The sequence below is a fragment of the Urocitellus parryii genome, chromosome 2, assembly GCF_045843805.1.
Source record: "Urocitellus parryii isolate mUroPar1 chromosome 2, mUroPar1.hap1, whole genome shotgun sequence".
Classification (NCBI taxonomy): Eukaryota; Metazoa; Chordata; class Mammalia; order Rodentia; family Sciuridae; genus Urocitellus; species Urocitellus parryii.
In genome coordinates this window covers 24,494,879-24,566,967 of record NC_135532.1, presented here as the reverse complement: position 1 = coordinate 24,566,967, position 72,089 = coordinate 24,494,879, and the positions used below count along the sequence as shown (strand labels likewise).

Here is a 72,089-nt window from a genome sequence, read left to right as displayed (position 1 = left end):
AAGGAGTGGGGACAGAGGGAGGAGCCCATCTGTCACCAACTCCCTCTCCCAGGTTTTCAAAATGTGCAGTTTACTGATAACTATACTTTTGGCCTCTGGTCACCTGACAGTTACTACCAGCAAAATGCCAACTCTGTTCTCTGCCAGGACAGATATTTCAACACCTGGAAGATAAGTGCATGCTTTCGTTGTGCCTGTGCTGGTTATTAACACTTCATGGGACACTCCGTTAGTATTTTTCAGTCTATGTTATGTTCGAGAAGAAATGTCACTTTGCAAAATCCAAAGAACTGGTGATGAGTTTCAGTTCCACACAAATCAATCAGCAGGACTTTATTGTCCGAGCACTGAATTTTGACTACCAAAGGGTTAAAGCATACATCCAGCGCTTGCCTATAATCCCAGGGGCTCTGGAGCCTGAGGCAGGAGGATCATGAGTTCCAAGCCAGCCTCAGCAACTCATCGAGATGCTGTCTCTAAATAAAATACAAAATCGGGCTGAGGATGTGGCTCAGTGGTTGAGTGCCCCTGAGTTCAATCCCCAGTACAAAAAAAAAAAAAAAAACCATAATCCAAAAATTTAGAGAAGAGAAACAGGACCCATGAGTGGCAGTTAAAGAAGGGGAACAGAGAGCTGTGGGTTTTCCGGGGCTGCAGAATAATACTGAGCTTGGCATTTCAAAGGACTATTGCATGAACACTCTTCCCCTTGACTCGGCCTGGCCAAGGGGACACGTAGCCTCACACCACAGAAAGCACCACACAGAGGTCAGGGAAGGCCATCCCTTCCCACTACCCCACCCCCACCCATGCCTGCACACTGAGCCTCCCTGGCAATGACCCTATGGCGATCCCATGTCCCCGTCTCCTCCTGTGCACCTATTATCTTGGCATAATCCTTAACAGCATCCCTCTCATTCTAACAAGTGTCTAAGTGGGAAAGGTCCATTGTACGTGAGAGGGTAACCCTCCTTTTCAGCCATACCCATGCCTGTTGGAACGTCTCTTCCTTATTCTTAGATCTACTAATTAATTATCAACACCTTTTCTGGGGGTGGTGGGTACATCCCCAGAAGAGCCAGCGTCAGGTGTGGAGTGAAGACCATCCCTGGAGTCCTTGCCACTAAATCAGTCGTGTCTCTGGTTCTGGATCCTGGATTTAACCTAGTGTCACTTTCTACTTTTATTATCATTACTTTCTCCTTTTATTATTACAGTTCAATTTGCTTGGAATTCAACACTCTTGCCAAACTCTCCCTCCATGTTTACCTGGTATAAATTATTAATGCCATATGCTTGCCAATTGGAAAAGTCCAAAAGTCCAATTCTCTAGTGAAATAACAGCTGTTTATCAGAGATTCTGGCTTTGAGGAAAAATCACATTTGAACACTTCTAAAAGAAGGCACTGCTGTGAATTTTTGTTGTTTTGTTGTACCAGGGATTGAACCCAGGAGCACATAATCACTTAGCCACATCCCCAGGCCTTTTTATTTTTTGAAACAGGGTCTCACTAAATTGCTCAGGGCCTTGCTATGTTGCTGAGGCTGGCTTTAAATTGGCGATCCTCCTGCCTCAGCCTCCTGAGCTGCTGGGATCACAGGCATACACCACCACACCTGGCCCTGCTCTGAAATTTTATGGTATTCAACACCTAAAATAAGGCAAGGACAGTGACACACACCTATAATCCCAGTGGTTTGAGGCAGGAGATTTGCAGGTTTGAGGCCAACCTGGGAAACTTAGCAAGACCCTGGCTCAAAAGAAAAAAATAAAAAATAAAGACAGTGTTAGAGTTACCCTGGGTTCAATCCCTAATGCTGCAAAATAAAATAAAAGCCTAAAATAACACTATAGAATGTAATGCACTATTATAGAAAATCTTGTTTGCCAAGAATTTGTTGGTTGAGGGCTGGGGCTGTAGCTCAGTGGTAGAGGCCCTGGGTTTGATCGTCAGCACCATATAAATATATGGTTATATGTCCATCTACAACTAAAAAAAAAAGAGAGAGAGAAAGATTTTAAAAAAGAATTTAATTCTGTTGGTTGAAGCCCTAATCCCCAATGTGACATTGTCTGGAGGTAGGCCTTCTAAGAAGTAATTAAGGTTACATCAGAGCCTTGAGGTGGGCCCTAATCCAATGGGACATGTGTCTCTGTATGAGAAAGAGGCTCAAGGGTGCGCCTGCCCAGAGGAAAGGCCCTGGGAGGGTGTGAACAGGTCACCTCTAAACCGGGGAGAGAGGCCTCAGCAGAGACCACAGTGCTGACACCTTGACCTTGGACTTCCCGCCTCAGAATCACAAGAACATACATGTCTGTGTGTTAAGCCCCTACTCTGCCGTCTTTCAAGGCAGTCCTGGTAAACTAACCCACAGACAAGTGTTCAGATTCATTTCTTTCTCATCAATAGCTCACTCTTCAGTCACGGATCTCAGATACAGAAAAAAGAAAGCAACAATATTTTGGATTTTATAGTTTCTTAGATGCATAACCTTCATGTTCACTAAAGTCATCTTTAGTCTTTATTTTGGTCTATGCCACAAGACTGTCTCATGCAAGTTTGGGCATGCTGTGCTCATCAGCTACCTTGAAGACTAGACAAAATGTCCCAATATGCTAACTTGCTAGGTGTCCCCTTTAATTCTCTATGCAAATGGAATAGTGAATCCCATCAATCTAGTCCTGGGGGGATGCTGGAGTCCTGCCTGCCAGACCCCCCTTCAGGGCTGAAGCCCCATTCCCCAGCTGCTGGGAGTGTAGGCCCCTGGAGATAATCTCCCAGATGACACCCTCTTCCAGGGGACACTTTCCTCTCTTCCTCCTGCTCACACCGGCCCCCTTGCCTCTCTGCCACCTTGCTGGGTACACCTCCCCACAGGGTCTTACCTTAGCTGGTCCCTGTGTCCAGGGTGATCTTCTCCCAGCAGTCTGCAGGAAGCCGGTCAGGCTTGCGGCAGGACTTTGTCTAATCTCTCTTCCCGTGAGGCCTGCCCTGCTCAGCCTGCATAATCCCACCACCTGCTCCACTCCTACCCGTCCATCTTTTCTGTCCTGCTTGCCCTTCCTTGTCTTCCCCCAAAGCACTTCCCTGGTTCTAATCTACTATATACCTGATGCACTTGTGGTCTTGCTCCCCCAAGACCACTCACGAGGCAGGGCTCCGTTTTGTTCGCAGACACACTCTAAACACAAAGCAGATATTCAAGAAACCTGCTGAGGGCTGCAGCTGTGGCTCCGTGGTAGAGCACTTGCCTGGCATGTGTGAGGTTCTGGGTTCAATTCTCAGCACCGCATAAAAGTAAACGAAATAAAGTTATCTACAAGTAAAAATATTTTTAAAAATACAAGAAAGAAAGGAACCTGTTGAGTTGATAGATTTTCATCAGTTTATAGAGTCTTACTTACATATTGAGAATCATATTTTGCCTCATAGAATTCTGAGACTCAGGTTCAAATGCTGTAAAAGCCAAGGCATAAAACCTAGCATATTTGACAACTGTAACAAATGATTTTCTTCACCCTGCCTTAACTGTAAACAATCAAATTATGTTCAGGAATCACTAAAAATAGTTTTATTTTTAAACTTAATTTTGTATTTGTTGGCTTGATTGCTTCTTTAGTTTTTGTTTGTTTGTATTTTGAGACAAGATCTCACTACGTTGCCCAGGCTGGTCTTGAACTCCTGGGTTCAAGAAACCCTCCTGCCTCAGCCTCCTGAATGGCTGGGTCTCCAGTTGTGTGTCATTGCACCTGGCTATCATCCACTTTACAAACAACTAATAAGAGGAATAAATTTCCACTTGCAGAGAGAATTCAAATTCTGTAAATATATCATTTATAAACTAACATTTTTACTTGCCAAAAACTATTAAATCTTGCCCACATTCGGGAAAGGGGAACTGGGCTTTACCTCCCACAAGGGAGGAGTACTGAGGAATTTGCAAAGGTATTTTTAAATCTCACCTTAAGAAAAACTGTTATTTAGAACCCACTAACAGATTTGGGTTCTAAATAATATTCACTGACCCAAGTGAATAACAAAAAGAAAACCATCTTTGAGTCCTTTTTATTATGTTTTTTTACGCTTTTCAAAGACAACAGTACCTTGTCCATGCACCTCGGGAAGAACAGGCTTTACTTCCCTGTTACTTGTTAAACCGCTAATAGAAAACAGATGTAGCAGACGTAAGTGAGATTGTTGGATTGTGTTCCCCTAAAAGGCGTGCTGAAGTTCTAACTACCAGTACGTCTGTGGCAGACACGGAGACACAGACAGACATGGGGGAGGGCCCCACGTGATGCTGGGGGCAGAGATTGGAATGGTGCCTTTGCAAGTCCCAGGATGTAAGGATTGCCAGTTGCCACCAGCAGCTAAGAAGAAGTCACAGAACAGACTCTCCCTCAGAGTTGTGCGCAAGGAACCAACCCTGCCCATCACTTGATTTGGGACTTCTCGTCTAAGGAACTGAAAGGGAATAAATTCCTACTGGGCAGGTAACCAGTTTGTGGCACACTGTTATGGCAAAGGCATAACACTGGCCCTAGTCTTCCAGAAAACCCTACATGGTCAGGCTTCTCATTTTGAATACTTAATATGGGAATACCCATCTCAATGGGGAAGCTGAAAAGAGAAGTTATTCTCTTTTCCCTCCCCCACAACCACATCACAGCACTCAAACTTGGTGATGCAGAGTCTCCCTGAGGCTCGGAGTCCTGACGGAGTGATTGAGTCACCACTTGCGGTTATCATGGTGGCCATCCAGAAGACAATGGCGAATGTGCCAGGACACCACACCATGCTTATGTCTTCCTATGACTCTCCAGCCTTCCTGTTTTAGTGCACTACCTAATGCCCTTCTAGAAAATTCTTTCTTGCTGGGTGTGGTGGCTCACACCTGTAATCCAGCCTCGCGAGGCAGGAAGATCGTGAGTTCAAAGCCAGTCTCAGCAACTTACAAGGCCCTGTCTCTAAATTAAAAAATAAAAAGAGCTTGGGGATGTGGCTCCAAGTGGTCAAGCACCCCTGGGTTCAATTCCTGGTATCAGGAAAAAAAAAAATTCTTTCTCTACTTAAGTGAACCAGCGTCAGCTTCTGTTCTTTGTAACCTCGGATGCTGGCTTTCCCTGGAAACTGGGAAGCCTTCAGTATCCATTCAATTCATTCACACATCCACCAAACATTTACCAGTTGACTTTCTGTGCGAGACAAAGTACTAGGTGCTTTAAAGACCTAGTCTATGAGAACATGAAGTCAGGACTCCTGCCTCACAAGAACTCACAGCTGCGCCCAAGGCAGACAGTCAAGGAAACAGATGAGCGGTGTGGTCTGTGCCAGCCCCAAGGGACACCGAGCTGATAGGGCAGGAGTGGGGGGAAGATGGGGAAGCCTTTCTGTGGCCAGTGAGCCTTGAATTGTGTCTTCAAGGATAAACTGGATGGCAAGAGGAGGGACATTCCATTAAGAGGAGGGGACTCGGCAAATCAAAATGTGAAGTCGCTGAATCAGAGTCCTGTGTGTCTGTAAATAAAATTCTAGGTGGGGAGTGGCAAAAGTTGGAGCTCTGGAACTAGGCAGAGGTCAGAGTTGCACATTCTGCCTAGGAAACAGGACTTTATCCCAAGAGCAACAAAGTTATCAGTAAAGCTAGAGAAAGCAGCCTATTTTATAGTTGAGGCTGATTTTTCTGGCAGTAGTACAAAGAATTAATTGGAAAATAGGGCAAGACTGAAAGGCAAGAAGACCAGGTGTGAAAGTGTTAGAGTAATCCAGGTGAGAACTCAAAACTAAAGGGCAGGACTGGAATAGTGGTAGACAGTGAAGAGGAAAGGAAGGACGGAGACAGGTTTCAGAGATGAATGGACAGTGGCTTGTCAGTGGACAAGTTATAGAAACAGGCCTTCTGTTTCTATAACTGAATACCTGAGACTGGGTAATTTATAAAGAAAACAAGTTTATTTCTTACAGTTCTGGATGCTGGGAAGTCCAACAGCATGGCACTAGCCTCTGGTGAGGATCTTTTAGCTAAGTCATAACATAATAGAGGCATCACATGGAAAAACACAGCTAGCACAATAGCTCATGTCTCCCTTTCTCTTCTTATAAAGACATTAATGCCACCAGAAGGCCTCACTCTCATGACCTCATCTAATCCTAACTACCTCCCAAAGGCCCTGCCTCTGAGTACCACTAACGTATAAAGTGGGGATAAAGTTTCCAACATAGGCACTTTGGAGGGGACACATAGAAACCACAACAGATTTGTTCTGAATGCTCTGATTGGCTGTAAGGAAGGCAGCAATGAGAGGACAGGGACAGCTGTCCATGTCTATTTCACCGTGTCAACCACCGTGAGGCATGCGGAGTTATCCAGTTCATTTTGATCTCTCTTCAAGCTCACTGATTCTTTCATTGGCCATATCCAGTGAACTGTGGAACCTATTAAGGACATCTTCATTTCTGTTGCAGTGATTTCGATTTCTACTCTTTCCTTTGGTTCTTTCTTAGAGTTTCCACCTCCAGGCTGACATTACCCATTTGTTCTTGCCAATTTTCTACTTTTTCCAGAGGAACCCTGAATGTATGAATTATTTTTAAATTCCTGTCCAGTATATTCCAAAAATTCTGCCATATTGGAATCTGGTCCCATTGCATCAGATTGTTTCTGTTTGCCATTAGCCTGGTTTGCAAATTTTTTGTTGCAAGGTGGACTTGACCTATCAGATGAATAGGAACTGCATCAAAGGCCTTGGATGTGAGTTTTCATGTTAACCTGGTTAGACAGCAGACTGGGCTCCATCTTTGTTTCAGCCTGAGGAACCAGAGGCTTCCAAGCAGAGTCTGATTTGCGGCTCTTCCATCTGTAATTTCACCTGTTCTCTGTTATTTTATTGGAGCTTGCTCACAGTGGTAAGGTGTGTGGGAGGCTTGGTTTTCTAATATAATCTTACAATTAATAATGATCACTTAGTGGATCTGTGGTCCTGGGCGGTGACTTTCACGAGTTTTTGTTGGCTTTATTTTTTTTCTTTTAGGTGAGACAGGCAGGCTAGAAGCAGGTAGGAATCGGGATAATGTCCTTCCCCAGTGGGATAAGGCCCCAGTGTAGTCTCTTACCTGGAGAGAAGGGCCTTCTTGGGAGAATATTCCGGGTATATTTCAAAATGGTAAATAACTCCCTCCCCTGCCAGAGTCATAAGGAGGTCCTTCTTGTCCATTCATGCTGAGAACTGAGTGGGCTTTTAGGAGGTAAAGGTCACGAAAGTGTGGGTTATAAGTCCCCATTTGTCCTTGTTGAAGTTGGAATTCAGCCCTGTTTCCCTCTCCCACTGCAGGACTGTATTACCTACTGTCATGGCTCCCTTTAAATAAAATCTGAATCACCATCGTTAACAAGTATCTTGAATAATTTCTTCTTTAATGAGCTGACACTAGAAGTTCCTTCGTACATAAATGAATTAAAAAAAAAAAACTAAACAAGTCCAAATGAACAATTTTGTGGAAAGAGGAGTCAAGGGTGGAGTTGGGGTCTAGTTGTGGTGAGAAGTGGACCACTAGATAGAGCAGCAGAGAACGCCAGGAAGGGAAATATTGTTTTAAAAGAACAGCAAAGAAAAAGGCCATTAGTAGGGCTTCTACTTAGTTATGCTCTGAACCCAGTCCCTTGGAATCCATGAGGGCTCCAGGATCCCCCAAGGATAGCAAAATCTGAGTATGCTGAAGTCCCTTCTGTAAAATAGTGTAGTATTTGCATATAATCTAGCACATTCTCCCATTTGCTTTAAATCACCTATAGGTTCCTTAAAATACCTAATACCATGCAAATGCTTTTTAAATAACCATTATACTGTTTGGGTTTTTTTTAATGGAATAATGACAAGAAAAAAGTGGGTACATGTTCAGTGCAGATGAATTACTTCCCCCAAATATTGTCAATCTATGATGGGTTGAATCTATGGATGCAGAAGCCACAGATGCACAGAGAAAATTCTACTTGCAGATCCTGTTCTGACTACCTGAGGTTTTCTGCACATTATGAAGCTATTCTCAGGCTTACAGGGAGATGGGATCAGAATAAACCATAATGGGTCAAGATTGGTACAAATGCTGACAAAACAAATTCTGTCTCAAGGGCAGGCTCACCCAGATGACAGAGCCAGGTGGTGTGACTGCCCTGTTTCCATGACCCTGGGCTGTGCAATGACCGCAAGGACACAGCAGTAAAAACTGCTGGAGTAATAATGGTCGAAGCAGCCAGCCAAGCAGGAGGGGAAAGATAAGAGCACATTTTTCCTTCTGGCCTGGATCCACCCTTCTCCTTAAAACACTTTAAACATCTTAAAATTTTCCTTTTCTGTTAGGAAAATAAAGGAGGAGAGGTAGATGGTGGGAGAGGCTGGCTGTGGAAGAGGATCAGATCCACAGCTCTCTTCAGGCAGGAGGAAAGGCACAGCTCTGCAGGAAGATGACTCATTAGTTCAACTTTGGTTTCAGTTTTCCTTTGGGTGCAGTTCGGGGCGGGAGCGGGTGAGCTGGAGGATTTCATGCCCTGTGAGTCTCCCTGTTTGGAGGAGTGCGAATCAGACTGATCCAGGCAGCTCCTCCTTCTGTTTCAGAACGGTTATTTTTCCATTCTCAGCAAAATGTTTCCAGAAAAAGGGCTCCAGATTCCTCCTGGATAATTAGCATCCATCCAGACTTATCTTGGCCCACCTGTGACAGTCCAAGAATGTCATTTTACTATGTGGTTGCAGAGTCGACTTTAAACCTTGAGAACCCCTTGGAAGATGTCAACTTTTGAGAAGGTCTGCAACCTTTCTTGTTTTTAAGTGATTTATGAATGACATGGCATGTAATTTATGTTATTTACCCCTATTTCTTTTCTTTTAAATATTTTTTTTTCAATTTTTTTTTAGAGAGAGAGTGAGAGAATTTTAATATTTATCCTTTAGTTATTGGCGGACACAACATCTTTGTTGGTATGTGGTGCTGAGGATCGAACCCCGGCCGCACGCATGCCAGGCAAGCGTGCTACCACCTGAGCCACATCCCCAGCCCCATAAATATTTTTTATAGTTGTAGATGCACACAATTCCTCCATTTTATTTATTTATCTTTATGTGGTGCTGAGGATCAAACCCAGTGCTTCATTCGTGGGAGGTGAGGGCTCTACTACTGAGCCACAACCCCAGCACACCTCCATTTCTTTTTAATAATTGAATTATATTAATTATTTTCATTGTTGAAAATATGGAAAATACAGACTGTCTGTAATATTTAATATGCAAATAAAAATTGTTAGTAATCCTACCTCGCAGAGATAATTGCTATTAGCATTTTATATATTATATTATGGGCTTTTGTAATGCATTCATATGTATATTATTTAACAAAATTGGGGTATAATAATACATGTACTTTTGGTTGCCTGCTTTTTTAACATAATTATCATAGCATGAAAATTTTTCCTTACATATTTCCTTAAATATTTCATGAAAACATAATGATCTTTCTAAACATAGAATTAAATAAATACACTATTCCACTATGCTAATACTTATGTATTTGTATATGTTTGGTCTTTTCTTTTTCTGGTAGGGAGCTGAAAACAGGGGCACTTTAGCACAGAGCTACATCCCTAATATTTTTTGATTTATTTTTTTTGAAGGTCTGATTTTATTTATTTATTACTTTTTAAAAATCTGTTTTTGACTGGACTCAGAAGAAGAAGCTCTCAGAGAGGACCGCCTGTGTCTCTTGGCTTTGGATTTTCCTTTGGATTCTTTCATTCTTTTGGCCAAAAGTTTGGCATATTCTGCAGCCTCTTCCTTATTCTTCTTAGTACGCAGTTTCTTCAGAGCAACAAGTTTCTGACATCATCTTCCTTGGAGAGATTGAAAAGTTTGTGGATTCTACTAGCTCTTTTGGGTCCCAGTCTACGAGGTACAGTAGTGACCAGGAATAGCCTTCTCTCTCTCTCTTTTTTTTTTTTTTTTTTTTTTTGCAATAACCAAGTTGAGAACGCTCAGACTGGCATCCACAATGCAACCTCAAGTAGATCTGCGCTTTCTCTCTCCAGTTCGCCTTGGTCTAGGACAGGAGTGCCCCTTACTCAGTAGCAGGCAAACACGGCCATGGGTCAAGTCACCCTGCTTCATGAGGAAACCTTCTTTGTCATTCCCACCACTAATTCAGAGCACATAACCCTTCCACTCTTCACCCAGAGCATCAGCAGCAAACTTCTGTGGCCATACGCTTCTCATAAAAAGTACAAAGTTTGTGTTCATTGTCCACTTCAATGAGTTTCTGGCAGCCAGTAGCTGGGAAGGAGATGTTCAGCTTCATCTTGGAGCAGCTGATCAACCACCAGGAGCCACGAAAAAGAGGCCTGTCTTCCGCCTCTAGTTTTTTTTTATTTTTGAGACGGGATCTCACTAAGCTGTTGGGAGGGGGTCTCAAAAAGTTGCCAAGTCTGGCCTTGAACTTGTGATCCTCTTCCTTAACCTCCCAAGTCTCTGAGATATTAGGCTTGTACCAATGTGCCCAGCTCTTTAGGTATTTTCATATTAAAGTATGAAAGTTTCATATTAGGTATTTTCATATTGGGTTCTTATGATAAAAAATCCAATTAGCCTAATTGCTACTTTACTCATATTACTTCATCAATAGGACTTTTGGGTATACAATGTGTAATAATTTAGTGCATATTGTTAAATTATTACTCTGAAAAAAAATCAAAAATTTCCTTTTTCCTAGAAGTGTGTGACAGTTTGTTCATTTCACCTCAGGCTAAGCAAATTAATATTATCTTAAAAACAAAATCTTTGCCAATTTGGAAGGTAAAAGATGATATCTTCATTATTGTCCTAATGTGTGTTTATTTGATGATTAGTGAGACTGAATATTTCCCCCTCTTCTTTTGGTAGAGAATAAAATTTCAGGTAGAATCATAATTAGCATGGGACTTCACCCTTTAGACTGGTTTTATGAATACATATTTCTATTTCTATCATTATTGCACGTCATATTTGAATACTATTGTAATCATAGTTTGCTAAAGGTTCTGCTCCCCCTTTATTTTAAGTGATTCAATAGGACAGAGTGTGTTGGCATAAAGTAGTCTCTAAGAAAAAAAACACAACAGATTTATTTATTCTCTGTGATTGAGTGTGTTTGGGGGCTACTCAACCAAACCACTTCATTGCATTCATTTGATGAATATTTCCCGTGGCCAGCCACAGTTCCAGATGTGGACATAGTCACTATCGAGTCAGCCATAATCCCTGTGTGCATGGTGCATATATTCTAGTGCAGGGTACAGAAGACCAAAAGAAATAAACACACAAATAAACAAAATAATATAGAAGGTGAATTATGAAATGAAATTGAACAAGAAGACATTAAGCTAGAGAATAGCAAGAGGGAACTCACTTCCCTACTTTGGGTGTGGTTGTCAGAGAACACTTCCCTAAGGTAGCATTTAAGCTAACACCTAAAGGAAGGTTCTGTGGTTTGAGTGTGTCTCTCTAAAGTTCTTGTATTGGAAACTTAATCTTCAAAGTAATATGTTAATGGCATTTGGAGGTGGAGCCTTTGGAGATAATTGGGATTAGACAAGGTCATAAGGATAGGGCCCCTATGATGGCTTTAATGGCTTTGTAAGAGGAGGAAGAAAACCCCAAGATAGCATGCTTGCCATGTGATGCCCTCCATCACGTTATGGTGCAGCAAGAATATCCTCATCAGATGCCAGTACCATGCACTTGGAGTTTCCAGCCTTTGAAACCATAAGCCAAATAAACTTCTTTCCTTTATAAATTACCCTGTGTCCAGTATTTTGCTATAGCAACAGAAAATGGACTAAGACAAAAGGAAAGGAGAGGTTTAGGGATCCTGATGTGGAAGGGAGTTTGGCTGGCCAAGAGGGAAGAATGGATAGTAGCCAGATCATTTGGTATTTTTCAAGCCATGATAAGGAGGTTGAGTTTTATTCTGGATTCAATGGGCAAGGCTTTGAAGGGTTTCAAAAGAAGACCTGCTTTGTTGCTGTGTAGAAAATGAATTGAAGAAAAGAGGAAGAATGTTTTGGTAAGAATCTGTACAGCAATGTGGGAGAGAGGCAGTGAAGCCTAGGGTAAGAGCCTAAAGATGAAAGAAGGTGGGTAATCCTCTAAGTCCCATCTGCATTATGGAGTTGTATGTGCATGAATTTCACTTACTCTACTGGCTGCAAACCCTTCCTACTCCCACACCCAACTCACTAAAGGTTTGACTAACTGTTTTAAAGAGGAAGAGCCTATTTACAGCAATTGTCAGGTCAACCTCTATAACTTGTCAGAGACAGTACTACGTGGGCCTGATCAAGCAAAATTTAGGCACAACTCCAAAGATTGTTGAAAACCCACCAAATGTCAGGTCCTGTTCTGGGAGCTTTTGCATATATCCAATTTCACCAGCTCAGGTGGGCATTAAAGTCATGTTTAAGCCACTACATCAAATAAATCCTACTGAAACCAGAGTTTCTCTGCTTCTGCTCGCAGGTGGGGTCTGCAAAAACTGCAGGCCTCCACAGCAAAAAATGTGTTGACTATTGGCAGGCTGAGCCCTCAGTATTGCCGTAGACCCCATCAGCTCACAATTAATTTCTTCTTTCTGGGTTCTTGTCTTGCAAATTTGAAGAAGAGGATGAGTAACTGTAAGGGTAGGATTTATTCAAGTATGAATAGAAAGGAACTCCCAAATGGGGCAGGGGGGATCCAGAGGGGTTGCTTCATGATTGTGCTAGTCTAGGGGTTTATATAGCACTTGGATCAACCCTATCAATCCAAATTTATGGAGTTTGGAAAACTACTAATTCTATTAGTTAAAATTTATGCTTATTGAGGATTGTAAAAGAACTAACCACAGCTGGGCATGATGGGGCACAAATGTAATCCCGGCAGCCCAGAGGCTGAGGCAGAAGGATCACACCTTCAAAGTCAGCCTCAGCAATTTAGCAAGGCCCAGAGCAATTTAACAAGACCTTGTCTCTAAATAAAATATTTTGAAAAGTCTGGGGATATGGCTCAGTGGTTAAGCCCCCTGGGTTCAATCCCTGATCAAGAAAAGGAGGAGGAAGAGGAGAAGGAGAAAGAGGAGCAGGAGGAGGAGGAGGAGGAGGAGAAGGCAACACCGACAACTGAGTCCACACTTCTGTTAAACATCTGCCCTACACCTATTTTGCCACCTCTTGGGAGATAGGAGGTCAAGATCTTTGAGGTTCCAGGCTGTGCCCTGGGTGGAACAGACATCTGCACTGGCCCAGCTGGGCTGCCTGGGAGTGACAGGTCCACTTGCCCTGGCTTGCCTCGGTCCTGGTTCACTCCAGCATGGTGGGCTGTGCCAGGCAAGGGTCGGTGCTCGCCACTGCACTCCAGCCCACCTGGGCTGCCACTCCACCTTTGTGGGACAAGGACTGGGCTTCACTACTGCTGAGAGAAGTCCATTCATTCTCTGAGTGCTCCTGTTCTTGAGAAGTAATACCCTCTGGATGCGTACTGAGTCCAACTGAATTAGTCCTGATTACTATTATTACGCAAGAAAGAAATGGAATAGTGGGGTGGTTCTGCCTAAGTTTCCAATCTCTCCTGTGGTTAGGCTGGTACAGAAAACAGGAAGACTGATTCTCAGGTGTAAACATCATTGCAATAGTTACTCCATGACATGGGACACTGGGTTCCTTGTTATGACTCTCGTGACATGTAGCTTCATTTACAGTGAGTGAATCAGCAATTTCTCTTGAGGAACTCCAAGGTCCAATGTGGTAGATGACAGCCTTATTATTTTCTTCCTTCCCGATCCTCCCCTAGGACACCGCAGGCCCTGGGGTTGAGGCTGGCTCTGCACCACCGCCATCACCACCACCATGGAGCAGATCTTCCTAATAGCCCTTATCAGACATTTCTGAAAACCAAGCTTCCTTGGACCATCCTACCCTATCAAAAGTGTAATAATTTGTAACCTCAAAGGAAAAGGGTAAAAATTTGATTTACAAGGGAATGCCCTAGTCTCTTTGCATATTTACCCACCTCCAGCAACTTTAATATGCTACTTACCAATAAAGCAATGGCAAGATATCATAGCCTGCAACCTGAGCCAAGCCAAAAAAAGAGCTGTTTAACTTAAATATCTAAAATCAGGGCCTTACCTGCCGTATAGGCACACACTGAGAATAGGTTTGGATAATACCAGCTATACCTACAGTGTAAAATATTCACCATGTATGTGGTGACCATGTCTCTGTTTACTGGGCAGTGATCACTGACTGAAACAGGGATTACAAAGGGTATCAGATTTATCAGGAAGATGGTATTTGCTTTAGACATTTTAAGCATACAGTCATTTTTAAAAATATAGGTTGAAAATCTGATGTTTGAAATGCTCCTAAATTCAAAACTTCTAGAGCACCAAGATTACACAAAAAAATTTCAAATTTCAGATTTTTAAATTAGTGATGTTGAAATGGTTAAGTCTATACAAATTTTCCAAAATCCAATATTCTCTGAAGTTGAAATATTTCTTATCCCAAGCATTTTGGGTAGGGGATACTCAACCTATATTCAGGTGGCCCCTCTGAGTGACAGGTTGGAGAGAAGAGAGCGAGCTTGAGATAAGGGATTTGGGAGTGGGCCGCACATTTGTGATGTGAGTCACAAGTGTTGGTGAGATTGAGGAGAAGAAAGAGCTGAGATGGAACCCGAGGGAAGGCATGAATTGAGAAGCAAGCTCACACAGAAAACCAAAAATGTGTCCTTGAGGTGGCAAGAAGATAGTCTGGCCACAGAATCTAAAGGGAAAGAACATTTTCCCGAAGGAGGAATCTGTTTAACAGTGTCTAGTGCAACAGAGGACACACAAGGACTGAAGTCAGGCTATGAATTTCTCAAATAGATAAGACCTGCTCAGGTCTCTTCTGGAAAATTACTCACCAGGGTCATATGATCAGATTACATCTCCTTTTAACAATTTGTACAACTGTACCTTGTAACAATTTATACTTATCTTACTAACAATCACCTAGTAAGCAGCAATTGGGATAACTGAAGGTTTTTCCTACATCTTTTCCCATTTTATCAGAAGTGAAAAAAACAAAGTTCTTGAAACAAGCAAAATCTCATAACTGCTATATTCTGTCTGGGCTTTTTCCACTTGAATACGGTGCTGTCCAGCACAGCACGGGTTCTTCTGTTTAATATATGTGTTCGTGTGTCGGGGGAGGGCTCATTTCTTCTCTCCCAGTTTTTATTGAGATAGTATAAAAAGTTCTCTTGTCTAAAGGACGATGGAAAAGCTCCGTAAACTCAACAAGCCAAAACAACCGTTTACCTGTTGGAGATTTTATTAGCAGGACCATAGCGGCCAGTCGCAGAAGAGAAGGGAGAAGAGAGAGAGAGAGAGAGAGAGAGAGAGAGAGAGAGAGAGAGAGAGAGAGAGAGAGAAGGAGAAGAAGAAGAAGAAGAAGAAGAAGAAGACGGAGGAGGAGGAGGAGGGGGGAGGGAGGAGGAGGGGGGAGGGAGGGAGGAGGGGGGAGGGTGGGGGGAGAGAGAGAAGTGGGGGGAGAGAGGGGAGAGTAAGAGTAAGAGAAGGAACACGAGAGGGTATTGATATTTATGGGCTTAACACAGGATAAGGAGGAGCAAGGCGGGTGGGCTGTTACTTCTTCATTGGCTGAGAGTCGCCACTTCAGGGATTGGAGGTGCGCCATTCACAGGGATTGGTTGTGACAGTTTGAGCACCATTCAGTGCGTCATGGACCTGAGCTCCCCGAAGAGAAGCACTCCTGGCGCCATCTTTACCAACATCTTGAACAACATCTGACATTATTTGGCCTTCACGTAGGTTGGGCATCTCATTTATATATTTATTCCCATTAATCTAACATTATTGAAGCACTCCTCTTGAAGCCAATGGGACCAAAAGTAAAAATACAAATACAGATAACTGAAACCAAATGTCAGTACTTGATTATAAGACAATTCATAAAGTGCTTACATTAAAATTTCTAGGTCACTGAACCTAGAACACAAAATTTCAAAATCTTTCTGGAGGCTCCTGTCCTGAAGGTTTATACCTGTTGACCTACATTTCAGGCAAATTATACCTACCTGGTGGATGGCTGTTGCTCCTGGCCCAGCTAGCCCTTTCTATTGTTTCTCCTCTCAGTCTTTGAAGGAAGAAAACTTGAGCCTAAAACGGGTAATGACCATAGTGGGTACAGGGACTGATGAGTCTCTGATGATTTCCAAATACTTTCTTTCTTTCTTTTTTCTTTTTTTAGAATCATCCTTTCTTCCTTCACATATTTCCACCTTTTCTTACCAAAGAAAGGGAAACTTCTTCAATGATTAACAATGATGTGTGATTTTTGTTTTACCCACAATACCCAGTACAGTGACAGCTTCCAATGAAGAGTTGATTAAGTCTTTTTTCAATTTGTACATATTCAAGGATTTAGTATTATTTGACAAAAAGAAAAAGAAAAAAAAAGAAGAGACTTGTAAAACAATTGTCACCATAGAGAAGGACAGCTGAATACATTAAGAAGGCCTGACTTCCTTCTTGGTGTATAAAAGTAGGGCTAGCAAGACATGGAAGTATATTGGATACAAATCATCCTGCTCAATAAAAAAGAACATCTTCTAAATGCCTTTTCCTTTCTATTGATTTTCATGAGAAATTATGGCCTGAGGACATGGAAGAGATTAGAGCCATTGTCATTATTACCTATTCCTCTGAACACATGATAGGACTGTAGTTCTCCACATGGTCCTGAGACTTGTTCTGGCCAATGGAATGTGAGCAGAAGTGTCATGTACCATTTCTAAGGGTGAACCATTAAGAGCTGGTATCAGATTTATCATATTTCCTTCTCTCTACCCTTGTGCCAACAATAATAGTCAAAGATGGCTTCATCAATCTCTGTCCATGAATGAAAATGATGGGAATTGAAGCTTCCCAGTAATCCAAAATGGACATGTAGCTTGACAGATACACTTTCACTGTTAGAAAAATAGAAGATTTGGGGCATGACCTTGATCTTGTTGATTTTATAGGAGCCAAATCCTGAAATGATCGTTTTGCTTCCGATCAGGCAAAATATTCAGAAAATAGGTTCATTAGCACAAGATGGATGCTATTTTAGTAACAATAACTAAGATCATAGAGTGCTTGACAACTGTTGAATGTACTAAGGTGCCAATGTCTCGAGCCACTCACAGCTTTGTAGATTCAAACAGCAATTCTTTATTCCTGAACTCACACCGGCCTCTACACAAACACGTTCTGGGGAAATCCCAGTTCTGCCGCCCAATTCCTCTACCCCACCAGGCTTCTTTCCAAATACTTTTTGAATCTCAACGGGAACCCAAGCAGCGGGAACACCCTATTCCCAGCAGCAATAATCTTCAACCTCCAACTTCCCTAAAACCCAATATTGTCTTAAACCGGGAACGCCCTAAACTCAAGGAGCGGGATACTTCCTCAAACCTGATCAGCTCTAAACCCGGATCCGCCCTGGTCCTTGAGCAAGGTCACCTTACATGCAATGTCGACAGCAAAATCCATTTAACATGGGGTACGCTGGCAAGGAAATTTTGATGCGTCATTCCTACTTGGCAATGGCCCTCAGCACTAAGGCATAGATTATTTCCTCCCTTGTGTTCTTGTGGGTAGTCAGATCACTTTTTCTCTAGTCCATATCAACTCCTTCTGGTTAGAATCAGCTGTTCTTAGTGACCCTTCCCACTTTAAATACATCTCTAGTCTACCCCCTAGCAAAATGCACTTTAATTTTAAAATGTTACATCTTCGGCCTTGTGTGGTGGCACACATCTGTAATCCCAGGGATTTGAGAGGCTGAGGCAAGAGGATCACAAGTTTGAGACTAGCCTCAGTAAATCAGTGAGGTCCTAAGCAACTTAGTGAAACACTGTCTCAAAATGAAAAAAATAAAAAGGGCTAGCCATTTAATGGTAAAACAACCTGGTTAAATCTCCAATACCAAAAAAAAAAATTAAAAAAAAACATATATATATATATTGTCTTCACAGTAAATCATCTTATTCACTTTTGTCTATCTTCTTTCCAACATCTGTGTTCCATTGTTTGAAACATCATAAGTGCTTCATATATGCTCATTTGAAGAAACTGAGAATTAAGTTGGGGCAAGTCCAAGGCTACGAGTTATTAAGTACCTATGAGGACTCAATTCAAAGACTTTCGACATTCCATTCAGTGACATGAGTATCATTTAAATGGGTACTGAGAAAGAGAAAGTGGCTCTGAAAGCCAGGTTTGGAACTATCATCTGAGTCTGAGTTGCTGTGAGTTTTTCTAGACCCCAGTGTTCTGTTGACTAAAAGAACACCGATACCAGACAAGGCCATTCTGGACCATGAGCAAGACAAAAATAAGATCACTTCATAGAGATCTTAAGACAATACTTGAACATTGCCTAAGCCATAAAAAATGACAAATATTCATGACTGAGGCTTTCTTTATCAATTATGGCTTTAGCTTCCATCTGATTTTGACTCCTAGATAAGATTCATTAAGATACTAATCAAAGAGTGGTTACCTCCAGGCAGAAACCACTCAAGAGGAAAACCTTGTTTTTGTTCTTGAACAGTTTCCTGACTCAAGAATAGGAGCCCCTAGTAAATCGTAACACCTTCTTAGAGTTGCCCCAGGGCTCCCTACCTATGGATTCCTCCTTCCTTAAGAAGTAACAGTTTGAGGACATTGATGCTCCAGTTTCAGTGGCTCTGCTGTGTGTGTATGTTGAGGTTTTAATTACAACTCTATAAGACTTCTGATCCTTGCTTGACAAATAACGAAATGAGGATTTTAGAGATCTAATTATTTTTTCCCAAGGCCACCATCAATAGGAAAAGCCAGCGATCACATTGCAAAGCAGGTCTAACTTTGTGCCAGGAGCACTCTTTACTATACTCTCCACCCGCACTCCCTATCTGGTTCTCCTCTACAGGCTACTTCTTTCTGCCCGCACTTGCCCAGCCGACGGATGTACTACAGTGAGCTGCAGCCCAAAAGTGTCCCTCTGCAACAGATCTTCTGTGCGCTCCCGTAAACACGATATTCGGACTTCGAAATGCTTTGCGTTGCAGAACAGTTGCGCGCGCCTACCAGCAGCATCTGGGCACCCGGGCTCCACAGGGCTTCACCTTCGGCCTGAAGAGGCGGGAACACGAGAGTGACATGACAGCAAGGCGCACCAATCCCCGCGGGGGCGCCGGCCGCAGAGCCCAATCGCAGGACAGCCGGGTCGTACTATGACAGCGCAGACAGCCGCCCGCCCAGCTCCTCCGTGGGCCCCGATGCTTCGCGGGCCGCAGCTGAGTCACTGCCAAGAGCGGGCCCGGCGGGTGGCGGACAGGCTGGTCAGAGCCAGGAAGAGCAGCAGCCGCCGGCGCCTCCGGGAGCTGGCTGAGAGCAAGTCCGCAGGCCCGAGGAGGAGCCGGGGGCAGCGCAGTGACTGTCGCGGGTGTCATTCTGGACTCAGGAAGTACGCTTGTCTTGGTTTGCTTTAAAATAGGGTTCGTGTTTCCCCGACAGGCGAATTTCATCCCCTGCCCGCCCCACTACAGGTCCGGCTGCGCAGCCCCGGCCCTCTCCCCACCACCCGGGCTGAGTGGCCCTCGCAGCCGCCAGTGCCCCGGCGCTGGGAGCTGCCCTAGAGCCCCGCAGGCGCTGCGCCAGCGCGGGGCATCAGGAGTCTGACCCCGAAAATGCCGGACCTCCTAGCACGGCAGGCAGTCTAATCGCGGGGTGAGTTGCAGAAAGGAAAAAGAAAAAACCCTTCCGATTAAGAGTTTTGCTTTTCAGACTCCTTCCCTGCCCATTAATACGCAGCAAAATAACAACAACAGTTGCGTAACTGCAGTATCCTAAGGAAACTCCTTTGTTTACCTTATGAAAACCAGCTGGTGAGATGCAGTCTGACCACTGACTCACCCACAGCGGGGAGAACTGGGTAAGATCATCACAGAGAATCTTCTCCAGGGCGGCTAGAGTGTTAAAACGTCCCACTCTGGAACACGGAAAAGAGTGACGATCCCAGCTGAGTACTCCCAAGTAAAAGTGATTCTCCTAGGAAGGGCTCACTGCTTTTCTGTTCTCTAGTTTTCTTGTGTGATATTTACTCCAAAAATGTTTTCTAGCTTCCCCATCTTTGAAAAATTAGGCTCTGAGATAAGAATGCAATTGGTTACCTCTGTCTCTCTTTTTTTTTTTCCTATTAGAATTCAGCCACCTACCCAAACAATATGAAGATTTCCTACGTTGAACCTGCCATTCTTCTTAACTCCTTTGCTCTGTCTTTGATCTCTCCACTGACAACACAATACCTGTATAGGAGAATATGGGAAGAAACAAGCAACTACAGCTTTGCCCTTGATAACAATATTTCTGAGTGTGACAAAAACAAAAGCAGCCCAATTTTTGCAGTCCAGAAGGTAAGAAATTAAAATATCCCTAAAATGTAATTAAAGAGGGTATGACACTTATGCTTTGGCCTCTCAAGAATGACTATCAAAGTCCCAAATTGTAGACCAATAGCATTCACTGGGCTCTCATCTCATTTGACATTTCCCAACATCTGTAATCTGCCTTTTTTTTTTTTTTTTTTTTGTACTGGGGATTGAACTCAGGGCTCTCAACCACTGTGCTACATCTCCAACCCTATTTGTATTGAGACAGGGTCTTGCAGAGTTGCTTAGCACCTCAATGTTGTGAAGGCTGGCTTTGAATTTGGGATCCTCCTGTCTCAGCCTCCCCAGCCACTGGGATTACAGGCATGTGCCACAGTGCCCGGCTATAATCTGCCTTTTCTTCTTCTTCTTCTTTTTTTTTTTTTTTTTTTTTTTTGAGGGAGGGCGATATGGGGGGTCTTGCTTAGTTGCCAAGGTTAACCCAGAGCTCACCATGTTCCTGCCTCAGTATCCCAAGTAGCTGGGAGTATAGGCATATGCCATCACAACTGGCAGTCTGCCTTTTCTTGTGAGACGCTAGCTCTTGTTTCTCTTAGAAAATCCCAGCACAGTCTGAGATCTCTGCCCCCCAAAAAAATAATTTTAAAAAATAGTCTGAAAACTTTGACCAAGGCCTGCTGGGATGAGCTACTCGGTGGACACGGTGGATAGAGGCGGGTGAAACATGGTATGTCTTCCTCTCCCTTGTCCCCTTCCTCCCAGCACCCTTCTACTGCACCTGCATGTCAGTTTTTAGGGACTCCAGAAAGTGATCCATCACTGTAAACTGGCCAGAGGTCTGTCACTTGTCATCTGGTAGCATTAAGAAATCAGCCTTGACTCCCATATGTTGAAATGTGAGGACATCTGAGTGAGGAGTGCTCACTTTTGCTCTCTGGACACTGAAAACATTCAGCTAGACGTTATGGGGTCTTCCCACCTCCCTTACTTTGTATTTGTTTACAACAGGAGGTACTTTACCATCCTCCTGAGCCTTTCGATAGTTTTGGATAAAAGTCTACTGATGTCCAAATGCAAAAGAAGTGGCTGTCAGATGTGGAAATGCTTTCCTCTATAATGCCTCAAAAATAAACCATGCGTATAAATTCAGAACTCTTCCTCTTGGGGATTTTTTGTGATGGCAAGAATGGCGCTGCCACTCACAGAAGAGTTTAAGGAAATGGAGTTGCCTCCCCTGGCTCTGAGAGTCTGCCTGTGAAAGGAGTCTGAGGAGAGGAAGTGACAGAGAGCCCTAAAAGGGCTCGTGCCCACCCCGTGTCCCCCCAGGTGTCTGGTGGAAGCTAGCTGGGGCAAGGCCCAGGTGTTTGGCTCAGTCCCTGATTTTACTCATTTCCTTATTTCCATTTTCCTGAAACTGCTGAATTCTGAGCAGCTGTGCACACAGCAAGGTTCTGGCCTAGAGTAAGGTTGTAATGAGAGAAGGGCCAAGGGCCTCACTGAGCATTTTTTGTCCCTTCCAGGATGTCTCATTATACATCCTTCCCTTGAGCAAGAAGGCTCCATGGGATCATCATTCCTGTGTTTGGTTCTGTGTTTTCCTTCACCTGGCCCCTGGGAGCAGGCCCCCCTTGTTCCTGTGGGAGGGCCCTGGGCAGAGAGGACCTGAATATCTGCTGCAACTGCCCTCCTGGACTCAGGGAAGACTGGCCTTGGTCCAGCCATCTTGGTGGCGTCTGTGGCTAAGCAGGTAAAAAGTGCTAGTCCCCACCTCCAGCCTGGTCCAGCTGCTGAGAGCCTAGAGCAGTGGCCTCATTTAGAAGATTTTGGCCCAACTTTCAAACTGATTTGTTTTCATTTATTATTTTATTTATTTATTTATTTATTTTGTTTTGGGTCTGGGGATTGAACTCAGGGGCACTCAACCACTGAGCCACATCCCCAGGCCTATTTTGTATTTTATTAAGAGACAGGGTCTCACTGAGTTGCTTAGCACCTCACTATTGCTGAGTCTGGCTTTGAACTAGCGATCCTCCTGCCTCAGCCTCCCAAGCTGCTGAGATTATAGGTGTGTGCCACCATGCCCAGCTCATGTATTATTTTTAATTGGATTTATTCTCAAGAGAACATACTACTCTTGATCCCTTCTCTTAAAGATGGTATTCATAGACCCCTGATGCTTTTCCTCGGAGTGGGGAACTGAAAAACCACCTACTACTGAAAAACCACTCTGCTACTCCCAGCTATGACAGAGACAGAGAGTGCCATTTTGTAAAGAAACCACCATCACCTTCAGCACTTCCTTTGGGCCCCTTTTCAGGATCCTATCCCTGCTGTGCTCAGAGAACACCCTCTCCCTCTAAATCCAAGAGCAAATGTGTCCTGTTCTCTCAACTTACATCTCTACTATCCAGCTCTGCTGGTCGGGCTCTGGTTATTCCAAATTTAGGGCTTGGCAGACTGTTTTTAAAACTATAAGGATAAGAGATGTCACAGCATGGGGTGAGTCCCTAATAAAACAGATCAATCACTTTTTCAGCTCAAATTTTTCTTTGGTCTTCCTCCCCAAAAGATCAATTGTGTGTAAAAGGACAGTGAAAATTATGATAATTGACTCTTTACTGCTGTGCCATATTCATTTATCCTTCCTACATAACCAGTATGCACACGTGCCTAGGTATTAGCATGCAAGATACTATTATAAATTTCAGGGTATAGATAGAAGAATAAACCGAGCTCTCGCACTTTGCATTTGACATTTTGATAGTTTATATGAGTGAAAGTCTTATTTTTCAACTCATTTTGTATTAATACATACACATACATGTATATCTACAAACACACACTCATAGAAATAACATTATATTGATCGAACCTATTTTTCAAATCTTAAAGTATTCTGAGCCCTCTGACTGGAAGGGACATCTATATATTTCTCTTCAGCAATGGGGTTAATCTCAGAAGGACCTTTAACAAAAAGGCAAAGCTGTGGCAGGGTACTTTGCCTAGGGAACAAAGAGTGAAGGAATTCTGGGCATATTTGTTGATTTTTGTGAGGAAGGAATTTTTAACCTCCTTACCACTCTTTCCTTCTCTTGTTAAATTTGTTTCAAAGGAATAAATTGGCGACTAAATCTGTTCTGTTTAGACAGCTTTGAGACAGGGACTCTGCTACTGGAGAGGAGAAATGCAACAGATCATCAAGGTGTTCTTGCTCAGGAATTTGTAAGCCTTTTGAAAACCAACACAATCCCTTGTTACTTACTCCTACTTAGGAAAATGACATGGAATATTTTCTATTCAACTGGAATTCACTTATACATTTTACCCTATGAAATTGTAACTTCTTTAACATAGATTTACTGCTTTCCTTCATTTATTCTTTTTTTTTAAGAGAGAGAGAGAATTTTTTAATATTTATTTTTTAGTTTTCGGTGGACACAACATCTTTATTTTTATGTGGTGCTGAGGATCGAACCCAGAGCCCCGCCCATTCGAGGCAAGCACGTTATTGCTTAAGCCACATCCCCAGCCCTTCATTTATTCTTTCCTTAGGACATTGTCATTCTGTGCAATCTTGCATAGAAAATAGCATTTTTAAAACTTCTCCTATCTACTCTTATGTGATATGTTAACTATCTTCCTCCAGAGTTTAAACACACGCATGCGTGTGTACACCCACACGCACAATTTTTTTCTTATGTTTCAATTATGATTTATGGTGGAATATGCTTCGAGCTTGTCCTTGTTAAAATCTGTATTTTAAAATTCAGGTTACAGATGAGGAAGTAGTCTGTGTACAAGACTGGGTTAGGATTGGTAATAAAAAGAGGAAGACAGAACCTGGGTGGTGGGAAAGAAATGGGGAGGAGGAAACCAAAACTAGAACATCTGGTTTAGAAGCTGATTATAAGGTAACTTTTACTTATTTATTTATTCAATAAATGTTTACTTGATGGCACTGTATCTGTAAGAGATACAAAGATGTGCTCAGGATGTTTTATCCAGAAAAAGGAAACAGGTCAAACTGATTGAGCACTAACTGTGCTAGGGCCTTGTTTATTTTATTTTTTAATTTATTTGTTCTAGTCAATTATACATGACAGCAGAATGTTCTTCGATTCATTGTACACAAATGGAGCACAAGTTTTCACTTCTCTGGTTGTAAGCAAAGTAGGGTCACACCACTCATGCAATCATACATGTACCTAGGTAATGACGTCAGTCTCATCCCACCATCTTTCCTACCCCCATGCCCCCTCCCCTCCCCTCCTTGTTTATTTTTATATGTTTAGCATCTTATGTTTATTTTAAATGTAACCCTACCAATAGCCTGTGAAGTAGAGACATCATTCATATCTGTCAGATGAAGAAGCTATGGAGATAAATAATTTGGTCAGATCCCGCACACCTAGCAGCTTACAAAGTCCTTATTACATGACCATTCATTCATTATCTCCTGAGTACCTGCCCACCTGCCCTGTCCTTGGAGCTGGTGGTACTGTGGTGAAGAAGACTCAGTTCCTGTCCTCCTTTAGGTTATTCTTCTTGTAAGGAAGGAAACATCTGATAATTTTGTAATTCATTAATCATTTAGGCTATTTTCTGTATAGCACATGAATAAATCTTTTGTTTTCAATGAGCTTAATATTGCTCATTATAAAAATGGCACATACTCCAAATTTTAAATTTGGAAAATACAGATAAAAAAAATACAGATAGAAAGTGTTTTTATATCTCCCTAAATTCTTTCCATCAAATGACTAGTATGTCAGTCATCACAACTCCCAGTCTCAGTGTGTATGTACTCATCCATTGTCACCATTTTGGTCGTTGGAGGTTGAGTTTATGGCTAGCTATCATCTTTAGTTAATGTAAGTCCCCTTTATGGGATTTACCTTTTTAGTTCTAATATAGTAAATAAAAGAATAAGTTTCTCACTAATCTATTTGTGGAAATAGAAGTCAAAAGGGTAACAGAGCTCTTCCTAAATAAAGGCCTGTCAAATATGGCATCCATATGAGTTATTCACTCTCCTTTAGTGGGGACAGGAAGACCTATCACAGGAAAGGGTGTCATTCTTGCTTTGGAATAGTAGCCATGATCTCCCAGTGTGAACTCTTCATAGAAGGAAGAAAACTCATACTATAGCTAACATCACAGGCCTAGTAGTGTATAGGTCTTTCTTGCAAGAGACACACACCAGTACACACATTTTTCTTTTCATGGATTCAGGTGGCCACTTGAATATCATGACTGAGTGTGAATGATTATGTCACCTTTTGACACCTGCTTTGTGAACTGAATGAAGATTTAAGCTATGTCAGATCCCCCAACATGGACCAGATTCCCCACCCATGACTGACCGGCAATGTCAAGAAAAATATGCATCATGATATTTTTATGTGCATTGTATAAATTCACTGTCTTCTTTTTCTTTGCAGGAAGTTCAGGAAAAAGTGTCTTTATTTAGCCTACAGATGGAGATAAGTGGTTTAATTCCTGGCCTGTTGTCTACGTTCATTCTTCTATCTAGTAGTGATCGCCACGGGCGAAAATTCCCTATGATTTTATCTTCCGTTGGTTCTCTTGCAACCAGCATTTGGATCTATTTGCTTTCCTACTTTGCCTTTCCATTCCAGCTTTTGATTGCATCTACCTTCATTGGTGCATTTTGTGGCAATTATACAACATTTTATGGAGCTTGCTTTGCCTATATAGTTGATCAGTGTAAAGAATCCAAACAAAAAACAATTCGAATAGCTATAATTGATTTTATGCTTGGACTTGTTACTGGACTAACAGGACTGTCATCTGGCTATTTTATTAGAGAACTAGGTTTTGTATGGTCATTTTTAATTATTGCTATAGTTCTTACTGTTAACTTGACATATATTTTATTTTTACTTGATAATCCAATGAAAGAGTCTTCAACTCAGAATGTTACCATATCATGTAGTGAAGGCTTTAAAGATCTATTTTACCGAACTTACATACTTTTTAAAAATGCTTCTGGTAAGCAACGGCTTTTGCTCTGTTTGTTACTTTTTACAATGATCACTTTTTTCTTCGTAATAAGTGGCATTTCCCCAGTTTTTATCCTTTATGAATTGGGTCCCCCACTCTGCTGGAATGAAATTTTTATAGGTTATGGATCAGCTTTGGGTAGTATCTCCTTTTTGAGTAGCTTCCTAGGAATTTGGCTTTTTTCTTATTGCATGGAAGATATTCATATGGCCATCATTGGAATTTTTACCACCATAGCAGGAATGGCCACAGCTGCTTTTGCTAGAACTACACTGATGATGTTTTTAGGTGAGTTACAAATGCAGCCTTGGAACTAACTGTGTATTTGATTTTATATGAAATGAATTAAGTCTGATGGGACAGAACCTTTAATATAAAGCTCTCTATTCAACTCCTTCCAGTTGTCTTAAAGTTAAAAAGCTAGATTGCCAGAAGCAAATAAGATGAAAGCAAAATCTACGGGGGGTGGTGGGGAGTATTCCCTGAATTGACCACAATTTTCCAAATTTACATGTGTGCCAAAAAAAATGTTTTGGGAGATATTCTTTATATGAATGAGTTCTTCAATATAGCTTTCACCAATAGCCAGTTTACCAAAGTGAACATTTTTTAAAATGCTGCTAAGAAGGCTATTTCCCATAAAAATATTTAGAACAATTATATAAAGTGTATCTACTTGATTTATAAGAAAATTCATATTTGTTGAATATATTCAAGAAGAAATTCTTTTCCCCCCAAGTATTCTGACATTTGTCTTATGCTATTTTAAAAAATATTCTGATGTGCTCCACCAAATTAATTTTACCATCCAATAATACATTGCAACCAGAATAGAAATTACTGTTATAAATTTTATACAAAATCAGAAATCACAAATTTTGCTTCCAAAGAGATGAAGGAGGCAAGAAGTACTTGGGGTTTGCTCTGAGGGTCCCTTCTCCCTCAATACCAAAAGAATAGCTTCACATCCTTCAAAAGGAAAGTGTTTTAGGGGAGGTTTTTGGAAATCGACCTACTGGTCATTTCATGAATTGACTTGTGATGAATTGCTATTCAGCACACTGAACTGCTTGCTTAATTACATGCCTCAAAACTATTTTTATAGGGTTTGGGTGAGATCCTGCATTGGAAAGGGCTATGGGAACTGGGAAGCAGCACTTTGAGAAAGGCTAAATTTAGTCTTTTTTACAAAGGAAGTGTTAACCTCCTACTACCTAGTATAGAAGTAGTGTGACCGAGAAATGGCCTTAATTTCCACCAACAGCCCTAGGTGACCTTCAGCAAGTTACTTAACTCCTTTGAGCCACATTTTCTCATTTGCAAAATGCACATGATAATGCCTCATTCAGAGGAATATAATGAATATTAGTAACTACAAAACACTTCACACAATGCCCACTATTCAATAAATGCCAGTTTTCCTCTGTCTCACTAAGAACTGCCAAGGCCATGTAAGTTGATATATGAGAAAACACTTTGAAAACCTTAAAGCAATCTGCAAATATATCATGACATATTTTAAAAGGCTATTGATGGTTAAGGATCATAATTTAAGAACAGAGGCCATTTGTATTTATGAAGTTATTTTGACACAAAGACGAGCTAGCAAGGTGATAAGGAGCCAGTTTACCAATAAATGAGTCTGTGCAGTAAAGGAATGCTAACTAACACTGTATTAAGTCTGAAAAAGAACAACAAACAAATAGACAAAAACTAGCTGTCACAACTTGCTAAACAAGAAGTGTATAAGAAGAAGCTGCTCAGCCTCCATTGGTAGATCATAGATCTGGACCTAAAACTTACATGTTTAGACTGAGAATGTTTCCCATGTACAGTTACCAAAAGTGTTCTAATCCAGTCATTTCTCCCATAGTCCGGGTGCCATTCCTTTTCACTATTATGCCACTCTCTGCCCTGCGATCCATGTTGTCAAAAGTAGTCCGTCCTACTGAACAAGGTGAGTTTAAGTCATTTAAAGAATGGAATGAATGTATCAACAGAATGTACAATAGAATTTGATGCTTTGATAACCCTTTTCTGCCCAGATCTTTTGAATTAAGTGGTAAGCTATGTCAGGAAGAGGTTTACACTCAGGTAAAAGAGCCCCTTCCTAAGGCCCTTGTTTTAGAGAGCGGCTCTGGCCTTTCCTCTGGCTGTGCCCTAACCCAAGAGGAGACCTAAGGGTCAAGTGGATATGTCCACTGAGAGTCCAAAACACCTCTGCTCCTTCTATACTGTACTCTGGCTACCTGAGTCTCCATAATTTCTATCCATACAACTTTGAGCTCATGCCCAGTGAATGTCTGCCTGATCCTCTTCCATGGATATACCCCCACGTGCTCTCCTCTAGACCAGAGAATCCAATGGTGACTCTTCATAGGAAGGTCTGACCAAAACTTGGAATCATAGAACAAGCATGTTGACACCCATGTGTAGTTGACCCTTCCTAAGCAAGATGGATCAAGGAGTAGAACAGAATGGGGGTGGGCTGCAGGCTAGGGACAGAGGGCCAAGGGCCAACTCTATCATGCTGTCTTGTTCCTACATGGAATTCTAAAAAGTTCTAAGAATTCTGCATTTGTGCTAGGCCTTCCAGATCATTACAGAGATATGTTTTCCACAGTAGAGAAACACAATATATTTTTTAATTAATGGTTCTTTAGCCAGATTGGTAACTTAAATACAGTTGACTCTCAATATCTGAGGGAGATTGATTCCAGGACCCCTTTCAAACACCAAAATCCACAGATGATCAAGTCCCTTAAGTAATACTATATATTATATGCACATAACCTGCACATGTCCTCCTGTGTACTTTAAATCATCTCTAGATGGCTTACAATTCATAACACAATGGAAATGCTATGTAAATAGTAGTTATACTACATTGCTCAGGAAATAATGACAAGAAAATGATGTCTGTACATGTTTAGTAGAAAAATAACCATCAAATGCCTAACTATATTTTTTTATGTACGATGGGTTGAATCTTTGGATGTGGAAGCTGTGGATATAGAGGGCTGGCTGTACTTAGACTATATATGTAGACTTCAAATTATATCCTTACTTGGGACTCAAATCAGAATCCTACAGCAAACAGGATCCCACTCAACTAGTTTAAATCAGAGACTTCCAGGAATGATGGTATAGGCACTGTGGAGGTCCCCAGAGAGGTGCCCAAAATAGGGAAGAAAGAGAGAAAACACACTATAGCCTTGTTCTCCTCCTTCATACCTTTGACATAGCACAATAGGAAATTGGACCAAGAAGGATGTCCTAGTCATGTCATATGAGGGTCAGCCTCCCAAGTGTAGATCAGGGAACAGGGGCCCAATGGTTGAAAGGGCAGACAGAGAATAACCAGCACAGAAAGAAGACAAGAGTTAAATTTATAATTATAACTAGTAGATATTAGCATATGGGGTTGTCCTCCTGTCCTTCTGTATCATATGAATATTATTAGACATAGGTACTTTCTTTTGTATCATATCAGTCTGGTTCTTATTTGATTATTTATGGAAAATTCCTAAGTGTGCTTTTGTATTTATGCCAGTTTAGTCAACACCAAGGAAAGCTGCATAATTCAATAACTTGAAAATATATTTCTTGATTCTTTTCCACTCATAAGCTGTAGCTGTATAGTCAAACAGCTGTTTATAGACCACGTGATGATGGTTACCTTGAGAACCACTTAGGAATATAAAAATTGTTATTATACTATGTAAAAATCTACCTGCTTCCTTGGATTATGCATTGGTTTCTTAGATATGACACTAAAAGCACAACAAAAGAAAAATATAAGTACATTAGACTTCAATAAAGACTTCATTCAAAATCTCTGTGCTTCAAAGAACACTATGAAGGAAATGAAAAGGCAGGCACAGAGAAGATTTGCAAATCTATGTCTGATAAGGAACTTGTATTCAGCGAAGGTAAGAATGCTTAAAACTCGATAAAAAAAAGACAAACAATGCAATTAAAAATGGATATAGGATCTGAGTGGACATTTCTCCAAAGAAGATAGGTCAATAAAGCAAATGAAAAAAAAGTAGGATATCACTAACCATCAAAGAAATGCAAATCAAACCCACAATAAGGCACACTTGGATAGCCAAAGTAAAAAAGATCATAACAAGTATGAGTGAGGAAGTTGAGAAAGCGGAACCTTCATCCACTGCTACTGGGAATATAAATTGGTACAGCCACTTTTGCAAAGCAGTTTGGTAGTTCCTCAGAAAGTTAGTTACCTTATGACCCAGCAACACCACCCCCAAGTATATACCAAGAGAAATGAAAACACATGTCCAAACAAAATAGAAGTATTATTCAGGATAGCCAAACAGTGGACACAATGTAAATGGATATAGTATATCTGCCAATAAAAATAATTAATGTTCTGAAACATACTATAATGTCATGAGCGAACTATGAAATCATTATGCTAAATGAAAGAAGCTAGTCACAAAAGGCCACACATTATTGTACAAATGTGACTCAGTTTACAAGAAATATCCAGAATGGGCAAATTCATAGAGACACAGAAATTAGATTGAGGTTTGCCAGGAGCTGGGGAGAAGGGAAGAAATTGCTATTGGGCATAGATTTTCTTTTGGGGGCGATGAAAATATTACACATGTAGAAAATAGTAATGGTCTCACAACTCTGAATATACTAAATAATATACTAAATATATAGTACTAAATACTGAATTTTGCACTTTAAAAGAGTGATCTTCATGGTATATCAATTATATTTCAGTAAAGCTGTTAAGAAAAAATGTTTACATGCTTTGACTTAAAGATAAAATGAACTTGTCAAAATGTATGTTTTTGTTCATATTTGATAGAGTTTATAAAGGCTTTAAAAAAATCATTTCATTATTAACTATAATTGCCGATGTCTTGGGGGGCACCAGAATCAGGAGGCACCACAGCTTTGTAGGTTCAAACGCAATTCTTTATTCCGGATCTCACACCAGCCTCCACACACGTTCAGGGGCAATCCCAATATGTCCGTTCCCAAATCCTACTCCATGAGGCTTTTTCCAAATCCCATTTTAATCTCACGAGAACTCAACGGGAACAAGCAGCAGGAACACCCTAATCCCAGCAGCCATAATCTTCAACTTCAACTTCCCTAAAACCCATATTCTTAAACTGGGAAACGCCTTAAACCGGGAACACCCTAAACCCAAGGACCGGGATACTTCCTCAAACCTGCAGGATACTTCCTCAAACCTGGATCCACCCTCGATCACCTTGAGCAGGGTCATCTTACTAAAGCATACATGCAATGTCCCATGGAATGTCCTCTAAGCAGTATGGGGTACGCTGGCAAGGAGATTTTGATGCGTCATACCTACTTGGTAATGGCCCTCAGCCATTTTTTTTGTTCATATTTGATAGTTTATAAAGGCTTTTAAAAAATCATTTCATTATTAACTATAATAACATTGAAAGATGCTTAGGTTGCATTTGGGCGTTTCTTATTCAAAATTGCAATAACTTTGTGAATTATGACTCCATTATTCTAGGATAGTGTAATTACTCTTTTCCTTACTATAAATTAAGAAGTACTTTGGACAGTGTTAAAATTTCTATAACTAAATGTATTCGTATCTCTTGTTATTTTTTAACAATAACCATTTTGTGAAAATATTATGTATTTTATAATAATCAGAGGAAGGGGAAATACTGAGAGGCTTTCAGATGCCCTCACTCTCTCTTATATTAAATGAGAAAGGGGAGGAGCAGAGGTGGAGCTCAGTGGTTCAGCTTGTGCTTAGTCTGTAAGAGGCTCTGGGTTCAATCTCCAGCACCAAAAAAAACAACAACGACAACAAAAAGAAGGTGAAAAAAATGGGGTAATTATTTTAAGCTCTCTGTGCTAGGTGGGCACCATCACACACACCTGTAACTTCAGTGACTCTGGAGGCTGAGGCAGGAGGATCTTAAGTTCAAAGTCAGCCTCAGCAACTTAGGGAGGCCCTCAGCAACTTAGTGAGACGCTATCTCAAAATTAAAAAACAAAATGTAAAAAGGGCTGGGAACTTAGCTCAATGGTAAAGCACCTCTGGGCTCAATCCCAGTTAGGAAAAAAAAAATCTTTGTGTGCTGTACAGATGTGAAATTCATACTTCAAGCCATCTTGGACTAGCTATTTTGCCTTTGTATCACTCATGAATTCCTTGTGATTATAAGATTATAAATTGAAACACAATAAGACAGGCTTGACCTTTTGAGTTCTGTTGGATTAAAAAAAAAAAAAAACAACTTAGAATGTAAACTCCAGTGTCCTTACTGAATCCTACTGATCTCTGCAACTACTAAACAAGTTGAACTGCTCAGAAACATTCAGCAACAAGCTAGAGCTACTTCATAATAGTATGTGTATCAGACAGATAGTGCCCTGTCTGACCTGCTTCCCATGAAGAATGGATTAACGCCCTTACATAACAGAACTAGCACTGAGAAGTCTGCATTCCAGAGCACAGCATTATTCTTGGCTATAGCAAGAGATCGCAAATAAAGAAAATAATATTGTAGTTGGGCAAGTAGGAGAACTCCTTTCCAATTAAACTGACTTAGCATATTATCATAAATCCTGGAGGCAATAAATCTATATGCTACTTGATGACTGATAATTGGAGTCCTGAATTAAGCTTTTATTAATTTACTAGACAAATATTTATTAAATATCTACCATCACCAGGACAGCTGGGCCCTGGGGACATAGGAGCAACCAAGAAATGCACTTTGCATTGACAGAGCTTTCATTATAGCCAAAAGAAGATATATAAATGACTACATATTATTTTGTCGAGATAGATTTATGTTCTATAAGTGCATATCCTATTGTTTAATGAAGAACTTGAAGAATGTATTAGATTGTGTCTAACAGAATGGAAAGGTTTAAATAGAAAATCAGTATATAGTCTAAAAGACCCTGGGGATAATTAGATGATAAAGTCTACAGAAAGCAGAAACCACATAGGAACATAGACTGAGCATAGTCATGTCTGTCTGACATGCTCACAAAATTTAGTACCTAGTGATGCCAAGTATAACAAAGAAAGAAAGCACATCAAAACAACTAGCCTATCTTTGGAGGTTTAACTCTTCACTCAGTATAGTCTTGGATTCTAACTATGGCAAAAGTTGGTTGAATCATGTGCATTTCTCTCAGATTATGAGCTTGGACTGTCCACTCACTTATTTTATGAACACATCTACCTACAGTGGAACTCAGCTACTTTGTTTTCAACATCTTTCACACTGACTCCTAGGAGAGATGTTTGTCTGAACTTTTTCATCTGCAAAATGGGTCACTGACTTCTCAGGAATTTTGAAGGAACAGATTTCATTCACCATCAGTGTCCCCCTGTTTGCAGTTTTCAATGAATAACAATTTTTCTTCATCAGCTTTTCTTTCTTGTTTTGTAATCTGGTCTTTTCTGCCCCCTCTCCCACACCCCTGTACCCCACACAGGTACCCTGTTTGCTTGTATCGCTTTCTTAGAAACACTTGGTGGAGTCACTGCGGTTTCTGCTTTTAATGGAATTTATTCAGCCACAGTTGCTTGGTACCCCGGCTTCACTTTCCTGCTATCTGCTGGCCTGTTGTTCATTCCAGTGATCAGTCTATGGTATGTGATTATTATTTTTAATCATTTTATCAAAGGGCATCTGAATTAAGTGGTAAAGCGCCCCTAGGTTTAATCCCTAGCATCAAATAAATGAATAAACAATTTATTAATTTAGCCCCTAAGAATAGAGATTTATATTTAATCTAAGAATATCCCTCAATGGTCAAAGATTGCTGTCTTAAGATTGACTTTAATATGGATTCTTGAATAAGTGAGAAAAGCAGAGAGAATTGAGCTAAATATTGAGAGCTCTCTTTCCTGAGCTTGTTTAGTGACTCCCTTTTAAATTGTAAATATTCAAAAATAAATAAATAAAATGTAAACAAATAATACAAAGCACAAAATTCTGTTCATAAATAATACATATTAGAGCTGTGGTTGTGGCTCAGTGGCAGACACTTGCCTAGCACATGTAAGACGCTGGGTTCGATCCTCAGCACCACATATAAACAAATAAATAAATGTCCATCAACAACTAAAACTATGTATATATTTTTTAAAATATTTTTAGTTGTAGATAGACACAACACCTTTAATTAATTAATTTATTTATTTATTTATTTATTTATATGTGGTACTGAAATCAAACCCAGTGTCTCAAATGTGCTATGCAAGCACTCTGCCACTGAGCCACAACCCCAGCCCTAAAAATATTTTTAAAGACACTAATTCTTTAAAAAAAAGTACACAAATTAAAGAGATCAGACATAAACATAGATGAAATACTTATTTCTTCCTGTTTCTCAATTAACAAAAAAATGTTAGCCATTCAGATAAGTGGTCACAAAATCACCCAAGTGTATATATATCAGTGATCTAAAAGGGCATTAACCTGCCTCTGCAGAGCTTTGTCCATTTCACATGGCTGCATAGCATGGTGACAGGAATCAAGGGACAGGAGTCACAAGAAGCCAGGCCTTCTCTGCTTCTCCTAAGCACTTTGGGGTCAGGCTGTGAGTAAGGGAGAAAGCTACCTCCAAGCAGTAGCCTTAGGCATTCTGCCAGGACTGAGAACTCCAAGAAGGGCTGGCCCACGTTTTCATAGTAGGCACTTGATAGATACTGTCTCAGCTGAATTCTGATACCTAGATCTGTATCAGATGGGGTATAGTAGGATTAGAAGTTCCTCTAACAAAAAGTATATTTACTAAGTGTCTTTAAGAGACCATTCAACTATTGAATTATCAAAATTATAAATTCATGCCGTGCCATCAAGCACATGATGAGACAGTCCATCTTATAGGTTGTTGGTAGTTGCATGATTCAGCTCTAGCACAAGGCAATTCAGAATGGGTATCGAAAGACGTGAAAAAAGTTCACAGTGATTTGTCCAGTGATTTCTTTCTTCACACATATATAGCTATTTTGTTAGAAATGGATGGGTAAAAAGTAGTTATCCTATTAATAATGCTTTTAATAATGAGGTAAGTATAGATGGGCGTCTGAGTCTTTTTTTAACCCTATACTCTCAATATTTTCAAAATCAAAATTACATATTGTTTTAATTATTTCCAAATGTCCTAATGCCTAGATTCAATTCCAACTTTTAAACAGGAACTTCAGTAATAGCTTTAGTTGTAAGTATTTTATGGGGACTCTACCAAGGAGACAGCAGGACTAATGAGCTATTTTAGCAATCCAGAAGAAAAAAACTCATGCAAATTTTTAAATTTCTGAACACAGTGCTTAATGAGTTCATTGGATTCAAAATGCCAATCCTGCTATGCACAATTCCATAATTTATTAGAAGCCCTGTAACCATGGAAAAGACTAGAAGGACTAGATTGCTTATTCATGCATTGCTTCAATATGCACTTCACAAGGCCTGTTTGCTTTTGTAGGGCTGTCAAATGCATAAACTGGAGGGAGGAGAGCAATGCACTTCTTGTACAGGAAGAGTCCAGTGATGACACTTCAGACAGGTGACTGTGTACAGTGATACACCCATCATATCCTGAGACTCCTGAAGAATACAGACTAACTGCACGATCGGTGCTTGATTAATAGTCAACATTACATATCCTTCCTTTCTCATAAACCCGACAATCGGAGAAATAGCACCTGGCTTTCGCTTTGAGCACTTTGTGCTCACCATGCACTCTATTCCCAACACAAGGAAGAACAATCTTCAAAACACCTTGCACTTTTGGACTTACAAAGAAACCACAACTAAAAAGTGGAAGGAGGGATTAAGAAACTGACATGGTCAAAAGCAATAATTTCGCTGACATACTCTAGTCTCTCATGCTGAAATCAAGGAGAAGATTTTTACCTCACTTTCTTCACTGGCAAAACAGGTTTCTGACCTGTCTCAGGGATTTTGAAGGTACAATGAAAAATTATATTGAGTAACTCAATGATATGAAAATAATGGTGTAAGTTATAAATATTTATCATTTTGTCTACTCCTGAGTATTGCTTTGTTTCATGGAGCCCATCAAGGTACAAGCAATAGACAAAGCCTTTAATAGTACAAGATTCTTAAAAGAGAAGCACTTTAAAGCATAATCATGCCACACAGGGATCACTGAGGAAACATGAGACTGTAGATAAAACTGTCCTAAATAAATTTAAAATCTGAGTAAACTGCTCATTGTGGACAAAACCCCCTAATTATATTCATTCCTTAAGTCAGTAGAAGGACATTCATATTCCATAAACCTTGGCTGAGAATTCACTTCTAACCTTTCTTACCCACTTCTTGCTCATCCTCCCCACTGCACTGAGAAAGGCATTCTAAAACGGGTTTTGCACTTTACAAATTAGAATTCTTCAGTAGCTGTCTGGAAAATGACCAAACAAGTAAACTACCACAATTTTACCCCTCTCTATTTCATAGTGAAATGTTCATTCTGGGCTCTACCATAGTCCAGGAAACACCATGCTCTCTCAAACCTCCATGGTTTGTGGGTACTTTTTGGCAGGGGAGGGGGGAGGGGATACTAAGGATCGGACCCAGAGACACTTAACCACTGAGGCACATCCCCAGTCCTTTTATTTTTTATTTTGAGACAAATTCTAATTTGCTTAGGACTTTTCCAAGTTACTGAGGCAAACTTCAAAATTGCCTTAGCCTCGCAAGTTACTGGGATTACAAGTAGGCACCTTAATGCCTGGCTCCATAGGTTTTTTTGTTTTTTTGGTACTAGGATCTGAACCCAGGGGAACTATACCACTGAGCTATATCCCCAGCTTTTTTATTTTATTTTTTTGTGGTGCTGGGGATTGAACCCAGGGCCTTGTGCATGTGAGAGCTTTTTAATTTTTTAAGACAGGGCCTCACTAAATTGCTGAGGCTGACCTTGAAGCTGTGATACTTCTGTCTCAGCCTCCCAAGTCACTGGAATTACAGGCATGTACCACCACTGGCACTGGTGCCCCCATGTCTTTTTACAGTTTTATTCTGTCTTAGCAACAATATTGCTTCCTTTGTAGTCAGTGTTCTTGATATTTGGCAATAATCCCCAAGTCCCTGCAGGACTCCCATGCCTTTTGTATATACAGTACCTCCATCCTAGTGTTTTCTACTGTCTTGTAATTCTTCCTCCTATTGGACAATCATCTCCTTGAGGACCGGAACACTCTGATTACTTACAATAATAATGCTTAATAAATTTGTGGGGCCAAACTAAATGACTATAAAATTTTATTTGTATTTGTAAAAATCATTTAAAACTATATATTTAATGTCCTGTGAGGATAACCATGCCATAGTCATTAAACCAACCTTGCAAAAAATTGCAATATATTCTAGGGTAGTTGATTTATACTATTTTCATAGATACTTCAATAACTTCAATTTTCTAAGTTGTCATTATAAAAACACAAATGTATTGAAGTGCCATTAGTTGGTCAACTTCTTGTAATCTTCTAAAAGCAAATACAGTCTTCTGTTTGATAGTACTGGTGAGGAAATGTTTTTTGTTTTTAACTGTAAGGTAGTCAATGATTGCTTGACCAGCAAATGGTACTTGTGATTTAATATACTAGAAATTCTAATTTCCAAGGCCATTCCTTTTAGGTTTAGCTAATGTCTTCCAGGCTGAGGGCCCATGTAATAACTGATGATTTTCAGATTGATTGATTTTTGTTTTTCATCCTATTCAATACTCTTTTCAAACCAAAATAAAAAGTAGATTGTGGTTTACCAAGTGCTTTCTCTATACTTTAGTATCTTGGTAACCCTGTAAAATAGATCTTCATTTTCTTCATTTTACAGATGAAGTCAAGGCTCAGGGAGATTTGGCTTGGATGGTCATTTAGCTAACCATACTGCAGTATTACTGTACACGAATGGACTGGACACTACTGAGGTTCTCCATAGCTAGGGTGTGCACAGAAAAGATTATAATCCAAAAACAAGGGACTGTACCATGTACAGTATGAAGTGCCCAAAACACATGAAAACACATCAGTACTCCCAGTATTCAGCTACACAGCTTACAATTATTGCTTTTTTGAGGTTAGGCAAAATGGTCGATAAAGTACCTTCTAGCTCAGTGTTCATGATTTTACATATTTCATCTGAACTGAAGAGAGCACAGATTGGTATTAATATAGTTAAGGATTAATAGGTAATATCCCAGTTGAGCAAACATTCTTGGGTATTTTGAGGGACTGAATTCAAGTATCTCAGGGCAAAAATAGAGCAGGAATGAGCATACCCATCTCTAAAGTGTCTACTCTAAGAGATAATTACTAAATGTGATGCTAAAGAGATGGAGGAAAATATTCAAGACAGAAGCAAACCACAACAGCTATCATCTAATCTCTATAATGTAACCTGATTGTCTAAAAAAAGAATATTAAGGAATAATTAGTCTTTATGAAGTACAGATAAAAGGAAACCGGAGATGCTGGAATGTGTACTGTATCACTAAATAACTGCTATATCACTAAGTCATCTCCTGATTACTCATTCAATATCCACAAATCTGGGTAATAAGAAAAAGATGTCCTTAGTTCAACATTCTTCTAAAGAAATGCCTGCATATCAGAAAGAAAAAAATGTCCTGGCCTTATGCCAGATTCAAATCCATCAACTACAATGGCGTCTTAGAATCTATTTTTTAAAAACTCCCCAGGTGACTGATACACATTCCATCTGGGAACTACTGCCTGGATAACTGTTTTCAACCCTAAATGCACATTAGAATAATCAGTGTGATTATAATATAAAGCCTATTCTAGGTCAATGTTTCTGAACCTTGCCTGCCAACTCAAATTACCTGGGGATCATTTAATACTTCCAATGCCCTGGTCTCAGCCCAAACCAACTAAATCAGAATTTCTGGGATTGAAATCTAAATAGATTTTTTTTCTTCCCTTTCTCCAGGTGATTCCAAAATGTGGCCAGGATTGAAAATCACTACTCTAGGTGAGGGGTCAGCAAACTGTCTCTGTAAAAGGTCAAAGTGTAGATATTTTAGGCTTTGTGGGCCACACAGTCTGTCATGCTACCTAACTCCATATTATATCACAAGGCAACTGAAGACAGACATAAATAAACGGGCACAACTACAGCTATGCTCCAATAAAATCTTATTTACTGAACAAGCAACAAGCTGAATTTGTTGACATAGTCTACCTACTGGAAAGGTATCTTTATTATAAACACTGCCACTATGGGATGCATACAATAATATAAACATAAAATATAATAGTGGCACTTTTAATATAGTGCCCAGTTTGGTGGGGGTTCAAAGTCAGTCTCATTTGCCTCACTTAAGAGAGAGACTAGTTCTGGTTATACCAAAAGAAGGAAACTGATTGACCTATGTAGCCTCAAATCATTGCTTAGGAAATGCTTTGTCAGGGAGGATAGATAGCTGGAGTGTGACTGAGATGGGGCCTAGCCCAATTGGTTTCATTGCCAAATATTTAAGGAACAAATAAATAAATTCTATACAAAATTTTCCAGAAAGTAGAAGCAGGAAATGCTTCCCAACTCATTATATGAGGTCATTATTATTATGATGCAAAATCAGACAAAGAAACTATAAGAAAACTCTTGAACATAACAAATTCACAACAAAACATTAATAACTGAACTATGGGGTTTAAGCAGACAACTCAATCTAGGTCAACATTTGAAAATGTCATATTGTAATACGTGGTATTAATAGGGGGGAAAAACCACATGATCATATACAAGGATATAGAAAATATTGAACAAAATTCAAAGTCCACTCATGATAAAAATTCTCAAGAAACTAGGAATCAAGCTGATAAAAGCCATCAAAAAATATTTAAAGCAAATAATAATTTATGATAAAACAGTGGCTGCTTCCCCCCAAGACTGGGAATACAGCAAGGAAATTCAATCTCACGACTCCAATTCAGCACAATCCTAGAAATCCCGGTAATAAAACAAGAGAACGAAATAAATGGCAAGTAAATTGGGAAGGAAAAAGTGAAATTGTTATCTGCATATAACAGAAAGTTCTAAAGAATCAATTTTAAATTTAAAAAGGAATCACTATAATTAATAAGTTAATTTAGAAAAGTCATAGAATATAAAGCCATTATACAAAAAATATTATATTTCAATATGCTACCAACAAATGACTGAAAAAAATTAATAAAGCAAATCATTTAACAACAGCATCAAAAACAAAATCAGAATAAATTTAATAAAACAGGTACAAGACCTGTACTGAAAACTACAAAACATTGCTGAGAGAGATCAAAGAAGACCTAAATAAATGGAAAGATATAATATGTTCATGGATTAGAAACACAACATTGTTAAGATATCTAAATTTATATAAAACTCCTAGAAGAAAATATACAAGAAAATCTTTGTAACCTTCTGTTAGAAAACACATTTAGATAGAACTCCAAAAGCAAAAAATACAAATACATACAAATAGATTAGATTTTATCTAAATTAAAATTTCTGCTTTTGAAATACACCATTAAAAAATGAAAAAGCAAGCCAAGACTCCAGAAATATTTGCAATAATAATATATCTGACAAATGTTTTATACTGACAATTATAGATGACTTTTGACTCAATGAGGCAAACCAACCAATTTAAAAAGTAGAACAGATGGGACTGAATGTAAAACAAGTCAAAAAAAAAAAAAAGATACAGTACTCAACAACTCAACACCACAGGTAAATTTTAAAAACCTTATACAAAGCAAAAGAAACCAGAGATTGACTAAGTAAATAAATACTGTATGGTTCTACTTTTATGAAATCTGTTAAAACAAATAACCACCAGCATCAAAAAACAGATGAAAGGTTACCTAGGGCTCAAAGCAGGAGAGACAGGGATAAAAAAGGATAGGAAAGAATTCTGGAAAGATGAAAACATTCTATATTTTAATTGTTATGGTAATTAAATAATTGTGTGTACATTTGTCAAAACAGATAACTGTATAATTTGAGTACACATTTTTATGTAAATTATACCTCATAAAGTTAAATTTAAAGACTATTTTGGTACTTTGGAGAAAGAAAGGTAGCAAGTTGTTAAGGTCTGTAAATAAGTCAAAAATAACACCTGGTATTTTGCCAGAGAAATGTTAGAGTTCATAAACAAGTCTGGATGGTGCCTGGCAAAATGTCAGAGGGAGTGGTTTGAGAAGTAACAAAAGCGAGCCATTAAGTGTGGAGATTCCTTATTGGTTGATTGATGTATCTAGTTTATGCTAATTAAGATAAGCTGTGCAAAATGTATAAATAGCTCTGTTGCCCTACAATAAAGGGCTCCCATTCCTGCTGTATCAACGTACACAAGTTATTCGTCACCCCCCCCCTTATTTTGCTGCAGCAAGTAAAGGGAGAATTTACATAAGCAAATGACTCAACATTCCTGTCTCTCAAAGTTTGATTTATTTCTTCTCTCTTATATCAGTGGTCCTCAAAGAAGATCCTTGGGTTATTAGCATCACTATTGCCCAAAAACTTATTAGAAATGCAAATTCTTAGGCTTCATCTCAACCACAAACTCTAGGTATAAGGCTCAGAAGTCTATTTTGAAAAGCCTTGTGATTCTGTACACACAAAAGTTTGAGAATCACTGTCTGCCATAATGCTAAGGACCTCCGACATCTCAGCTTCATTTATCATGTACCTTTGTTGAATCTAATTCTGCAAATGATTAAGACGATAACCATATTCTTCAGTTATTTGAATCTAGAATTATCTTATGTAAGGCAGCATGCTGATATACTAAAAGTGCACTCATAATCTTATTTCTTCATGTGTTCCTGAATTTATTGTAACTAGAAATTGGCAAAGACCCCAAATTATTTCTATAAGTTAGATTTCTCTGGATTTGACTTCCAGGAAGAATGCGGCACTCTTTAACATTGGCTATGGGTTTGGAAACAAAAAAGACCATGGCAGAGGGGAATTGACTTTCTCTGGTAAATGGACTTCTTTGGGAGAAGGAACATTCTCCTTCTAAGTGAAGAAATTACTTCCTCAGTCCTATTCCCACTTAATTCTTGGCATACTTCAAATCCTAATCAATGCTCCAGTTTTCACAGAATAGATCTAATGGGACAGTGAATTCACCAGCTGTGCTAACTGGGGAGACTTAGATCTTGTTTTCTACTGAGTATTATATCTGTAATAAATGAGGATGCTGTAGCTTGATATAGGAATTCAAACATATTATTTATTTACTTTAACCCTCATCCTACTAATGCTGTTAGAAGCAGCCACCCTGGAATACTGACTTTTTCTTAGTCTGGTTGCCCAGAATCTTACTATAAAATGAGCCTGTGATTTCCTGGAACCAGATAGGACACCTATTTTTCAATTGCCTTCCAAAGGCAGCTAGATTTCCTACCTAGAGTCACGATTAAAACCTGTCAGCCTGATAACTAATCTACCAATGTCTCTGGGGACTTGTTCCCTAAAATACCAGCTGCCTGATACCATTACTCATCCAGAGACCTCCAAGTGCAAGCAACAAAATGCACTCTTCTATGTATAAAGGAATTTACTATAAAGATACTAGAGGGTCACCACTTTGGTAGCAAACCAAGCAGAGGCTAAAAAATAATCAGGAATCAAAGGAGGGTCACAAATAGAGCAGCAGAAACCACAATGATGTGGCATGAGGGCACACTGTTTGTGCAGTAATGAGACACCTACCTTACTGGTCTCCTTTTCCTGGACTCAGGAATCCCAGTTCTAGTGAGATAGAAAAGGCTAGGGAAGGGACAGTAAAGGTCAACAAGTGGGGAAGCATGGAACAGCCATTTTAACATGCCCTACATGTTATAAAACAGTTCCTGTTTCTCAGAAAGGGTGTGTCTATCTCACCAAAAACAACTACATAATTCATAATCCAGCTTTGCCCACCATGGGATAAATGAAATATCAAAATGAGCTTATTAACTTCTCCCTACATGCCTTTAAAAGGGGGAGCACTATAAACCTTAAAACGTGCTGCACCAGGAGTTTTGAATATCTCACTTTCCTTTTTAATAAAATTCCTGCTTGCTTGCTTACTTACCTCAGTGGCATTGGAGGTGTTCATTTTTCAGCTCCATGGAGCAAGAACCCAATCCTGACTCGTTCAAGTAACACTAAGAGAGGAGTTTGGCTGACTAGGTCACAGTCTACCCACTGCAGGGCCCAGGAGCACAGAGGAAGGCTAACCTGCCCTCTTCGGCCTGGAGAAGGAGGCAGGCACTGTCTCCCTAAGACCACACATAAAGGAGTTTTAGCAATTTTCCTTTTGAAAAATTTAGGGTACTGTCCGGAATTAGGGTGGACCTACAAAGTAAAGACCACAAATGAGTTCTATAATGTGGAGATGAAATAGAGGGTAATGGACTCTCGTGGCTCACCTTGCCTATCTTTTCGCTAGAGCTAAATCTTGGAGGTATTCAGTTTTTGTTTTTTAAAGAGAAAAAGAGAAAGCCTCTTAAGATAGGCCTAGTTCCTAAAATTGTCATTTGTTCTGTGATCTTTTAATCTTTGTAAAAACAAACAAGCAAACTATTATGGTTTGGATGTGAGGTGTCCCCCCAAAAGTTCATGTCTGAGGCAATGCAAGAAGCTTGAGAGGAGAAATGATTGGGTTATGAGAGCCAATCAGTGGATTAATCTCCTGATGTGATTAACAAATGATATCTGAAGGTAGGTAGGAGGTGAGTTCCTGGGAGTGTGACTTTGGGGTATATATTTTGTATCTGATGAGTGGAGTCTCTCTGCTTTCTGATCATGTGATCCACTTCTCTCTACCATACTCGTCCAGGCCATATACTTCCACCATGATGTTCATTCGGGCTCACCTGGAGCCCTTAGGAATGGAGCCAGCTGCCTGAGACCTCTGAAACTGAGCTCCCAAATAAACTTTTCCTCCTCTAATGGTTCTTGTCAGGTCTTTTAGTCACAGCAGCAAAAAAAAAAAAAAAAAAAAAAAAAGCTGACTAAAACACAAATAAAATAAAGCAATATAAAACACTAAATAATGTATACCCTTCATACTGACACTGTCAACAAAAAAAAATTGGTCACTATTACAGAATAGCCCAATTTTTATTACTGCATGAAAATAAATTTTGTATTTTGAAAATTGTTAAGAATTTGTGTGTGCATGGGGGAGAATATCGGGGATTGAACCCAAGAGCACTAAACTAGTGAGTCACATCCCCAGTCCTTTTTGTTTTTTGAGACAGGAAATCGCTAAGCTGCTGAGGACCAAAGTTGCTAAGGTTGGCTTTGAACTTGCAATCCTGCCTCAGGAAAAAATGCTAGCAATAAAAAACTAATAAAGTATATTTTCCCTGCCTTTCCTACATGACTTTATCCCTAGGTAAGCAAATAGTACGTAACAGGAAAATTAAAGAAGTATTCTGGCAGAAAAGAAATGATAGATTTAGAATCACTGTTTTGCAAGCCCATTTGGATCTATATGTTGTAATATGTCAACAGCCACCAATATCACAAAATAAGAGATGGGTAGGTATTAGGTATCTTAGGGAAGAACACACATCCAAATGAAGTGATGTTTCCAAAAATAATGAACCTGAACCTAATCAAGCCTATAGATTCAACTAGCAATTTATAGGAACTACAGAAGAGAGGAACAAGTTCAACTGTATCACAAAGATACAAACAGCAAAATCTATACTGTCGAAAGTCCTACAACTTGGTGTCTTCAACAACTAGCATGAAGTGAAAGAGAACCTATAAAAGACAGCACAAAATCCAATCATAATGTGTGGCTGTTGCTCGGGACCTGATACAAACAAAACAGCCTTATTAGACCATGAGAAATTTGGACACTGGGTATTTGACTCTAAGGAATTACTGTTAATTTAGGTATAATAGTTTTGTGGTTATATTAATGTTATAAATTGAAATATTTCCTGTAGAAATGATGTCTAGAATTTCTTTCAAAATACCTTTGGGGGGAAAATGGGTGAAAAAAATGTGGATGGAGTAAGATTAACCCTGAGTATATTATTGAAGCTAGATGACGGGGAGATAGGATTATAGTATATATTTTTATTTACTTTAGATAATTGAAAATTTTCATTTTAAGTATTAAAAGACCAAATGTGTACTATTTATTTCGTGTGCCTTATCAGTTTCCTCTGTCATCCCTAAAACTACAATACTATGGTGCCTTTGAAACTGTGTATAGAATAGAGCAAAAGTCACAGCCTGCTTGACCAGGTCTCTGCAGTCTCTCATGATCTGGCAGAACATCAGTAGTTAAGGTCAGCCCTGGTTCCCCTAAGATCAAAATAGATATTTTTTTGGTTACAACACCCTTGACAACTAATTAAGGTAACTAAAATATCTCAATAAAATATAATATTCTGTAAAATAACAATAATGCTAAAAATTAAATTTAGCACTTGTACACCATTATAATTTCTTTTTAAAGCATTACTGTTCATTGTAATGATTAGGTTTAGTGCATCAAAAGGGTATTGATAGAAACAGATTTTAAACATTAAATAAGAATCCATGAATATAGAAAGATACTTCAGAAAGAAGAAATATGGAAAACTTCGCTTTACAAAAACTTGTCAGCCAATATGAGAAGAAATAATAAAATATCAGGATTTTGCCTCTGTGTCAAAGTTCTGGGGGAACTAATTAGAACAACAACAAAAAGTTCTTGGGGAAAAGAATATCTCTCTAACTATTACTCCACAGATTATTTACTAATTACAAAAGGAAAACTATTTTTATAATGGAAAGCTGATAGCCATCACCTGTTAAATTCACCATCATCAAGTGGGACTTGTGATGTGATGCTAAGAGTATTTACTTACTGATGCCTTTGTGGACTTGTTGCCAAAAATGTTTATCCTGAATCTATACATGAGGAAGTAAGACAATACATTAACAACTGGTAAATCAACATGAAGGTTATGTGGGTGTTCTTTCAGAATTAATACAGTTGATGAAAAAAACTCATTTAGGTTTTACAAGATTTCTATGTAGGTACAGAAAACAAACAAAAAGTGTGATATATGTCTTGGTGGTAAAATTAATTCATCTTTCCAAAAATAAATAAGTGCAGACAAAGTTAAAACAGAATTCTACCTGATCATCCACTGACCCAAAGCCATATCCCCTATGTGACCTTTATTTTGTCATAGCCATGAACAATATAGCTCTTTCCTGTCTCCATTAGGTCATGACACCAGAAAGAAGTAAAAGGACAAAGTACAGCCGACAGAGTACGTCTACTGGCTCAGAAATAAATTAAGATCTGAAGGTAAACTCTAAACTTTCAAAACTTCATCCTTCATTTTTAGAAGTTTTAAAGTCCCTTATACTTTTTGACTTGGGGTGGGAGGGGAAAACCTAGGGAAATTCTATTTGAAAAACTAACAGTATGCTCTCATTCTTTAAGGATCTACAATAAGACAAAAGCATTTATTACACAGAAAGAAATGAATTTAAATTTCAAAATCATGAACTAAACACAATGAAGAATAGCAGCATTTTTTGGTTTTCCTTTATTAAAAAAACAGCAAGTCAAAACTTGTTTTCATGTATCTGAAAAAAAACACTTATCCAGTTGTAGATTTAAGATATATCACAGAATTGTTTCATCTTTCCTAATAATGTTTTCAGATCATATTTTACATTTTTTAATATCTGCATTCAAAGGAATAATAAAATGAAGAACAGTAGGCTAAATATTTGTTCATCCTACTAAAAAGGGTAACATCCACAGCAAAGGGCAAAATTAATAAAGAGTAATAAGTCTATTATTTATATTTTGTACAGAGGCAAGAATGCAGAGGTGGTATTGGTCAAAGAGCCATACGATGCTGTGCCAAATAATTCTCAATACGTGCCAACCCCTCAATACTTCCAGATGGTAAAACCTATCAACTTCTTTGTTCTCATATGTATTAAAACGATTTTAAAGGAAATACTAAACTAATTCTCCAAGAAAAATCATAACATCTAAAAGAAAAAAAATACCTAATTGAAAAGTTTGAAGGTAACTTGAAGGGACCTGCAATTGCCTTTGAAGGAATCCAAATAATTTCTCAATGTAGACTGCAGATTAAGAAACACTAGAAAACTCAATAGCTCATACTAGTAAGAAGGGAAAGCAAGTAAAAAAAAAAGAAAGCAAGTACCCTGAAGAGTGTCTCAAAAATATGCTTCTTAGGATCCACTCTAGTCTAGTCCTCTTAGAATTTGTGAAATCCAGATCCTGACATCAAAATTTCTTCAAAATTCCTAGCTGTTACATGCATTCAGGAATGAGAATCACTGACATAAAAATAAAGAAGGTGAAAGAGGAAAAGGAGAGAAGAAGCAAAGAGATCATCGGAAAGTAAGCACTATCCAAGAGTACCACTTCCTAAATTTAAAACTTCAGATTTTCCATTCAAACTATCTCATTAATTTCATATGCCCTCTACTGGTCAGGAGGGGAATGAATATTATTTCTACAACAAGGGAACCGAAATCTCCAACTTGTAGGTAAAAGTAAACATATCTAGAAAAAATTAATTAGTGAATCTTTGTTGTTTCTATAATTTCATTGTTTATAAATAGAGCAATTGGCAAAGACAATTTTAAGTTTATCTCAATAGCCAGAGCAAGAGAGATTTCTTTAAATGTACCATCTGATTTATCTCAAGTTTTGCCAACCTTGGCACTACTAACATTTTCAACTAAATAAATTTTGGTTGCAGAGAGTAAACAATAGATGCAGAAAATTCTAGAATATTCACTGGTAATTTTTTTTTAAAGACATAGAAGACTACTGTTTTAATAAAAATTGAGTTTTAAAGTCCTTTCCCTAGTGTCTTCAGTTTGTTACATGATCATAAATTAATGTCCTATGCATTCTAGGATAGCTGTGTTCCCGGCTCCTACCCACTAGATGCCAGTAGCAACCCACCTAAAGTTGTGAAACCACAAATGTCTCTAAATATTGATGAATGTTTTAAATCAATGATTATTTAAAAGATTTTCTGAAAAAAAAACTAATCAAAACATTTTAGAATTAGTGAAAAATGACCCATGCACTAATGTTCTAAAAATCTTTAATTTTTATATAGCAGGTTCATAAAGAATATTTTATAAGAAGAGTAATCATGGTAAAAATTGCTTAAAAAAATTATTATGAAATTTGTTCAGGGACGCATAACATGTATAAAAATGAGTCTTACTTCCTTTAAAGAGTGTTGCTTGCTCATATATCAAATACATATTAAATCCATGAAGTACATGAATTCAATCTACATTTGCTGGTTGCTTTAATTTTTCACTCAAAGACAAAATCAAAACCCCTGAAATTAAAATTTTTCATCATAAAAGATCTCATGGCTGTAATTCTAAAATACCATCAATGTAACAAATATTCTTCTCACAGACTATAATGAAACATGATAAATATCTTCTATACTCAATTTGAAGTGCTATCATTGAAATTAATTACAAATGTTTATTCTGAAAGATGTTGCTATGAAGTTGGTAGATTGAAATATTGACACTGGTTATTTTAAAAAATTAAACTTATAGAATATCTAGAAAGTAAGTTAAATTAGAACCTGTTGACAATTTATAATATTCCTGAAAAATAATTTTGAATGACAAATAATGCTATGGTTTTACTATAAATTAGGAACTTTAAAATCATCTTCCTTTAGTGCTTTCAACTGTCACACGGTCATAAATCAAAGACACGATAATTTCAAATAATCATGATACTATTTAGACAGAATCTCATGTGTCAGTACTTTTAATATTGTATACATTGAATTATAACAAAAACCAACTATAACAAGATATAGCCCCTCTGATCCATGAACAGCACACTATCTTACAGTAAACCAAGTTTATATTCCACCATTAAATGTGGTTCGCCCATTAGTTCACTTTGAGATGGATCTGAAAGCAAACAAAAACAAACATTTAAAAATGTTATCGAAAAAAGATAAATTCAATTATTTCACTCTCATGAAAATCAAGAACAGTCAAAACTAATTCAAAGTGACAGAAAACAGAACAGTGGTTGCCTGGGGTCAAGGTTCGGTGACCAAGGGACCAAGGTAACTTTTTAGGGTAATGAAAACATTCTATAGCCTGATTGGGGGACCCTAGCTGTATGCACTTATTAAAATCCATAGGACTGTACACTTAAAAACAGGTGCATGTGATGGCATGTCAAGTACATCTGAATATAGCTGATTTAAAAATAAAAAAAACAGGTTGAAAAGTTCTCCTTTTCAAGATTCTTAAAAAAGAATTGCCATTCAGTATAACCAATGTCGAAGTTTCCTTAGTGGACTACCTAAGAGACTGAAAATTATTGTATCACATCAGTTCAGCAGTCAATACTCTCCACAACCTGTCACGTCACAAAAGCAGCCTTAGTAACAACTGACAATGCCCCGATTATTAGTAATAAACTGCTGTATACATAGCAAGCATTCAAAATATAAAACTTTTAAAAAGAAACCTGCACAAGAGTATAAAGCATAGTTTTGTGTTAATGAATGAGGAAAAAAATAAGAACCATATATATATGTTTGAGAGAAATACACAATATATCTTGAAGTATACTTCAAGATACACATAGTATGATACTAACTGTATTAAAAAAAGAAAAAAAAAAGATAAACACAAAGCAATGCCAAGTATTTTCTGACTATATATTTCTAAGTAGACACCGGGAAAAACTCTAAAAGGATACAGTAACTAAAACAACAGGTAACTAAGGAATGAGGCAAAGAAATGGGATCTGGATAAACATGAAAAATCTGAGTTTCAGAGGAAAAGCTTTAAATTCTTGAGCAGAGAACATTCATTTATTTAACCACAACTTTCTTTTTTTTTAAGTTCTATAAAAGTGTTAGTTCTTTATTATTATTATTATTTTTATTAGTTGTTCAAAACATTACATAGTTCTCGACATATCATATTTCATACATTTGATTCAAGTGGGTTATGAACTCCCATTTTTACCCCATATACAGATTGCAGAACCACATCGGTTACACATCCACGTTTTTACACACTGCCATACTAGTGTCTGTTGCATTCTGTTGCCTTTCCTATCCTCTACTATCCCCCCTCCCCTCCCCTCCCTCCCATCCACAACTTTCTTTTAAACTTTACTTACTTTAAACTTGTGACTTTCTTTACAAAGAATGAGCTATCACTTGCACACTATGAAAACAAGGTATACAAGGTGATTCTAGCAGTTTTATCCTATGAGCTCACTTGTAAGTCTGAGGAAGGACCAAAACTCCCCATGAGCCTCAGTTTACTCATCTTAAAGTGAAAGGGACTAGAGTGAATGAAAGGCACTTTCTGGCACTAAGATAAAGCCTACTTTTGACTTTACTAGCACCCTCCTGATAAAATGTAGAGAATTTTCTTGGAGCACTTCACTGAGGAATAAACAAAAATTTCATCATCTCTAATACTCTAATAGACTTCACACAGTGCTTAGATTAATAAACTACTTCCTCATTGTAGACCTAAAATTATATTCTAAGTCAGAATTGATGATGAGAATGTGGTGCATATGGAAGAGCTTTAAACACTTACTATGGAACAAGTACTTTACAAATACAAAAGAAAAATATCAAGGAAGTACTATACAAATTGTTAATATATGGTGAGATGACAAAGACTTTAGGTAGTCAAGGAAAACCTCTCTGAAGAAGTGACATTAAAAATGAAAAAAAAAATCTGAAAAATGAGGAGAAAAAATATTCTAAGCAGAAGGAAGAGCTAATGCAAGGTTCTAAGTTCTAAGTTACCTGTATCTTATAGTTACCCACAAAAGGGAAACCACTCCAAGGGCAATGTAGTAGTCTCATTGTGATAAAAATCATCTACCTCAATCAAGGAGGGATCTTTCCAGCTTAACATCTACCTTAGACAGATGCAAGGAATGAATTAAGTGAGATGCCCACCAGACAGTTAATGACCTTTTTAAACATGAAATTATATCACAATTCACCTCTGCTTAAAACCATTCAATGGCTTTGAGCTGCAATCTAAATAAACTCCAGACTTCTGTTTATGGTCTGTAGGCCTTGGCTTACCTATTCCCTCTCTAGGTCAAAGACCTTGCCTTATTCCTCTCTATTTTGCTCAAAAACACTTCAGTCATGAGATTCTTCATACAGAGCTCTCAAGTGTGCTAGGAAACAATTCTCAATTGGTCTCTCACAACTCTGCAATCCCTGGGAGCACAGATATTGCCATTGCTCTGGACTCTTCAAGGCTGTTTCTAAAGTGAAGCACAGGAGCACAGAGGAGCACAGAACGGGCAGATTTATTGTCCATTCTAAGATTCAGGTACTCTGAATATGGAGTTCTTCTCCAGAAATAAAATACATGATTTATATAGACTGCCTGACCCTCTCTTTTCATGTTTCCCTGTGGGAAGTGGGAAACCAACAGAAATGCTGATACTCGACTACCACTATTGTAATAAATTGTCCTTTGTTTCCAGGAGTCTGGTGTATTCTGCCAGTGACCATGAAACCATGGCAGGCTAACTTGTTAGCTTGTAAGTAGTCAAAATCTCAAACCCTTCAAAGACCCTGGACATATTATTTCTTTTGCCTAAAGTCTTTCCTCTCCTTTTAACTCAACTAATCCATATATCTTTCAGAATTAACTTGTGTGTCATAGTCCCAGAATTTATCACAATTTCTAATTATATGCCAGTTTTTTCTGCTTAACATTTGCCTCCTCCGTTAGGAAGAAGATATCTATTTTGTTCACCATTGTATATTGAGCATAGCCCAATGCCTGACATACATTCAATTGACTGAATAAATCTTAAGTTCTTCTTCCTTTCTTTGTACACAATTACAGAAGCAGATTTTCAAATGAATGTATTTTTGTAACTAAACAAAAGTTAATATACAGACCTACCACCATACTAGTTTCAAATAAACTTAAGAATCCAGGTTTCCTGAATTCAAAAAGTTCCCTCAGGGAAGATTCTCAAAGAGGCTCACTAGACTTCTGTTGTGTCCACAGCATTTCCTTACCGGACATAAACAGCCAAGCAAAACTGTTTTTCTGTTTCTTCTATACTGCTGGGGCTTAAAGAGCAGAGGCAGTACTGCACAAGATTCTATTTGTTTATCTTCCTCAGGACCAGAAAAAAATAGAAAATATTCCTCACACTGTTCTTAGTAAAGTCATTAATCTCACTTGTAATACAATCATTTAGGAAATTTTGTTAAGAATGACACTCTCCTCACCACCTAATGAAACACAAACTAGTTATATCCCACAAATGCTATGAAAACTGAAACAACTATCATTATTTAAGCCATCAAAGGATTACTGTATGACACAAACACAGCAGACTTGATTCTCAGGACACAGAACGTTTATCTTGACTGAAATGGTTATAACCACTATAATCACAAAATTCACGTGAATAAATTCACTTTAAAACTATTTAAGGACAGTTATTACCATTAAATTTTACCTTCCTGCTGTGAATAAGAACAAGTGAATTCAACTGATGTAAACTCTATGAACACGAAGGATACTGTTTTGTTTGCTGTTGTCAGCTTGTATATTACAGAGCTCCACAAAAAGATGCTGAATGACACTTACCATTAAGAATATCTTCAAATCCAATGGTCTCATCATTACCCCTCAAAATATCCAGAGAAAGATTTGAGCTTGAAAGAAATGGAAGACGCTGAACCTTTGGGAAAAGCAGGAAAGAGCAAAATTAGGAGAAAAACAAGGGAAAAAGCCAAAATGTATTATTTGATTTCATATTCTTCACTCTTTATTTGAAAAGTTCACAAAACTAAGTAAAGTAGCAAATTTAACCAGTGAGGGTGGGGAAAAAAAAAAAAACACTTCATGTTTTAGTACAAACCAAGTTCTTAAAAATTCCTCAGAGCTCTTTTCAAAATATGTCAAGATATGGAAATTGTAGCTTATATTAACACTTTATCCCATCAGGTTTACACATTTTGAAGTGTGGTTAGTGTCCAGAAAAACTACAGCATGTCTGACAAGAGGAGTAATCCCAGAGCTTAACACCTTGCCTTGTTCCTGATACATATGGGATGATCACATTCCTGAACAAATTCCAATTCAAAAAAATAATAATTTTATATTATTATATGAAATAATATAAAATGAATCCAATTCTTTTATATTATTCCATATAAAATGAAATAATGCTAAATGAATTATTCATTTTATATGTTGTTTTGTACAACTCATAGTACAAATATTAGGTATATACCTTTCAAATAGCGGTGGTAACCAGAAATGTCAACCAAAGTCATTTGTGAAGCTTTTCAAAATATGATGTCTTTCTGAACCAATGTGATCTCTTTTTTTGTAAGTATTAAATACATATACCATAGACTGGTACCTAAGTACAATATAATGGAGAAAGCTTGGAGGCAGAATGCCATTGATTCAAATTCTGATTTTATCACCTAAGCAATCATATAGCTTTGTGCAAGTTATCTGACCCATTCCAGCCTCAGTTTTCTCATTCAAAACTTAACAAACTTTAATGTAGCCAAAACAAATTTTCAGTCTTTGTTCTTGTTAGTTGTCCAGCACTTGTAACTGATCAGTGCAGATATTTTTGGATATTGCCAAAAGACTACCAAAAGAGTAATAGGCACAACTTAGAATAAATAAATTTTTTAAAAAAAGGCATAATAGGGGGCTGGGTGGTGGCTCAGTGGTATAGAACCTGCCTAGCATGTGCAAGGAACTGGGTTCGATTCTCAGCCCCATATATAAATAAAATAAAGGTCTACTGACAACTAAAAAATATTTTTAAAAAATAGACAGTTAATGACTAATGACAGTAGGATTTTTAAAACAATTATACCTTTAGAATCTAAGGAGGCAGTTATAATCAGACTTTTCCTCCCAAAACATATATCCAGACTGAGGACATTAATGCTTTTCAATTACTAATGGCCTATAAAATCATTTAGGTCTTTATACTGTGGAAAAAAATTCTCTAGACTGTCAAACCAAAAAGATTAAAGGAAAGTGGGGAGAAAAGAGGAGGGAGAGGAAGAAGAAACAGAAATGGGTGCCTATAAATTAAGCCATGAGCGAAGCATCTGGCAGGTAGTTAGATTAGAGGCAGAGTCCTAAGAAGGCATCAAAAAGAGGGATGAGTCATTATGTATCTTGATAAGCAGGAACTACAAAAGTATAGGGTTCAAAAAAAAAAAAATAAGTTGAAATTCTAGGAGAATATTTTGGATTAAATGGTCTTAAAAAACTTGGGCCCAAACATGAGCAATACGTAGTTGGAATCTGAGTAATATTAAACAAGAAAAGTGAAAAATTCTATGCCAAACATACATTATTTCATTTAATCTTCAGAATAACCCAATATTATTCTTATTGCTCTCTTCATTTCACATTAAAAACTAATCAAAAAAAAATCAAAGAACACTGGATTTACAAAAGGCCTCTAACTTACTTGAATTTTTAAGACTAGAAGGTAGCACCAAGATTCAGACACAAATTAATTTGATTTAAAGCCTTGCTCTTTTTAGAGCTTTATTCTTGGTAAAAAGTATTCCAAGTAGCTTCGAGAATAACTTAGCTGATACAATTGATGGCACTGACAAAATTTATTGAAAAGGACACAATATTTGCTAGGTCTGAGAAAGGAATCTATATGAATAAGAAAACACATGCAAAAGCCAAAAGGTCAAAGAACATAATCAAGGAATTTCAAGTAGCTTAGGAGAGTGTGGACTATGGTTTGAAGAAGTCAATTCATGAACAAGTCACATTAAGGCACTGAGTTTTATTTTAAGGGCAAAGTAAGGGGAGTAACACAATCAAATTTGTTTTACAAAGCTTATTCTGGCTACAGTGTGAATATGTTTGAGGGGCAGCAGGATGAGTGTTACAGTACTCTGGATGAGGCACTGCAGGTTAAGAGTTAGCACAAGAAGCTGGCACATAACTATAATTCCAGACTCAGGAGGCTGAAGTAGGAGAACAGCAAGTTCAAAGCCAGCCTCAGCAACTTACGAGACCCCATCTCAAAATAAAACATAAAAAGGGATGGAGATATGGCTCAGTGGTGAAGTGCCCCTGGTTTAAATCCCCAGTACCAAATAAACAACAAAAGAAATCAGCATAGTAGATACGGTGAGAAGATCATGCAATGCACTGGCTGTTTGGAGGAAGTGGGGGTGAAGGAGTTGGGGATGAGGTGCTGAGATAATCAAGGCTAATACTTCAATTTCTGCCCTAGGCAGAAATCTATCCATGTGATAAGGAGTATCCAAGGAATAGTGAGTTATTCTGTATTTATATATGTGAAATTGGAGGCACCTGTAGGACTTCCAATTAGAAAAGGAGGTAGGTTTATAGCTCATGAGAATTAGAACTTAGGAGTCATTAGCATGTAAATAACTAAAGCAATAGGAATAGGTAGAAAATAGAGTGAGGAGAGGACCAAAGATGGGATACTAATAAAATTGGCATTTCAGGGAACAGCTAAAGGAATCTACAGAGAAACCTGAGAATGAGATTTCAGAGAGGAGAGGAACATCATGAAAATGTGGCATTCTTAAAGGCCAAAAAGCTATGAGGTTCAAATACTACTGAGAGTGCAAATCAAATTATAGCAAAACAACATCCACAATGCTCAGGAACCAATTTTTCTAGTGTAATGGAAGTCAGAATACAGTGGGCTGAATGAATAGGAGTTAAAAGGGCCACATACAGGTAACCTAGGCAACTTTTAAAAAAAATTCAATTTGCAGAAGCAAACATGAGTTTCTATGAAGAAATGTGGTACTGATATATTTTGCTTTATTTTAAAAGACAAAAGAGATTTTGAATATATGTAAATGCTGTTGATGAGACAGCAAGAAGAAAGAGAGGTTAAAGGCATCAACTACAGAAAGGGATTTCTCTGAAGTAGAATGATTTGATATAATCCAGAACACAAGTAGGGGGCAGTTCTTACACAATTGGAAGGAAGTACTTTTTTCCTTTTCAACAGTTGTACTCTGCTATAAACTAACTGCATACTCAATACTATCAGTTGGATATTCCTCAGAATCTCAAATTCAACATAACCCATAAAAAGCAGAAAAACATGAACAGTAGATGCAGGTAAGTTTTCAGACACTGAGCCTGTAAGTTAAGGCAGTTTTCTGTTTAATGAACTCTTTTTTCCTTTATGAAGGAGGAATTAAGTTTCTACCCTAAAAAAGGGGAAGCAGAATAGGTTATAAAGGAATAAGGAAAGTAATGCTTGCACTGCTATTGTGAAAACCGAGGAGTCTTTTGACTGGTGTCAACATGTCTTAGACAAAACATAACTAAGCTCCATAAACTCACCTGCTGCACTGCCTTAAATTCCATTTGTAATTTTAGAGGAGCAAATAGACCTTGGATGTTTCTCAGTGTGGAAAAATTCATTTTATCTTGGTTGAGCTGGAACTACAAAAAACAATATATTACACTCAATACTCTGCTTTCAAAACAGCATTGATACATATACAACATAACATTTGGAAGAAAGATTTTAATATTCATAACTAAAATTAAAACAAAGTGCTTTAACTAGCTTCTTCTAATTTTGGAACATTTCTGAGTATCTTATCTAGCTTACAGGTAGTCTTCACCAGTGTAAAATTATTACCTAAATTTTAGATTTTCAAAATTTATAAATTAAGCAATATTTTTCACATTGCAAAAGGATACTTATAAGACATAATTATATTTCAGTACTTTTGATTAGGACTATTGCAAAACTGGTAGAGCAAAGAAAATATGTAAATAAGCTTTTGAGATCCAGAAACTGTCACATACACGACAAACTTAATAGTGAATTTCTAACCACAAAAGTATATTATTTCAAAGGATTTCAATAAAATAATCACAAATTGTAAAATGTTGTTAATTAAACTTCAATATTTAAATTACAGGGGAGGGGGGCAGAAAAGATGGTGGAATGAGATGAACATCATTACCCTAGGTACATGTATGACTGCTCATATGGTGCAACTCTACATAGTGTACAACCAGAGAAATGAAAAGTTGTGCTCCATTTGTGTACAATGAATCAAAATGCATTCTTTTGTCATGTATAACTAATTAGGACAAATTTAAAAAATAAATTCCACTGGGGTGTACCTCTAAAAGGCTATTCAATTTGTACTGGTTACTAATCAGCAATTTTATTTTTCCTAGAACTCTATTTTTAGTAAGCACTGATATTAAGAAAACTTGATCCTAATTTAATATGCCTCAGAAAAAATTAACATGACTCTGGATCTAAAACATGGTTTTCCAAAGTGGTTCTTAAGGACAGTGAATAAAATATGCAAACAGACTGCTGCAAAGTTCTGAATGTAATCATGAGACAAAGTGAATTCTTGTGATTGTTTTTTATTATACTATACTCTCTTGGGAGATTTGTTTCTAATAATCATAAAAAAATCATATTCATCAAAACTCTATTGAGAGATCATGTTTATTTGGGGCATGATTGGGGGCCACAAATACGAAAATGTGAAAAATAAGGTATCTAACAACACTGTTTCAAATTACGTCAGCTTGACAAAGCAAAATCTTCAGGCGGTCCTTAGGGAAAGGGGTATTTTATGATATAATCTGAAGGGTTTTCTTTAAAGTTACCCTCATGATAAATAAATATAATTTCATGCAAAAAAATTAATTTATATATATTCTGGTGAATGCATCCAACTTATCTGATGTTAAAATGCAATTATCAATAAGATATACTCCACGTATGTATTATATGTCGAAATATACTCTATCATCATGTGTATCTAAAGAGAATAAAAATTTTAAAAATGTAATTATCAATTACCACATAAATAACAAGCATGTGCAAATTTAGGTTTTATGGTGATAACATAATAAAACAGAAGACACCACTACTGACATTATGGGTCAAATAATTCTTTGTTTTAGGGACTGACCTATGCACTATAGAATATTTGGCAGCATCCTTGACCTCTACCCAACAGACACCAGTGTTAACAATCCCCTACAGCCATGCCATCTATAAGGACAAAAAACATTTTCTGATATTACCATCTGAAACTAAGATGCAAAATCCCTCTATCCCTGGAAATCTCTGGTAAAAACAATAAGGGTGAATTATCACAATCACCACTGCAGCTCCAATTATGGAGAGGTGCTAGAGGATAACAATATGCCACGGAAAAGACCATTCCTAACTCCCTTTTACAGATGAGGAGACCAAAACTTAAGAGTGATTAAGCAATGTGTCCAAGTTTGGTTAATAAGCATGATGCCAATATAGTTCAACTACACAATCCATGCTAAAGAACTTCAACAGATAACAAGTACCAAAAAATTTCTAGAGAGAAGGGATGAAGAGAAGACAGTCAGTCATTAAATGGACAAGTGATTAAGGAAAAATACAAGGAGAGAAGACCTAAGTTGAGTCTCCAAAGACCTAAGAAGCTTCTAGACTCTTCACCATTTTGGCCAGTCTCATCAGATTTGTCAAAGTGTCTCTTAACATGTATTGCTCAGAACAGAACCAATATTGCAGATCAAATGGTCAGACTAATGTGTAGGAAAGTGAGAATATAATCTCCCTGAATTTGAGCCTTGTCTTATTATTAATAGAGGTCAGTAAAAATGTTCTTTTCAGAACTAATGCGACCTGCTGGCTTATACTGAGCACATAGTCAATTAAAATTGTCAGGTTTTACACAATAATACAATAATATGTGTAAAACCCAAATGCAGAACTTTACACTCACCACTATAAATATTTTTCTTAAAGTTTTGGCCTAGCCTTTTGCTTTATTTTGCCTCCATGATACAATTCAATAATTCATCAAAATGAACTACCCATGTAAGCAATTTTTTTCCCCAAAAACCCAATTTACGTGCTTTTTATGGCTACCTTCAAGTCTCTGTAAAACACTTAGCCTTCCTAAGTGTTCACCAAACTACCTAAGATGCACATAAGGACAACATCTCTACCAAAATGCTCCCTCTAAAATGATAATTCCTCAGTCATTGTACTCTGGGTAGTTACCAACCAAAAACACTCACTCAGTCCATAATCTACCACTTATCCTCAGGTTTATCCCAGGTAGGATAATTTGATCCTTTGATTGACCCACTTGGTAATTTAATAAAAAAATGAACAAAGATTAACTTGTTGTGAGTAATGATCACTGTTTATTGGACTAAATGTTCTCAGTTATCTACTAAAAAATCTACTTAAGAACAGTGTCAGGGATCAATTTTGCCACAAACTACTTTTGATTAGATCTCTTAGAAAAGTGGGATATTTATCCATTTTTGGTCTACAGGCAATTTTTACTTCTCCATTATGATCCACTATGGTTTCATAATCATACTCACATGCTTTTAAGTCTACTCTGATTAAGATTTAGTAAAGCAATATAATAATCATAATTATATATAGACTGTTAACTTCTGAGCCTAAAACCTGACTGCATTAAAAGCAAATAGGAGTTCTATTTTCTCATATTTGAACCTCTATTTCATAATTCTATCAGGTGCTCAACTTTTTCTTATAAGATTTTTTTCCCTTGCTAAAGAGGAAGAAGAAAAAAAGGAATAAATAATCTGTTACCTAGGTGACACTGTATCATATTCCCCAGTACTGAGATACAGTTTTCTTATCCTAAATGTATATTTAAAAACTCCTTAAGCTGCCTTTAGATCATTGTACATGCCATTCCCTCTTTCAGAGTGACCTTTTCCCACCCACGTACCTGGTGAATACCAACCTAAACTGTTCAAAGGCCCCTCCTATATAAAGCCTTCCAAAATCCCTAAGCAGAAGTGGCTGCATCCTTGGCCCTCTCTAGCACTTTATGAAGCCTCCTAGCTACTGCTTATCTTCCCTATTAAATTTTAAGTTTCTTAAGAATGGGGATTATGCAATAGCCATCTGTGTATACTGTGCCTCATGGATATGTCTCTCAGTAATTTGGAAATGCTAGGCTTGACAAAGAGGCCAAAACTAGAGAAAAGTACTCAGTTAGCAACAGCAAAAATGGCAAGGAAAAAACAGGTTTTTCAAATGAGAAAATAATTATGAGAGGAATGGAAAAATGGACCACTCTTTATTCATAAAATAAACAAAAGAGGATGTGTAGAAAGAGAGATTTAATGAAGCAATAATGATAATTCAGAAGTCTGTCCTAGAAGGCAAATTAAAAATAAAGACTCATTGTCAAATCCTCCCCAGAACTGTAATAAACCACAAAATATTACTAACAGTAATATAGTAGAGGATAAAATTAAAGACATAGGTAATATACTTACATTTTTTTCTGATAATTCAAGAGGATGACTGGGCAAAAGTTCATTTTTCACACAAGAAAAACTGGAAGAAAAAAATATATTTAAAAGATTACTTCACTTACTACCCACTGTTCAAAAATGCATCTATCAAGGGTCTTACTATAACAGTATGCCAAATGGCTGGGGTGCAGCTCAGTCAGAGTGAGTACTTAGCATGCACAAGGCCCAGAGTTCGATCCCCAAGGACGGACGGACGGACGGACACACAGACACACATATACACATAATAAAAGTATGTTATGAGAAAACCTGTCCTATATTTTGGTAATAGTTATGGGAACAGACGAATATGTTAAAATGACTGTACAATAAAAGAAAAAAGTCAAACATTCTATATCATGATTATTTTAAAACGTATTTATTATAGATATTGTTGGTGGAGACTTCAATCACTAGAGGTAATTCTCCAAAATACAGTGCTAAATAATGCTCTATGTCGAGAAAGAATGTAATAAATTGTTTTTATTATCACTACTACATCTTTCGATACAAAATTATAAGAGTATATATTGTATGTCCCCAGACACAAGCTTAAGAATGCCATTCTACCCTAATAGCAAAAACCTTAAGATCAGATTTTAAAAAATTCAAAAACACAGGATATTTATGGGGGAAGAAGGCATAACCCTATTTGGTTTAGCAGTAAAGTGAATTGCAAAGAAAAATAACTACCAGACACATGTATCTAAACATAGTGCAAAGGGACATAACTGTGAGTTAAAGCTAAGGGGGAAAAAAACAGCAGCCAATGCTTACTGATTGCTTACTAAAGTTAGGTACTATTTTAAGTATTTTTCAGGTATTAACTTATTTATCCTTCAAATATTGTTCAGGTATTAACTTATTTACTCTTCAAATTAAGATACAAACTATGACTGGCCTAGTGGATAGATGAGGACACTGGGACACAGAGCAATTAAGTAACCTACCCAAAGGCATATATCCATTAAATAGCACAGTTGGGTTACAAATCTAGGTAGTCTGAGTCTTCCGTTCATCCCCTTAACTGCTATGTTCTAGCATGCCTCAAATAAAAGTGAATTACTCCAATAATAAGATAAGAAGAAAAACTGCTCTCCAAGTTACCAGTAAAAAAAAAAAAAAAAAGAAAGAAAGAAAGAAAAAAGAAAATTCTACCAAAGCACTACTAGATAACATACTAAGAGGATGCCTTATGCTAGGAAGCTACCTGATAAGATGCTTCTTCAACAATAGGAAACAACTAAGCCTCTTCCCCTTCCCATCTAAGGAATATTACTTGCTATCTCCCAATTTAAATATGCATTAATGACCTATCAAAATATTTAAAGAATTTTGTGGAAAATAATTCAGAGAAACATTTAATTACAACAAAGTTAAAGCCACAATTCCCTCATGTACCCTTTCCGAAGAAGATCATGACTTTCAAAAGGCCCACTTGCTGAAAGTTCTGAAACTGGAATACTGTCTTTTAGTTGAGATCCAAGTCCTCTGGCATTCTACAACACAAATCAAAAACATCATTAAAGGCAAAATAATTTTTTTCAGACAACACCTGTTTAAAAAAAAAAAAAAAAGCCTTTTTAAGCAGGAGAGAGAAAAGATTAAGTACTGTGCCCTCAAAGAGTCCACAATCCAGACAATTAGAATATGCCTTAAGCATTACGGTTGAGGAACATACAAGGTAAATAAGTAATAACAAATTTGGGAAAGGACTCCTGACTTGATCTCTGAAGACTGACAGATTAGAAATCATTCCATGAAAAAATAAGTTAACACTGCTAAAGGGATGGAAATATAAATGAACAAGCTACAAGCAGTTTGAGATGACTAGCTAAATATATATATGAGGCAGAACCAAAGGCTAGCAAAATTTAAAAATGGAAAGTCTTGCGTTGACTTTTACTCTCATATTCGTAGAGAGTAAATGTTCAAAATAAATCAGATTTGCTTTCACTGAAGAGATACCTCTCTTAGGTTGCAATATTTTAACATACAATGAGAAAGTTGAGGACAGAATCCTGGAGAATATCATTCCTTAAGGACAAAGAACAAACAAATGGGATTAAGAACAGACAGCACAGCTAAAAAAAAAAAAGTGGTCACAGAAGATAAAGGAAAAAGGGAATTTCAGAAAGTTTCTACAAGAACACATAACCTATTTTAAAATTTTATCTAATCAGGATAGCATAAAACAAAAAATTAAAAAGAAAAAAAAACCAGTGCACTGGGAACTGATATATTGTCATCCTATATATTTGTACTATGAAACTTTTAATTACCAAATATTTTTTAGTATCTATTTGGGCCAGGTACTGTGCTAGATGTTGAAGAAGCACAACTACCTCACAGGGCTTCATCTAATGAAGATATATTAACAAGAAAATAAAACATAGTAAATGTTACAGCAGGAAAAGCACAAGATGCTGACTTTAAATTACTGGTTGCTTATATTCCTGCAATTCTGCAGAAAAAAAAAATGCAAAACAGCTACAGGCAGTTTGGTATCTAATCTTTTCCTATATTAGGAGAAACTATTCTGAGAAACCAGCTTTCTGACTTTTTAATTCATTTGTATACTTGTTTGGTCAGATACTTTATCCTGTTCAGTGTTTTTCATTCTCCCACCCCTGTCCAGGCTCTCATAAGAGATGATTCCAACAGTACTCTACTGGGTCTTACTGCTTAGGCTCACACATTTTCCAAATATGCATAACAAGGTTTTCCTAACACACACAATTTGCCCTGCCAAAACTGATTCAAACACACACACACAAAATTTATTGGTTCATCCATGTCTGAATAATAAAAGTCCAGAACTTAGCCTGGAATTCAAAACCTGCACAAGAGGTTCCCACTTTTCTACATACAGTTAGTCAAGGCAGATGAGGAAAAGAATATGGAATCTAGTGTGAACCCTCACTAATCTACTTTGGGACTGCTAGCAAAACACACACTTCTCTGGCTTTCACCACTAGGTAGCTGAACTCATTCCAGGACTAGAGTTGTAGGGTTGTAGCTTTAAAAATGTTAGCTTCTATTACTATCCTACATGAAGTTCTCCTACTACTAAACTGCTTTATGGTAAGTGACTAAAGAAAAGTTCTTCTATATACAAAGAAAAGGAATTCTAATTTCTGGGTTCTACTGTTATCATTTTTTCCAATTTCCTTCTTTAAAATATCAGGATTAATATTTAAGATTTCTAATAAAATAGCAGAGTAAAACAAACTGGTGAAAACCTAACAACCAGTTAAATCTGGGTGTGTTTATCAAACTTCTTTAATTAGCAATATTGACCAACACAAGCTTTTTAGATTTGGTTGAATGGTCTACCAGCACTGCTGATACCAGAGTCAGTGGCATAGATGCTTCAGGAGTCTTTCCAAACATCACAACTTTTACATAGAAGAGAAAGAGAAAGTAAGAGAGAAGAGAAAGAGGGAGCAAACAAGAGAGGCAAGCGCGGATTCTGATTCTTCCCTCCAACACATGGAATACTACGAACTAGGAAAAACGTAAAGTAAGTCTGACTTGTCCAACTGCAACCTATAATTGTGGGTTGGTTATCAAGCAGTTAAAAGACGGGGAAGAGGAGGGATAGGTTGGAGGACTCTGGGCTCAAAGAGGTCATCCCTCAGGGAAAGGAATAGTCGGAGGTGACACGCCACAAAACGTTGCTCTTTCGGGTTTACCCTTTCCAACGATCGGAAAACTCAGAGGAGCAAGAGGAATACGATAAAGCCAAACCGCTGCTCGCGGGAAGAGCCTGAGCCCGGCAGCCCCAGACAGCCCCAGCCCGCCCCAATCCAGTGACTCGACAGATCCTGGGGCACGAGGCCGGCCTCGTCCCCAGGCCACAGCCGCCAGTCACGAACAGGCTGGGAGGTGGCGGCCTGTTCCTGCCGGGCCACGGGGCCGAGCCTGCCTGAAATTCGGGCGGCCGAGAGGCTCACTCACCATCTTCACACAGCTCAGGGAACTCCGCTCAGCCTCGTTACCGTCAGTCGGCCCTGCTGCTCACTTCCGTTTCCGGCCCCCCCACATCCGCCGGAAGTGCGTCCGTCCGGGCGAGGAAGGAAGGAGGGCGCGGGTCGTTGGAGGGAGCCGCGCGGGGCCGGGGCTCCCACGCTTGCAATCCCGAGGGGCCCAGGGCCAAGGGCGCAGTAAGGGTGTGGGCTGGGGGGGAGAGCGGGGTGGGGACGGGACGTGCCGGAGGGGAGGGAGGAGACGAACTCCGCTTTTTTAATAAACACGTACCGTTTGTCCGGCATTTTAAGACGTGTCATGTGCTTTTGTAGATATGTCGCATTATTTTATACAAAATCTCTTACAAGTAGGCATCACCTGAGACTGTCCAGCTAGTAAGGCAAAGGCTGGACGCAAGGCATTTGCTAATTTATTTTTAAAATCATATATCAAAGACCTGCTATGTTAGGAACTAGATGCTGAGTCTAAGACCAGAAAAAGGACCAGACTGCATCCCTGGACTAGAGGAGAAAGGGGACTTCAAGGTCTGGCCCAGGAAACGTGAGGACTGACATCTTAGTAAATGTCATCATGATTGACATGCTGGGCGTGGAACCACATATCGGCACAATTCTAAGTGCCAAACAGGAATTTTATCCTTTAATCTCCTCAACAGCCTTAGGAGATAGATAAACTGCTATTTACAGGTGAGGAAACCAAGACATAAAGAGATTTAAAAAGTATGCCCAAAGACCCAGACTGAGTCCGTAAGCCATGGTCACAAAACTGTTGCTTTCCAAATAAAATGAGGTGAGAGGCCTTACACTCTGCTACCATGTAATGGAGATGACTTAAGGAATCCTTAGACTGATAGTCACAAAATAAGACCAACTAGATTCGGCAGGCTGCGGGAGGAAGATCACAAGTTTGAGGCCAGCCTCAGCAACTTAGCAAGTTCCTATCTCAAAAAATAAAAAGAGCTGTGGGTGTCCAGCATCCCTGGGTTCAATCTCCAGTACCCAGCCCCCCACCAAAAAAAAAAAAAAAACTGACTAGTTTGGGGTGGTAGGGCATTCCTGGCAGAGTCACCTGTTTTTGTTTTGTTTGTTTGTTTTTTAATGAACTGGGAAAGAAGTTTTGTTTGGGTAAAGTTCAAAGAGTAAGGTAGAGAGTAGTGTGAGATGAGTCAAGTGGACAAAGGCAAGTTTTTAAAAGGCTTTTATAGGCCAGATTAGGGAGGCGGCTTTGTCTTTAAAAAGCCGCTGAAAGATTTTATAGAGGGAGGTGATAAGGTCACATATGTTTTATCCACTGTCATGATCACACAACTTCCAAAGTTCTAAGATAATCCACATGCTAAATACTTGGCACTGCTGCCTTTATGTGTCTTCTGGTCCCTCAAAGTGTCCATGTTTGCTTTGAGATTTGAGCTTGAGAACTCAAATTGGCATGTTTTTCCTTTCAGTCATTTCCAGCTAATGAGAAATTTTTAAAACTGTGATTTAAAAAAATCATTTTCATGTTTGTTGATTACTCACCATGAAGTCTGTGAATCTAGTCCATGATACTAGATAAAGGAACTGTAGAGAAGGGCCTTTCCCTATACATGAGATGCTCATATTTTCCTAGAGGAATAGACATTTAAATAGGTATTTAAAATACAACGTGGTAAATGCAGAATAAAGGAACTGGGTATGAAATAGCTGGAAACTGGAAGAAAGTGATTCAAGGAAGAGGACTGGGAAATCAGGGATTTGTGAAAGAACGTGTTATAATTTGTGCAATGGAGAACATCTCTATATGGAACAAGATGAAAGGAGGTTGGAGCAGTCAGATGACCTATGAAGGCCAACTGAGGACAAGTTCAGCTTTATTCAAAAACATCTGGCAATAATGTCCCTCCCCTGTTCTACCTCTTTTCTCATTTGTCACCTTTGGCTATCTCCCATTTGGGTCCTTTCCTGTACTTTATCTTGCCAACTGAATTTGGGTCTCCTGACTTAAATTTCGGTGCTCTCTAAAGACCTGGGATTACGTTTACCTCATTTGGTTCTTTGAGCTCAGTCCTGGGCGCCCAAACTATTGTATCCTGCCTAGTTAGACCCCCTCCTGAAGGCTGTTTTGTCCTCCGCACAGTGTATACTTTAGAACCTTCTAGAACTTGGGAGACCCTAGAAGAGGCATGAGAAGGCGAGGTAGGAAAATGTTCAGAGCTAAGGAATTGTCTGGAGCCAAGGAAGATACAGTGTTAAGATAAACAAATGACTGATAATGTCAACTCCAAAATCAATGGAGTTCTGCAAATGACATGTCACTTGTATGATCTGGTAAGCAAATTGAGTAAAATTATGGGAGCAGAAAGCAAATTCCTAGGAATGATGAACTACAGTACTGTCTTTTATCTTCAAGAGATTTGTTCTAAAAAACCAGGAGATATGTTTGAAAACCCAGTGGATGCCTGAAACCTCAGACGGAACTGAACCTTTTCTGTACTATTTATTTATTTATTTTACACAGACCTACAGTAAAGTTTGGTTTATAAATTAGGAACAGTAAGAGATGAATAACAATAGTTGAACAGTTGTTACAATATACTGTAATAAAGGTTATGTGAATGCGGTCTCTCAAAATATTGTACTGTAGATTTTAGCAACCTCAGATGATTTTTCTTATTTTCTCATTAAATCTCAAAGGAAGCACTGTATGGCTCCTCTTTGGCATATCTGTCTAGCCAGCACCACTCTTCTTCTGCCTCATGGCCATCTTTAAGTAAAATAAAAGTTATGTGAACACAAGAACCAAAACTGATAAGCAAAATGCCTACTAAGTGACTAACCGGCCACTGGTATTCACTGGACAAAGGGATGACTCATGTCCTGGGAAGGATGGTGTGGAAAGGCGTGATATTTCATCATGCTGCTCAGAATGTAGCAAGTTAAAGCTTACAAATTGTTTATTTCTGAAGTTTTTCATTTAATATTTTCAGATTGATTGAGGGTAACTGGAATCATAGAACGCAAAACTGGGGGTAATGGGGGACTACTGTAGTGATATAAAAATGGAGGGCCACAAATTTTAGAAAGTTGTCAGTTTCAGAAAGAAGCAACAGAATTTGGGTTTTGAGTTTTGTGTCATGTGCTTGGTGGGAGAGACCAAAGTTTATTAAGCAGATGTTAGAGTCAGTGAAGGGGCAAGAATGACAACAGCCAGAAGGAATGACCCAGGTGATGACTTCTCAGATACCCAGAGAAAGTATGAGAAGGTCTGTGGCAGGGATGGAGTCCTGAGAAATAGGCAAATAGATGGAGAATATGATGAAGGAGAAGTCCTGAACTGTGGAGGAGGAATATCATGGGAACTATAATCTGATCACCACTGTTAATAGTGATGGGAGAAGAGCCGGTGGTGGCTTCACATTGAAAAGTCACCATGGAGAATATAGCAGAGATCGGTAATTACAAAAGCTGCTCAGACCATGAGGACATAAATGAGAGTGAGTGACATCAGTTCATAAGCAGCAGTTTCACTGTTTTCTGCAGCAATTCTTAGCAACATGGAGTAAGTAGAGAGGGGTCATAAAGCAGACATCAGAAAGAGTAAGCAGGGCAGGGATTTTTGGAGATGATATGGTACCAGGGGGTCAGAAAGGAAAAGGAAAAGTGATTAGAAGGAGTGAAGTCCAGTGGGACCCCTCCCACAGCAACTGCTTCCTGGTCTTCCGATAACCCTTTTCATCGAAAGCCTTTCTACTTGCTTATTTCTCTGGACTGTAGGCTCCTTGAGGGTGGAGAATGATCTGTCTAGCTTTAAATATCCACTCCTTTGGCACAAGATTTTTCTTGAAGGCGTGTTCTGGAAAATAGAAGCTCCTTTACAGAGTGAAGACTGGTAATGAAACACAGGCAGGAGAATCAATGCAGCTGAGGATGGTTATAAAGAGAGGTAAAAGCACTCTAGGTTGAAAAATTTTCATGGCTCGGATTGACTCCTCATCCCCTCCAAAGTTGAGAAAGGGTGGTAAAAGCATCCACTGGGAGGAAGTAGTGGTTGCATGATTAATGAGAAAGCAGTAATACTGAGGAACAAGAGCTTGGGGGGGGGGCTTTTCTTGCCCTGGGAGTGAGGAAAATTAGGAAGAAGAGAAAACATCACTGGATCAACTTTTGAGGAAAGTGGTATCAATTATAAGAAAGCCAGATTTCAGTTAGGGCCAAAAGTCAAAAAAAAAAAAAAAAGAACTTGTGCAAAGTAAAAAAAAAAAAAATAAAATAAATAAAAGAGAAATCTAGTGGAAGGAACTAGTGAAGTGAAAGATAGAAATGAACAGTGGGTTCAGAGGCAGGGCAGATAACAGTAGCAGAGGAGTTGGTGGCATAGAAGTCAAGGTTCCTAAATGCCCCATGAACCTTACACACCATCACCTTTAACATTTGGTCACACTGACCTATTTCCATATCAGTCTCTTCACTCCCATAACTTTTGAAGTCAGGACTATACCTTAACACTATCATATATAAACATTAGAAAGCACTCAATAAGTGTTTATTGAACCTGGATACTGACCCTCAAGCTTGGCACTACAAGCTGAGACCTTGACTCTTTGCCTGGTTCCAATGATATCTCCTTCCCATGGATCTAGACTTAAGAGATGGCATCCCACCACAAAGTCCATAATTCTAACATGCACGGGCATCAACAAGCACAGACATATAAGTGATGGGATGAACCGTATTAAAGCATAAGTGAGCCTGACCTTTCCTGCTTCTTGCTGACAACTGCTTCTCTCCAAGTCTGCTTGGTCTTTTACCCTCCCAGGCTCGGAGGACAGTTGTCTCAGCTGGATGGATTCCTTTGGGCTTTGGAAGCAGAATGGGATTTTGAAGAGGGATTGGCAGCAGGGACTGGTGGTGATGGCCTTCCTTCAGAGTTTAGGATATGAGAAGCCTGAGAACTCCATTGTTGGAAAGAGATGGGAAAGGGAGATAATGAGTGTAAAACTTTTCTCTCCAAGGCAGGCACCTAATAATTAGAATGTTGCATGGTGGTGTTAAGTTTCAGAAATCATGCTCCCCTACAAGGTTGAGGAAAGGAGTTTATGTGAACAGTGTGATACAAATCTTTCTTTTCTTGTGGTGCTGAGGATTGAACCCAGGGCCTTGTGCATGCAAGGCAAGCATTCTACCAATTGAGCTATATTCCCAGCCCCAAATCTTAACCAATAAGATAGTTACTGCTTCAGTGAACCTGAAAAGAATCTGTAAATTATAAATAATGCATCCAAATCTTCTTTAAACAACCTAAATTCTTGCAGTGTTGGGAAAGGTTCAATGTGATTAATTTAATATCTATCATATTCACACGTCTTTCTTTTCAAGTCCCTCCCTATGTGTTAAGAGATGGAGAAATACTTTACATCAAGTTTATTTGACAGGCCCTTTTCCTTAACCCTAAGGGATGAGTGTTTCATATTTCTTCTGAAATTCTTTGCTGACTACGATTTTCGATGAAGCTGCTTTTAAAAGAGTGTCCTCTGATTACAAAAAGCTGGTTTTGAGACATAAGTACCAGAGTGGACTACTTTGAGTCCAGGTGTTTTGTTTTATTATTTCACATCTGCACTGCATTACACCCAGTCAAGTTTAGCGTTCTGTTTTCCATGCTTTTGTGTAGTCTAATTTCAAGTTTGTCTGTACTGAAAGAGAGTGGTTTATATTTTCACTATAGTCTTCATTAGAGGACACAGTTTGTAGATTATATGCAATGAATTCTAAATTATACACCTGTTTATTTTACCATACTTTCTCCCTTTGTTTGCCAACTGAAATGTAGTGGCTTATAATCATTTTCACATTAGCCCAAAATAATTCAATTCAGAAGGTTAATCTCCCAAAAGCATCGTGTGCAGCACCTTACAAAGCCTAATATGTGTGTATATGTGACTTCTCATGTCCCTCTGTGTTTTGAATACTCATGTCAGTATCCCTGTCCACTGGCATGAATAGTTTAGAAGTTTTTATATTTTTGAAAATTCCAAAAATTTACTCCCTGAAGATAATCAAAGACTTGAGGAGAGAATTTTTGCCCATACTCAAACCACACTAAAAGGTAACCTCAAAAGTACACCTGAACAAGTTTACAGTAATCTCACATAGAGCCAGAAACTGGAAGAGTCAGAAAACTGGAAAAGATAGCCCTGACATTCTGATTGTATAGTTGGTCTCTTTGTTCTCCTTTGACTTCTTTGTTCTCCTTCCTAAAAGCGATGCATGCTCATCATAGATGACAACAAGAAAAAGCAAAAAAGGAGAGAATAGAGAGTACTTGTCATTCACTCCCCAGAGATATGTATTGGAATGTATTGGTGGGTATTCTTCCAGATGTTTTTCCATGTGACAGTATATCTTTTTTTTTTTCCTAAGAACTTGACTTCATCTTCTAAGTGAGCTGGGAAGTGCTCTCTTGGATTTTTTTAATGACCATGTTATTTATCTATTAAAATATGTCATTCTGGAGCCTTAAAAGCACCCTTCCTTCCCTTTGTCAGGAAGGGGAATTACATGTAGGCCATTTATTCAGCCTTCTTCATTCTTTTGGGATGACTGGATGTCAATGGCTACAGAATAATTTTTGAGGTATGCTTTTCTGATATCTTGCCAGGGAAATTACTACTCTTAAAATTCTCCATAACCCTAACCATACAATTAGAGTTATGGATGGATACTACGTTCCATATTTGTTGTTTTCTCACTGATTCAATGTCTGGGATTGACGCCAACGACCATTCAGCCTCACTCCATTTATTAAATCAGAGTATACAACTAAGCTTATACAATTAAGTTTAGGGAGGAAAAAAGACATGCTTGTTTACCATTCTAGGCAAATCGTCTAGAAAGATGTTATTTCTAAAATACTTCTCCTGGGCACAGTCACGCAGGCCATTAATCCCAATGATTTGGGAGACTAACATGGGAGGATCACAAGTTCAAGTCCAGCTTGGGCAATTTAGTGAAACCCTGTCTCAAAATTTAAAATGTTAAAAGGGCCGGAGAGGCAGCTCTGTGGTAGAACACCCTTGGATTCATCCCTATCACTGCTAAATAAATAAATAAATAAATAAATAAATAAATAAATAAATAAATAACGGACCAACCAACCAATCAACT

The 72,089-nt window shown here is 38.4% G+C and overlaps 2 protein-coding genes across 6 annotated transcripts; one reads left to right on the top strand and one right to left on the bottom strand.

The window, feature by feature from the left end:
- The first annotated feature begins 19,321 nt into the window (after positions 1 to 19,321).
- Slc46a3 (solute carrier family 46 member 3) lies at positions 19,322 to 48,560 on the top strand. 5 transcript variants are annotated; one of them, XR_003300734.2, is made up of 9 exons: positions 19,322 to 19,560; positions 20,297 to 20,509; positions 25,927 to 26,797; positions 28,383 to 28,466; positions 33,998 to 34,154; positions 35,996 to 36,480; positions 39,490 to 39,531; positions 46,781 to 46,864; positions 47,383 to 48,560. XR_003300734.2 is itself a non-coding variant. In XM_026388417.2 (6 exons), exons 2-6 carry the CDS (start codon positions 20,321 to 20,323, stop codon positions 36,078 to 36,080), a joined length of 1,386 nt encoding a protein of 461 aa, XP_026244202.2. In that variant the 5' UTR covers positions 19,322 to 19,560; positions 20,297 to 20,320; the 3' UTR covers positions 36,081 to 37,854. The 5 variants fall into 5 exon arrangements, 3 of the variants coding, with proteins under 3 accessions (XP_026244202.2, XP_026244203.2, XP_026244204.2); XR_003300735.2 differs by lacking the exon at positions 39,490 to 39,531; XM_026388417.2 differs by lacking the exons at positions 39,490 to 39,531; positions 46,781 to 46,864; positions 47,383 to 48,560 and having other exon boundaries at positions 35,996 to 37,854.
- An 85-nt stretch (positions 48,561 to 48,645) lies between these two features.
- Positions 48,646 to 64,999, bottom strand: Pomp (proteasome maturation protein). Its single transcript, XM_026388420.2, has 6 exons — positions 64,918 to 64,999; positions 62,359 to 62,456; positions 60,940 to 61,000; positions 56,968 to 57,069; positions 53,218 to 53,311; positions 48,646 to 49,509 (listed from the first exon to the last, which is right to left on the bottom strand). Exons 1-6 carry the CDS (start codon positions 64,918 to 64,920, stop codon positions 49,442 to 49,444), a joined length of 426 nt encoding a protein of 141 aa, XP_026244205.1. The 5' UTR covers positions 64,921 to 64,999; the 3' UTR covers positions 48,646 to 49,441.
- Between the last annotated feature and the right edge of the window lie 7,090 nt (positions 65,000 to 72,089).

Coding starts and splice junctions, on each gene's coding strand:
- Slc46a3 (XM_026388417.2), top strand. CDS start 20,321: ATGAAGATTTCCTACGTTGAACCTGCCATTCTTCTTAACTCCTTTGCT. Junction 26,798..28,382: donor TACACTGATGATGTTTTTAG/GTGAGTTACAAA, acceptor TTTCTCCCATAG/TCCGGGTGCCATTCCTTTTC. Junction 28,467..33,997: donor AGTCCGTCCTACTGAACAAG/GTGAGTTTAAGT, acceptor TACCCCACACAG/GTACCCTGTTTGCTTGTATC.
- Pomp (XM_026388420.2), bottom strand. Junction 61,001..62,358: donor CATGATCTTCTTCGGAAAGG/GTACATGAGGGA, acceptor TTTTTCTTCCAG/TTTTTCTTGTGTGAAAAATG. Junction 57,070..60,939: donor TTGAATTATCAGAAAAAAAT/GTAAGTATATTA, acceptor TGTTTTTTGTAG/TTCCAGCTCAACCAAGATAA.